The sequence below is a fragment of the Apodemus sylvaticus genome, chromosome 6, assembly GCF_947179515.1.
Source record: "Apodemus sylvaticus chromosome 6, mApoSyl1.1, whole genome shotgun sequence".
In the NCBI taxonomy this organism is placed as follows: Eukaryota; Metazoa; Chordata; class Mammalia; order Rodentia; family Muridae; genus Apodemus; species Apodemus sylvaticus.
This window is the reverse complement of record NC_067477.1, coordinates 19,417,315-19,469,781: the sequence shown is the minus strand read 5'-3', so window position 1 is coordinate 19,469,781 and position 52,467 is coordinate 19,417,315. Positions and strand designations below refer to the sequence as shown.

The 52,467-nt window shown below is 51.1% G+C and overlaps 1 protein-coding gene across 3 annotated transcripts; it reads right to left on the bottom strand.

Moving 5' to 3' along the window:
• Positions 1-1,934: 1,934 nt before the first annotated feature.
• Positions 1,935-52,263, bottom strand: Prima1 (proline rich membrane anchor 1). Of its 3 annotated transcripts, XR_007978311.1 has the most exons (6): positions 51,852-52,263; positions 50,953-51,075; positions 45,497-45,632; positions 10,262-10,391; positions 7,268-7,437; positions 4,736-4,830 (listed from the first exon to the last, which is right to left on the bottom strand). XR_007978311.1 is itself a non-coding variant. In XM_052185182.1 (5 exons), exons 2-5 carry the CDS (start codon positions 51,043-51,045, stop codon positions 4,728-4,730), a joined length of 462 nt encoding a protein of 153 aa, XP_052041142.1. In that variant the 5' UTR covers positions 51,046-51,075; positions 51,852-52,263; the 3' UTR covers positions 1,935-4,727. The 3 variants fall into 3 exon arrangements, 2 of the variants coding, with proteins under 2 accessions (XP_052041142.1, XP_052041143.1); XM_052185182.1 differs by lacking the exon at positions 7,268-7,437 and having other exon boundaries at positions 1,935-4,830; XM_052185183.1 differs by lacking the exons at positions 7,268-7,437; positions 51,852-52,263 and adding an exon at positions 51,698-51,754 and having other exon boundaries at positions 1,935-4,830.
• Positions 52,264-52,467: the final 204 nt, after the last annotated feature.

The window sequence follows — 52,467 nt, the reverse complement described above, 5'->3', positions numbered from 1 at the left end:
GGAAGGCATAAAGAAAGAAAGAATTGGATGGCATGTTCAGGAGATCCCAGAAGGGTTCAGAGGACAGGTGTTGGCCAGTGCCTCACCCTAATATGGGAGATAGAAGAGTGGGGTCTTACTGACTGTGATGGAATAGATATAGGACTGTAGGTGACCCAGCAAGGGAATTGTCAGATTCTTTCCAAACTGATATTCGGATGGGTATGTGGTGGGGACTAGTTGGGTGGGTGGTCTCTAGTATGGGACTGACTTCCAGGTGCCTCAGGGTATGTTTGAGTGCCACACTTTAGGGAAGGATGGAGGAAGGGTAGCCTGTTTTCACCAGTCTCATGGGCCCAAGAATGGTTTTGTGCCTTTTCTCCAGCTGCCTGGCCAGGTACCACAGTGGCAGGGCGCCACTGTATATCACACCTCCTGATGGAAGACACGTTGCCATCAGATTGGTCAGAGCCATCATGCACTGTGTTGGTCACTGGAGCTGAAACTAGCAACGGCGACCTCAGTGAGGAGAGCTGGCAGGGGACATGACACCTAGGAGTGGTCTAGTGCCACTGCTCTGTGTTGGTAGCCTGCCCCTCCTCACTCACCAAGTCTGCCCTTAGAGCCCCATTTTGGGGGCACAGATGGACAGAGCCTTACACACAGGCTGGCTGCTCTCTGTCTTGTCCTCGACTGGTCCCAGGCTTCCTGCTGTGGAACCCTGGCTGGGGTGGACCAGAGCGTGTATGAGGCTTGAGGTGTTCCATCCTCAACAGCATCAACATAGAGGATCCAGGTCAAAAGCCTGGCTGGTCTGGGTGCTTTTATTGACAGCTCCATTGATGCCAGCTGTAATGGTGGCCCTGCCACTCTGTGCCTGCTTGAACAGGAATTCCCGGAGCTGGCAGCTCATCGGGCCCCCTCTGGAAAGGCCTGAGAAACAAACATTTCCAGCTCAGCAGGGATCTTCCATTCTTTTTTACCCTAAAGATGAGGATGGCATTCTCTCTCCCAAGCTCCTTTCCGGCACAAGTGCAGGGACCCCACTGGCCTGCAGAAAGATGGAAGCTTGGTGCAGTTTCTCTGGTGGGGTCTGGAGTTTTGCCCAGGTCTCAGTGGCTCCTACCCTGGCTCCTTCAGGCCCAGGACAGTATGGAGTGGATGGACCTGCTGTCCCAGAGGTCCCCCTGTTGGAGCACATGTCAGGCCAGGGAAGTGAACGCTGATGTTCAGCTGGGCAGACGTTCTAGGATAGTGACCACGGGCCCAAGTCCACTCCTCCTCCAGCATGACCAGAAGATCCCCGAAGCCTGGATACCCACAGCAAGGCCAGGCCATTCTCCTGGAACCTTTTCAGTGTGGGCCGTGGGAGTTCTGGGTCTGAACTAGTTCCACCTAGGCAGAAAGGGAAAGCTTATGGCTCTAGCCTTGGTTTAGACAGAGGCGGTTGGTGAGAGGATGAGGGACAGGACTGGGCTTAGAATACCAGTCCACGGGCTGGAGAGATGGTGCTTCATTAACAGGATGCTGCTCTTGGAGAGGACTCAGGTCAGCACCCATATCAGGCAGATCACAGCCATGTACAACCCCAGTTCCAGAGGATCTGATACCTGCTTCAGGGCTCCAAGGGTACCAGGCGCACACATGGTCTATATATACATGTATGTGTGTATATGTGTATGTGTATATGTATGTGTATGTGTATATAATGTATATGTATATGATGGATATGTATATGATGGATATGTATATGTATACAAAACATTCCTACACATAAAAGTGAAAAAAATCTTCAAAAAACAAAACAAATAAAAACACATTCCTGTGACTTTAAGATAAATCAACAGAAGTAAAGCACCTTCCAAGTGCCCAGCCCGCCCTGGGTTCACAGCAGCATGCTTGCTCCTCTCCCACGTTCAGTGTCAATCAGTCACTACAGACAACAGTGACAGCCATCTTTATAAGTATATTTTTATTGACAGTAAAAAAAAAATTCTCAACGATTCCTTCCGTGAAGGAAGGGGCAGATGAGTCTTGTCGCGTGTACCTGCTTACCCAGGCAGAGTGCCAGCGGCACGGTCGCCTCCCGTACACACGCACTGCTATGAAGGCAGAGATCACGGTGTGTACATTCATGCACTGCAGGTCGCACATCACCTGGACTGTTTAGGTTATATTTGTACAGATCAGAGTACAGTATTTATACATATATATATATTTGTATAGATAGATATCTCTTTAAATATATATAACTATATATATATAATATGCCTATTTTTGACATCTACTGTTCTTTTGTCCAAAATGTCCTCTAGAAGGCTTGTAGAGACACCTGGTAACCGGGCGGTCCTAAATGCTGCTGAGTTCTGGTACAATTTAACCACAGTGAGGAACATTGGCGGAAACATGTGGACACGGGCATTTCTTCACACCTCTGCCTTCAGGCTGCACTGAGACCAGGTCTTAGTGGAGAGGACGCAGGGCCCTTTGAAATGAAGGTCTACGTCCACGCTCTTGCTTTTATGTACGTTACAGCCATGCGGGCTTAAAACCCAGTGCCTTCCTTCTCCTGTGATGTGAGATGTGTGCTCTAAGTGGCCAGGCGTGGGCTTGAGAGGCTGTTCTCAGGGGAACCCTTTTAACACCTAGGCCCTTCCCTTGGTTTCCCCTAACTGTGGGGTGGGGTAACACAACCCACTAAAGATAACTTACGTGTACAAAGCCAAGCACAGGACAACCTCAGCCGTGGTCCCTGCTGGCTAATCGCACACACACACACTAGTTTTAAGCCAAGGTCTGGACGTAGGTACATGAAGATCCTCAGGCTCTGCCCAGCCCCCAGGCCCCCTAGTAGGGAGCCCCCTCTCCAGCCGGGGGTGTCTCTCACTCCTGGGTCTTGATAACTGGAGGTGGGAGTGGGAGGGTGTTACTCTCTCTGTGAGGCTCCCAGATGTCTATGTTTTATAACTAGGGCCAGGCCTTGTCTCTGTCCAGCGTCTACTGTGGGCCCAGGCACCAGGAGACTGTCCCTCATTTCAGTTTAGATCAAGGTGGCGATGGTGTGAGAGACAAGGCACTAGGGTGGAGCCTGCCAGGCTTCTCACCCTTGTCTTGCCTGTCCCTGATCTACCTCCTCTGGCTTCTTTGTCACTCGGAATCACATCCAAAGAGAACAGCCCGATGTTCCCCTGGCTGAGGTAGGGCCACCCCAGCGAAGGATCTCGGCAACCCCGTGTCAGAGCACAAGGCATGCTGTACAGGGGAAATTCACAACTAACTCAAAACCGTGTCCTCAAGCAAAGGAGGGCCAATGTCACTTGCAGGAGGCATGCCGTGCCCTGGACAGTCCCTTATCCTGTACCTACTGACTGGGGAGCAGAGCAGTGGCAGCTTCGGGCACCCAGCCACATGGGACTGATTTTCGTGTCTGTCAGTTTGGCTTTGAAATTCTCATGTAGCACAAACACCCACAGGAGATTTCTGGGGGCTGAGGAGGAGGCTAATGTACCCAGCTAAATGTCTACACTGTGGGGGTTACTCTCCAGCAGGCTTCTTCCTTCTAGGCAAGTACATGTGGCTCCTGAGGGGAGTGGGGGTGGGGCAAGGGATACAAAATCACAAGGGTCAAGGGTTGTGCCTCACTGTGTGGGTGGCCTCCAGGGAAACAAGCCTGTGGGTGGGGGGTTATCAAGGCTAGACAACGCTTCTGCGCTTTCTCTTCTACCCACACTCAGGAGGCTCTGGTGCCTTACGAGTTCTGGCCCACAGAGAAAGCCACTTCAGGGACACGCAGAAGGCCGCTTTCTCCTGGGCACTTTCTGAGTACCAAATTTAGGCTTCAGGGGACTGTTGGGGGTAAGTGGGTCACAGAGCACTGGACCAGCATCTCAGCCTGGCATGGAGGGCCCGTATGGGTTTGGCACAAGTTGTGATCTCTGTCCAGTGAGGCAGAGTCTGGCTCACACTGGTACTTCCTGAAGAGCCAGGGGCGGGGTGTCAGAGTGGACAAAGGGAACCTATGACTTTCTTGAGACACCCTCTGCCCAGGCATCTGGGAGACACTGAGTTCACTCCCTGGGGACTACGTAGACTGAGCTCACTACTTCCCGAGGCAGCCATGCAGTAAGGAGTCACAGGCTAGTCCGTGAGTCACAGGCTAGGCCGTGGGGGCAAAGGGCACGGGCACTGGAGATGGAAGACCATGGCAGATACAGCGATGGACAGATGTGTGGGAAGCACCTTTGGAAGGGGACATTTGTCTCATGGCTGTGTGATGGCTTTTGTAAGAATGTCCACAGAGGAGCAGGTAGGTTTCCTGCAGGAGAGGAAGCTTCCAGAATGGGAGCGGTCCCTGGATCACCTTTCTTCTGACTAAAGTGGGATATCTCTCAGCCCCAGGCAGACAGACAGACCCTCTGCTCTCATTGCAATACATGCTTTCAGTAGCAACTGGTGACAGTCGGTGCGCCCAACACGAGACAAGGAGGAGAGTATGGAGATCCCTGGGTGGTGGTGCTGCTCGGGGGGCCACATGCAGGGGGGCCTGGCTCAAGCCTGGTGTCAGTGCTGTACCCCTTGGGGTGACCAGGGCTAGCCTGGGAAGAGCATGCTTTCTCTTTCAGGAGGCTCAAGGCCTGCGAAGCACGAAGTCCTGGACAGGCCCATGGTCAGCTCATGTCCACCTGTCATCCATGTCCACCAGTGTCACCACGGTGCCCTTCTGGCCAGTGGGTCCCAGGCCTGCAGGTTCACACCACCGCAGCGTTCACATCGACCCCTTTGTTGCTCTGTGAGGAGCTCATGGGGTACTCAGCAACACTGGTGCCATTTTCATCTTTTCTCAGTGGTTTCCTAGAAAGGATCAGGGAAGGGGGACAAGGACATCATCAATTCTGAGCCACTGTGACAGCGTAAAACCTCGGAGCCAGAGTCTGGGTTAGCCAGAGTCCCACTTCTGTGGGGTCAATCAGATGCTATATAGACTCTTCACTAGGATGACCATATAATTTAGTAAGCAAGCCAGGGCCTTCTAAGAAGGTAAAGGGAAGACAACAGTCTGAATCAAAACTGTTCTGGGTAACCCAAAATGTGCGGTCAGCCTACTATGATCAAGCTCTGATTGATCCCTTTGGGAGCAGTTGGTTCTCAGGGAGCAGCATTAGTAATCGGAGTTTGTGTCTTGCCTCTGTGCAGTCAACATCAGGGTACGTTTAGTGAGTGAGCAGTGAGGGTGGTGGAGGTGTTTGTCACACTGGCTGGGCTGCCGGTGGCAGTGATGGTACCTGTGATGCTACTGGTGATGGTTATGGTGATAATCGCCATGGAGAAGGGGTTAGTGATGGTGGAGGAGGTCGTGGTGGTGGTGGTAGATAGGATGATGCTGATGGTTAGTGTGATAAGGATGGTGAAGGAGGTTACGGTAGTGGTGATAACGTGGAGAAGGTGGTGATGGTAGGGGAGGTGCTGGTGGAGCTGGTAGACAGGGGGGGATGATAGTTGTCTTAATTGTGGTAGTAATGACAGTGAGGGGGGATTTAATAGCTGTGGTCATGGTTGGATTGACAGTGTGGTGACAGTGATTGTGGTGACAGTGATAGCAGGGGTGATGATGACGAAGTCCCAAGCTGAGCTACAACCCGCCAGTATAGCTTTATTAGTTTCATCGGACCATGGAAAGCTCATTTCAGAGGCTACTGAACCCAATATCCAGTCTTCTTCTGAATACGAGGGATCGGGAAGGCTAGGAGGGAAGACCTGAAAGGGTCTAGCCCCGCTGCTGAGGGTGTGATGTCATGGTGCTACTTCCTGGCCTGGCCGAAGCCCTCCTTCCTCCTCTGAGTCATTCACGCAGTCTCTGGTCCCCACCCCGAGTATCTACAACCTCCTGGGCTGCGCTGTACAATCTGTTTCCCACCACCGCACTGCTGCCTCTAAGATGGAGATGACTCCAGCTGAGCATAGCTCAGGCACCTCCTGTGTCCCCAGAGGTACCCGGGATGAATAGTTCTTGCTAGGTATTATCTAAACCAGACATTTACAATCATCTTCAAAAACTCAGGGATCGATTGCTTCTGCCTTCTCACGCGTCCTCGGAGCCTGCCCAAAGACAGGATGGGCAGGGATGGTATTTTGTGACTGGTTCAAAGATCTCAGAATGGACTCTGCTTGCAAAATCTCAGCAACAGAATCGAGGAGAGGCAGGGAGAGGGTCAGTTGAGTCATGAGATATCAGGACATCTCACATGACACATGAAGGTCACATTTATTCACGTTCCCCTCTTTTTGGAATCAGAAGTTTTTCACAGAAGAAATCACTCTGGTTGGCTGAGCCTAGCCGCTGAGGCTTTTAGAAAAGGCAAGATCTAATCCAGGCGTCCTCCCCTGGTGCATCAAGCTTTGAACAGAGTTGTCTTGGGTGGAGATACTTGTTCCTCCTCAGGCCTGCCCCCTACCCCCGAAGAAGCTAGGCTGGAATCAAGTCATTTCATGGGGGGAACTGAGGCTGAGTGAAAACTTTGACTTGCCAAGGGCCCCGGCTGCACTGCAGTGGGACTCAGACTATCATCCTGGCCTGTCCCCTTCAGTTACCATCTCCTGCAGGCCTTCACTTAAGAACAGGCTCTTCTGTCTGGCCCCTTGGGAAAGCCTCCCTGCATCTCCTCTCAGAGGTCCCCCAAAGTCTTATTGAGCCTTCCAAAAAGTCTGTCTCATCTAGCTTCGATCACAGGGCACAGAAGTGCCCAGATGCCAGCTCAAGGTGATGGTGGCATAAAAGGTTCTCATGACAACATAGATTTGGCCTGCTTACCTCCTGGCACCGGGGCCAAGACCGCCTCTATTCAGTTCTCCATACTTTGGTCATAGCTTTTCGCAAAGCCCTCTGGGATTCACTGGTGCCAGTGAAAGCTGAATTGTCCCCAGAGCAGGAGACAGCTCTGTGTGACTCTGTTCTCTCATCAAACACAGCACTCATGGGTGACACTAGCCACTTTAAGGGACAGAGACCACAGCTTCTAGAACCTCAGATTTCCACCACTCTCTACCTGTGTGAACTCAGGCAACCTCTGCAACTTCTCTGAGGCTCAGTTTCCCTTTCTATAAAATGGGTACAACAGTGGCTGTCCCTTTCGTAGGTTTGTTGGGAGGATTAAACACATTAGTGCACGTCAAGCATGTGGATGGGTGTCTAGCATACAGTAAGTGCTCTGTAAGTGTCTGTTAGCTCTCAGCACTCCTGTCAGAGAGGCATCATGGGAGTTGATTGATTGGCCAGCCGGGGCCATCATACCGTCCTTCCGTCTGCCGGGACTTCCTACTTAGCATGCACCTTCTGAGGCTCTGGAAGACCTAACAGACATTGCTAGGACTCCTTTCGATCTTCCAAACTGTGGGCCAGTCTGAGCTGATCCCACCAAGCAAGACAGAGGCCACAGAGAACTCCTTTAAATGGCCTGGTTCCTAAAACCAAAAGAAAGGGGAGTGAGTCTCTCCAGGTGTCCTGGCTTCTGGCGGAAGGGACGGGGAACAGTGGCCTTCCCTTTTGGAGACCTGTCCAGACCCACTAGGTGTTCTTGATCTCTACTGGGAGCGTCCTGCACTGGGCTCCAGCCACAGAGCCCCAGAGGGCCTTTGCAACAACTGCCGCCTGGGCTCTAGGGTTCTGCTGGCGCCCAAGCTGCTGTCTGTTGTGGAGGGGGCAGTTGAAGTGCAGCTATGAGCAGCCCACTTATTTGGGGAAAAGATACATTCATCTCTCTCTCTCTCTCTCTCTCTCTCTCTCTCTCTCTCTCACACACACACACACACACACACACACACACACACACACACACACCAGAGGCCCAGCAGGAGCTTCCTCTAGAACACAAACTTCCCCACTCTTAAGTTTAAAGCCAGAAAAGGCTTTCCCCAGCCACCAAGGTGTCACTGGGAGAAGCAGACAGTGCAGACAAGCAGCTCTCCCTCCAAACCCAGGTGAAGGTGAGCCGTGGGTGTGGCCTGTGGGTACCCTCACAGCATCCTTCAGCTCTCTGGATTGGCTCTGGGAGCAGCAGAGGGCGGGGTTGACAGGAGAAGCTCCTTTGCAGGCCTTGACTCTTCTCTGCAGAGCTCTGCAGTCATAGCTCTGTACCAGACAGAGCCCTTCCCAGGACTGACACTGGAGAACAGCATACTGCCAGGCCACAGATGGAGCTCTAGACAAGGAACTTCCAGGACATCTCAGGCTCTCTGAGTGCTCTGTAAACCCCTGAGATGCCACATGGTCATGATGGGTGATTATCATTTGTGGGAAGGGCTGTGGCCTAAGGTTGTCCACATGGCACCTGACCCACTGAGGGTCTGGGTATCTGCTTTTCTGAGGCTTTCAGACAGCAGAACAGACAGCTAAGAAACAAAAATGTAAGTGTGTCCTTAGAAACAGCCTCTACCAATTTCTCTCTGGCCATGGGCACACACGGGCCCCTGCCCACTCTTGAAGGTAACCCTGGCAGCCCAGGAAGTCTTGTCCTGGGTTTCCAGAGTCCTTCCTGGCCTGGGCTCCCTGTGTCTACTAGAGGCTGAGGCAGCAGAGTAGAGGGTTTGCTTGAGGCCATCCTGGGCTATACTATGAGATGGTGTCTCAAATGTATCTATTGAACCTACAATTTGGGAAAGGACCTGGACTGACAAGATGGCAAATAGCGGAAGACAAAGTTGAGTAAGACAAGGTCTGAGCCCAAAAGCTTTGTGTGAGACTAGATAGCCTACAGCATGCCAGGACAGAAGGACAAGACAAAGTTGACCATATTGAACAGTGGCCTTGATATAACCAGTCAATGGTGGCATCTGCACTATCACCCCAAGGCATACAATCAACAGCCCATGCTCCAATTCTGAAAGTCCTAGAGGCTCAACTACTGTCATCTGCCATTGGGATTCATCATGACTCTCTGAGTACCCACAGCAGGCAGTTGTCCCTGGGCCTGGGGACCATCAGCCCTCCTGCCTGGGGTCAGGTGAGTAGTTTGTGACTAAACAGTCTTTCTCATTTATAAACACGCCACGTCTCTGTTAGTGGAGCAAGCACATAGTGAATTCACAAAACACTTTAGCAGTGGAAGACTCCATCCACATTGGTGTCCAAAACCAGGTCTGTTACCCAGGAGTTACTGGGTCTCAGGGCCTCTGAGCCTGTCTGTCTGTCTGTCTGTCTGTCTGTCTGACCTTCTGACCTCAGCAGGACACAGACATCAAATCCCCACATCCCCACCTCTCCACTCCCTAGGAAGGGCAGTCAGGAGCTCGGAAGATCATCATCAACTTTGGCTGAGCACCCCAACATGGCGAGAGACGGACTTTGGCACCACACAATTCTGGACTCTAATTCTGATAGGATGGCTGCTTCCTAGCTCCTAGGAGACTCAATTTCCTAATCTGAAAAATGCAGCACAATTGGGGGAAATCTTGGGAGATTGACCAAGGACACGGGACAGGGAGATGAACCCACAGTGTGACCTGAAATTTCCAGGGGACTGATCGGTTCCTGAGTATTCAGCATTGGTATTGCTTGTGAAGGTCATCCTGTGAGCTGAGTTCTGGAAGTAAAACCCCCACCCACCCCTGGGGATGCAGGAGCCCAGGTCTGTGCAGCCGCTCAAGTGCTCCCTCTCCTGCCCAGGTGCAGAGGGAGAGGCCTGGGCGGGGGGGGGGGGGGAACCACACCCTTATTCTAAGATTTCTTTTGTAATTCTTCTTGGTTTTGAATTGTTAAAGTGATATTATTACACAGGAAAATGGGCTCAGAGAAGAAAATTAAATATCTGAAATGCTAACAATTATTCTAATAGTGATTAGAAGTAACTTTTGGAGCTCAGGGATTAGGGAAAATCTCCCTAATCCGTATTTCTCATAAATATTATTAATGACTGTTGCCTTTGGGTGTTTGGCGATGGTTTTTTGTTGTTGTTTTTTTGTTTTTGTTTTTTTAATGCATAGTTCTTGTATTTGCTAAAGCAGATGTAGAACTTGCAGAATCAAACGTCCTAACACTTGGGAAGGAATGTCTGTGAGCAACTCTGAAATATTAAAGGTACAAGAACAAAGAGAAACCCATGTAGCCGTTACAGCAAATTCGTGGCCAGCATTAAACGGATTAGGGACAGAGAGGATCCCCTCCTCATCCTTCCCACTCCTTAACTGGATGACAATCTTTGTCACTGATGAAAGTGTCTGGGTAGTTGGAGACATCGCAGCCCAGCTGGGCTCCAGAGGGGCCCCCCTGGCATGGTGGCCGGACACTTACCTCTTTATGGCTTTGTAGCAAATGATGACCAGGACAGTCAGAAACACCAGGGAGGCACAGACCACCGCGACGACGATCACCAGACCAGACCACCAGCTATCCTCCGCAGGGCAGGAGGTAGAGTTGGGAGCTGAAAAGAGACCAGCATCTGAGTGTCTCTGAGTGAGCGAGGTGGATCTGTGTGACACTGGTGAGGGAGTGGCACTCACAGCTATCCATCATCCCAAGGAAGGCCCTCTGACCTTTCCTGCCTTCCCTACCCCCCACCTCAGCAGGTGACATCATGCTTGGCCACCAGCCAGCCCCTCCCCCACTCAGTGCCTCCACCCCTCCTTGGCCGGAGCTCAGAGCAGGGGTTGAGCGCCTGGCTAAGCAGGCCTCCATCCTCCCAGGCATGAGCTAACTGACAGCCGGGTTGGGCTTAATTTCCGATGAAAAATAACAGAACATCTCATTCTCTCGGCCAAGGCATTAAATCCGGGGGCCTCTGTGGTTGGGGGTGGGGTGGCAGGCTCGCAGGGGACTTAGGAAGAGAAAGGAGGGAGGCTGGCCCCACCATGTGTTTCTGAACTGAGTTTCTTGGGAGAGGTTCTGGCTCTTCCTGCCTGGATCTGGCCCAGATGATGCCACCATCACAGTCTGCATGGAAAGGGCCCAGAACACGTAACCATGTAACATGACAGCTTCTCACACCTAACTCCACAAGGACTTCCTGTCCTCACCCTACCCATGAGGAGTCCTTAGGGTAAGCCTGTTCCCTGGTTTGCGCAGTGTTGATGCTCACCTGGAGAACAGGTCTCCAGAGACTGTTCGCTCCTCCCATGCCCCCAGTAAAGCAAAGAGAGAACCCAGCCCCATGGCAGAGGCCTGGGGATTATTACTAAAGGACTGGGAGGGTGGGGGAGCAGAGAGAGGGAAGAGAGGAGTGGACAGACCACACAGACAGACAGTGCTAGACATGTCATCAGTTCACGTGAAGATCTGCACAAGAGCCACAAGTGTATCCCCAGCTCCGCACTCACACTCTGAGGGAGGCCACAGCATGCACGGAGCCAGTGAAAGATGCCCAAGAACCCAGGGATGTGGGTACCCGGCCCTCCCCAGTTACCTGGCAACAGCAGGTAGGCCTGGCCCACTATAAAAGGGGATGCTGGGCCCCTCCTCCCTCTCTTACTCTTTCTCTTGTCTCCTTGCTTCCCCTCTCTCCCCATTCCCTTCCCCCTCTCTCCACGTGGTCATGGCTGGCCTCTACTTCTCTACTCTCTCCTTCTCGCTGCCTTTCTCTGCCTCTACTGCCCTCTTAACTCCCATCCTCATTTCCATGAATAAACTCTATGCTATACTGCCGTGTGGCTGGTCCCTCAGGGGGAAGGGATGCCTCGGCACGGGCTCACTGAGACAGCCCCTTCCCCCATGCCTCCCTCACACCTCTTTCTCTTTTTATGATCACAACACCAAGACTTTCAAAATATCCTTGAGTCTCTTCCTCAGCAATCCCTAAGCTGGGACAGCCATCCTAATGATGGCTAACATGATAGGTAAGGTTGGTTTGTTCCTGGCTTTCGTGTAAATCAGATCATGTGAAAGGCATTCTTTTATTTGTTTGGTTTTGCATCTGCTTTATTTATTTAGCAGTGCTGGGATTTACCCAGGTAGCTATGTAGTTCAGTAGTTTCCCCTTTTTGTGGATAAATAATCTCTCCCCCCCCTCTCTCTCTCTGTGTGTGTGTGTGTGTGTGTGTGTGTGTATGACAACTGTTTGTCCATTTACCTGCTGATGGACTCTTAGGCTGTTTGCAGAATTTTGGTCTGTAAGAAAAGCTGCAACAAGCATCTGTGAGGGAATCTTTTGAATAGACAGAAATGTTTCATATTCCTGTTGGGTAAACACATTTTTAGTATGGTCCTGTGAGGTGTGTGTGTGTGTGTGTGAGAGAGAGAGAGAGAGAGAGAGAGAGAGAGAGAGAGAGAGAGAGAGAGAGAGAGAGAGAGAGGGGTGATTAATATCATATGCAAACTCCTAGATGCCCTCCCTCTGGTACTACCCTCCTGGGCAGAACCTAGAACAAGCAGACTAGAGAGAAGGAAGTGAACCCCGTGGGATCCAGGAAGACATTCTATGACTCCCAGGGGGTCAGGGCTGCCCATTAACAAATGCATAGTCTCTAGCGTGGACCTCAATCCCTCACAAGTCCTGAGAAGAAGCAGACACTCTGGGTAAAACAGAGAGGCAGGGATACCCCCCCACCCCACCCCCCGGGCTGCTGTCAGCTAGCAAGAGCTGATCTTAGGTGCTCAGTCCCTGCAGGGACTCTGAACGATGCTGGAGAGCCAGAGGGTGCTTAGGGTTCCTGTTCCCAGCCATGGGCTCAATCCGTGATTTTTGCTGATAAAAAAAAAAAAATCAAGCCTCCCCCTTTGAGAGCATCCTTGACTTAGCAGAGTCTTCCGGGATAAACTGATGGAGTCCCTGCCCACAGCTGCAGTGTCTATACTGTCCCAGCACCTACAAGGGGCTGGCCCTTCTTTTCATGGCCAAGAAAGCTCTTCTGTGCCTCTGTCCCGGGCTCTGACCTGTTTGGGGACATGTTCCCAGGGTCATTCCACCCAGCGTGTGGCTGCTGCCTTCTTCCCGTGTGTAGTCTCAGTGTGTGGCTACACCTCGGCCCAGAGTCCCAGAGCACAGGAAGGGGAAGGTGGTCCTTTTGGTCACTACAGCAAATGATTCCATCAACTGGGGATGGTCACAGTGAACTAGATGCACCTAAGTTAGAAAACTGCCCCTCAAAAGTGCCAGCAAGTCTCTCCTTAGAGATTCCGTCCACCTGCCGGCTTTAAACCTCAGTCTGGAATTTGGCAGAGCCAAATTTCCTCACACTTGGTGAGGCAGGGAGCTAGCTCTGGTGGTGTGCCCTTCTGTCTGAGACCAGTAGGACCCAGCAGGGGCACACCAGCATTGCCTGTGCCCATCTGTGAAGAGGAGTCTCCCCAGAGACCCAGTTGAGGCATAAATCACGGATTTTGTTTCACAAAGCCAGAGACAGATACAGAGATGGCATCCGTGCTTATCGCTGCTTGAGTTGACTGGAGAACACCGGGGCTGGAGGAAACCCGCGTGTTGTCACTTCAGGACAGAATGAACATGGAGGCAACTTATGTGAGGACTGGAGAGGAGCCCTGACGCTGTCAGAGCTTCCCACTACCCTCGTCACTGCCTCAGTTTCCCTCAGTACCCTTGTAAAGATGATCAAAGCTCAGCAGGTGGGCAGGCTGGAGGTTCATAATTAGAAGCAGCCTCCTGATGGTGCTCATTCATGCGTGCGTGCACGCATTTCCTTGGACATGAACTGGGCATGCTCAGTGCTTACCGCTAAGCGCTGAGGTGGTGGGGGGGACAGAGATGAATCAGACACAAGCTGTCCTCTGCCAGACCTGGCGCCAGCTGCCTTGGGATGATTACAAAGCTGACTAAGTCCTGATCCTCTTGCAGTGAGGAACTTGCAATCTCCGAAAGAAGCAACAGCATGCCCAGATTGCCAGTCAGTACACAAGGAAGGGGCAACTGGCACTTTGAGATGGCCATCCTGCGTGATAGGCAGGTGGCCAGGCCAGGGAGTGGCAAGCCCCAGGAAAGAGCTGCAGTTTCTGTCACTCCTTTTAAATGTGACAGAAAGGCAGGAGCTGTCCTGACACCTCAGGGGTCATGTCACCCTTTCCTGAGCGCCAGGGAAGTTGACCTATCAGTCAGCTCTCCTGACCCAGTGCAGATGATGGTCAGGTAGCTAGGAGGGCCTGGGTTCAAGTCTACTGTGTCAAGGGAGTCTCGTTCTTTTTAGTCAGCCCATGCCTTATGAAAGGGCTGGGAATACCGAACCTAGACTAGGCAAGCCCTGGACACCATGGTTAAAAGCATTTAGACTTCTGCTTCTAGGCAACACAGGGTAATGGAGTGGGTTTGGCCGACTCTCCCAAAATATCCAGAAGATTCCAAATATACCAAATAATGGGCAATAAGACAGAGGCCCACGGATAACATAGCTAAAGACCTGGAGCTCTGAAGCCATTAAAGGAAAATGTGTCAAGATGCAGTCACAGGCCAGGAGCTTCTGAAAAGGACTCAGAGCCCAGGAAATAAATTCAAGAATCACCCGTGGAGGCTGTAGGCCATGGAGAGTCTTTCCCACAGCAAAGGAAACCATCGTCAGAGCAAGGAGGTGACCTGCTAAAAATCTTTGCCAATCGCACATCAGATGGGATTATCCAGACTATATAAAAAGCTAAAAATAAATAAATAAATAAATAAATAAACAAACAAACAGACCAATGAGCTAATTAGAGAGTTCCTGAAAGAATGTAAGTGGCCGTTAAGTCCTTGGTGTCCAACATCCTGAGCCATCAAGGAAATGCAAATGAAAACGACTTTGAGATTCCTTCTCACACTTGTCTGAAGGGCTTCCACTGAGAAAACTGTGCGGTGGTTGCGGTGGGGGTGGGGGAAACGGGAGGCTGGAGAGGGTGAGGAGGCCGGGGTGCAGACACCACTGGGCTGAAGTAGCTGCCTGGCAGAAACCTACGACCGGAAACAACACACAGCTCCACTGGGTCATTGGGTACACGCCTGAAGGAATCTAACTCACATCAGCCACGGACCGGCTCACACACCCATGCTCATTAGCTAAGACACGGAACCAACCTAGATGTCCATCAGCAGATGAACAGACAAAGAAAGCGTGGTCCATACAATAGGACATATTCCAGCTGTAAAGAAAGATGACGCCTTAATATCTGAAAACAGAACAAACCAAACAAAAAAAAAATAAGGATGAAAGCAGAGATTATTAAATGAAACAAACCAGATTCCGAAAGATGGATATTGTTTTCTCTCAGATGCACCACTAAGATTTAAGTGTGTGTGTGCACATGTATGTGCACATGTGTGTGCGCACATGTGTGTGTGGTACACATGCATGAGTGCAGTCTCTGAAAGTAGGAAGAGGATCGTGAGAGGAGAGGAAGATCTCTCTTACAGAAGGAGTGGGGAAAGGAGAGGACAGAGAAATCCGGTAACATCAAAGCCGAAGGAAAGATTCTTGGGGGACAGGAAGGGAACGGGAAGAGGAGGGGTGGGAGAAGGGGATGAAGGAGAACACCAGGTAATGATACAGATGGATGAAAACGCCACAACGAAGCCTATTACTTTCTATATCAATTTTAAATGACAATAACTGTGATGGTGGTGGTGATGATGATGATGGTGGTGGTGGTGATGATGATGATGGTGATGATGATGATGTTGGACAGTGACTCCCCACCCACCCCCAGCTTTCTGTCTCAAGGAATTTCTAGAGCAGTAGAGTAGTAGAAGGGAGGACTCCAGGTAGTGACCAGGACAGAGGTGGTCCCTGCCCTGGGGAGTTCTGAGAAGAGAAGAAGGCATTGAAAAGCAGAGGTACCACAGGACATCAGTCGTACTTGTGGCGAGTGCTAGGGTGGGAAGAGAGATCAGCCCATCAGGATCCGCAGGAACCTGGACAGGAGGCAGGTGCTCATCAGATACACCCAGTGGGTGGGCATTTAAGGGGACAGAGGAAACCATCTGTCCTCCCTGAGGGGCTCCTAGACTTCATGACACACGGCCACGCACTGTGGTGCCCTGGCTGATTTACTTCCTGTTCGCAGTGGGAAAACTGAGGCCACAGCGCCAGGGACTTGGTGGGGCTGAGTCTGCACATACAATGGGTTGTTGGAGAGAGCCAGCTATGCCTGGACCTGACAGGAGGGGGCTCGGTGAGGCAGGAATGAATTTAAGTGGCTGTCTTAGTTTTGCTTCCTGTTGCCATGTTAAAATACCCTGATGGAAGCAACTTAAAGGGACAAAGGATTATTTTAGCTCACAGCTCAATGTGCAGTCCATCAGGGCGGGCTTTGGAGAATGAGTCACGTGCATCCACAGTAGAGAGGCACCTGGGGTGCACATCAGCTCGCACTCATCACTTTACCCAGGAGCCCCTGCTCAGGGGAGTGGTCCTGCTCACAATTAGGACTGCTTTGACTTGAGTCACGTGTCAATGGACACACGTCAACCCCTTGCAGACACTGTGAGGCTAACCTCAGTGTAGACAGTCTCTCACGGGCTTGCCCAGAGGCCTTGCTCCCAGGAGTTGAGATAACAGTTGATCCTATCGCAGAGGCTGCAAGGGGTCTGGAAGCAACCCTGCCTTTAAGCACCATTGAGAACCAGTTTAGAAGGGAGTGGATCGATTGCTCCACTGTTAAAGAGTCATGTCTCAGGGGCTGGGAGGTGGATTGGTTTGTAAGTAAAGAGCTGGCTGTATAGGGACAAGAACCTGAGCTTGGTGCCAGTGTGGTGGGCACGCCTGTAACTCCAGAGCTGCAGGGCAGGGGCCATGACAGCACAGGCAGATGCTTGAAGATGATAATAGAAGAAATCCACAGTTGACCTTAGGCACCTGCACGCGCACACACACATACTCACACACCTGCACTTACATACTCACACATACACTCACACACTCACAGTCACACACTCATGTGCACATGCACTCACTCACATATACTCACAGGCACACAAACTTTCATTTACACACACACATTCTCTCTCACACATACACTCACACACACTCTCTCTCTCACACATACATGTGCTCACTCATACACTCACACACAGACACACAAACTTTCATTCACACACATACACACACATTCTCTCTCTCTCTCTCTCTCTCTCTCTCACACACACACACACACACACACAGTCGGGAGAGACGGTAATTTTCCATCTTGAGCCATGGCTTTCTCTGGTACTCTGTCTCTCAATCCTAAGTGTGGCCCTCTCCAGAGGCACCCTGCACTTAGGCCCAGCCTGAATGCCAGACACTGCTGGGACACCACAGGCCTCAGGGACATCATTAGACATCTCTCCTGGGTTTCAAAGTCTTTGGTGACTCATGCCTAGGCTGCCCTAGTGGTTTGTGGCTGGTTCCCTGGGAACTGAAAGGGTTGTTGGCCTAATTGGCCTTTGTTACACTGGCTATACTCAGGTGAAGAGGGCCTCCCACCCAGGGTCTCCCGCTTCCACAGAACAGCCTAGGTCTACAGACAGTGATGAAATCAGGTCAGCACTGGCTTGTCCTTGTACTTCAGAAGTCAATCCTCTGCTCCCTCCAGGGGTAAGGACCCTGAACCTGCTTCCTGAACACTGTGAGTTACCTCAGGCAAAGGCTAGGCCAGGCCTCAAACATTGTGTCTTCCCTTTACATGGGATTGGCAGTGCCACCGGGTAGAGATGACAAGAGTCTCATAGCCTCATTTCAAGGGACAATTTTATGACCCACTTGGTACTTGGGATGCGTGTCCTCTCTCCTGGTACCACAAAGGTGTCAAGGAAGCTGTTTGAGGACACAAGACACAGCATATTGACAACCTGTCCCCGCCCCAGACAGTGTCCTAGGACATGCCCTGGTTCTGTGTGGTTTTCAAGGGAAGTAAAGAGCTATGTTAAAGATCTGAGTTCTTCCAGGACCTGTTTCACAGTCCCTTAGGGGCCCGGGAGGAGGCCACACCGAGGCTTGGAGAGGTGAGGGGGATCTTCTCAGGGCTGCATAGCAACCTCACAGTCTGAGCCCAAGTCTCTTATCTGGCCCCAAAGCAAAGATCTTGCTTGCTCGGCTCCTTCACAAGTCCCCAGCTCTTCCCCTGCCTCAGTGCCCAAAGCCCCGGCACTGCTGGGCAGTTTGACACAGACCCAAGGTCCACTAAGGAAGGAGGTGTGGGGGAGGGCCACCGCTCCCTCTTGTGGACTGCCCCACATAGAGACCCATTGTCTGTGGACACAAGGAACTGACTCTCAGCAGCTGTTAGCCATTCACAGGCACTGGGTATCCACGGGGAGGCCTGTGCCAGGCTGTCCACCACCCGTGGAGGCCTCGGGGTCAGTGTGGGGGTGAAATTCTTCTGCATTTCTCACCCCAGACCATGGTTTGAGCTAGACTTGAATCCACAGGTAAGCCACTAGGCTTTGGTGCCGGTGCATTCTGAACCCAGGACCCACATCTAGAGCTTCTAGGGGTAAACCCCAGTGAAGTGAACACCGTATTAGGATCCTAGGCCACCTCCATTTATATTAGTAGGTGGGGATATGTGGACAGATAATGCTGTGCCTATCGTGTATCCACCAGCCTTCTGCAGCCATGACGGAAGTCTGCCTTTACATCCCCAGCCGCCCAAGTGCCCCTGATTGCCGCTGAACCTGGGCCAGATGGGGCCACATTATGCTATGAACGAAGTCCTTCTCAAATTCTGAAGGGGGTAGGGTATGGTAGGTCAGTGTGCCACCTGGACTATAATCAGCTGTGGAAACACAGGGGATGACAAGCCAGTCCCTGGCTGGGATGGATGCTCAGAACCTTGTTCCTGCACTCGGTGTAGCCCTAAAAGCCTTCTCTCTGCCCCCAGCTTCTTCTCAGTCTTTCCTGTGCACGCAGCCTCTCCCAGATGTGCACCACTGGTCTGGTCAGTTCTGGGCTAGAGATAGCCAACAGCGAGCAGACCTCCTCAGTCCCCAGATTCAGCCCCACACTGGGACATTCCTTCTCCAGGGCTTCTATCTCTGAGCCTCACAGCCAACAGCCAAGACCCCCTCTGTCTTTCCCTTCCTCTTCTCCGCTCTGCCCCTGACTTCCGGCCTGCCAAGGTGATCCCATCTTCCTCGCACCCAGAGGCTCCTCCTCCCTGGGTGTCCATCGCTCAGTGCCGTGCTCCGATCACCCACACTGGCTTTGAATCAGGAGCTGGATGGAGTTAAGTCCAGGCTCTGAGCTGGGTGAGCCGTTCAGTATGTTGATCTGTTTGAGCCACTGGAACTTGAAAGAGGCCACAGACCGTCCTCTGAGGAGTACCAGGATTAGCTAAGATCCACAGACACAGAGCTAGTGTGGACACTGCCTCCTTCCCGCCTCCTTAGCAGAAGCCTAGCTCGCCTCCTATAGCTCATCGTTCCCAGAACCTAGCAGAGATGGGATTTCATGGTCTCAGGCCCGGTCACGCCACTCCCTGGCCTCTAGTTTAGGTGGCTTCTGGGTCCTGTGGTTCTAGCCAAAAGACAGGAGAGGAAAAATCAGCTGGGAGCCTTTGGGAATGCTCGCCCTGCTCTCGAGGACGGTAAACAGGAAGAAGTGAACCTGATGGAGGTGCCACTGTGCCCTCTTTGTTTTAAGTGAGAGCAGCTTGGGGGGAAAGGATTCAGACAAATGGGTCTCAGTGTCAGGATGCCCGAAGGCGGTCAGGAGGGAGGCACTTGAACAGACTGGAGTTTGGCAACGGGGTTTGTCCTGAAGGTGTCCAGGGACAGGAGTCAAGCAGAGGATTCACAGTGAACTCGTGCCTGGCACGTGTGAAGATCAGGCACGGAAAGACTAGATGAGACTGTGGGAGGTGTGGAGGCTGTGAGGAGGACTAGGAGGTAAGGTGGTATTAGAGGGTCCTGAGAAAGGGAGGTGAGATCTGGCACTGGAGTGTGTGTGTGCATGCATGCATGTGTATATGTGTGTGTACCTGTATGTGTGCCTGTGTGTATTTGTGTGTGCATGTGTGTACCTTTGTGCATGTGCATAAGTGTGTATGTGCATGTGTGTGCCTGTGTGTGCACATATGTTTTTGTGTGTATGTGCATGTGTGTGCCTCTGTGTGCACATGCATGCTTGTGTGTATGTGCATATGTATGTGTGTGTGTGTGCATGTGTGTGCGCGAGCACGCGCGCGCGTGTGTATAGGGTGGGAGCTGTGAGGGGACCTGTGACTGAACAGAGATGTTATTGTGGTTCATACTAGAGGTCAGCGGCACAGCTACTGAGAAGAGGCCTGATTCAGGAAATGATCCGTGGAAGCGTATGTGTAAGAGACACGAGTCTGTTCTAGGAGAGAGGAAGGTTAAGGACCCTGAGCCAGCCAGAGGAAGACCCCAGACTCGCCGGTCAGGAGCCCCTGCCTAGGTCTCAGATGGAGCCCTGCTGTTTAGGAAAGGCAGGTTGGAAGTTTACACTGCCTGAGGTGGTGTCTGCAGTGACTGACTTGCCTCCTTCTGGATGTGTCAATCATTTCTAGAAACAGGTGTGAAACCAGGGCAAGCTCTGAGTGTACCAGGGACAAGCGGCAGGTTGTAACTGGGTTGTCTAGAAGAGTGGCTGACTGATGTCTGGTAAGGGGAGGAGTGGGAAAGGCCCCAAGAGCCTTGAGGTCATGAACCCAAAGTTCAAGGTCACGTGTCTTGCTCTGGTCACCTTCTACCACACAGCACAGGTGGGGATGCAGAGAGGCCCAGGTTGGCTCTGACGAGGATATGAAGAAAGGAGCGCTGAGGGCGCTTGCAGGGAGCAAGGGCAAGGACAAGCAAGTCTCCACAGCTGAGGAGACTGTGGCACAGAACCCGATGACATCATCTCAGCATTGGCACCTAGATAGATTTGAACCTGTGACGTGCTAAATAGACAGAACACAAACAAGCAAACCTAGAGGTAGAGAGACTACTGAGAGAGAGAGAGAGAGGGAGACAGTAGGAGCTAACACAGTGTGGAAAGGGACACTTTCCACTGCGAGAAAGCAGGGTCCCTTCTCTCAGGAGACATTGAAGCTTAGGCCTACACGGAAGGGTCAAGGAGGTATCCCTTAAAGACAGGTCCTATCTGGATGATCCTAGGGTGGCAAAGACAGGCTAGATCCCTCCCAAAACGCATGCACGCACACAGACACAGACACACACACACACACAGTGCTGTGAGAGCACCTGGGCTTTGGACTCTTTCGTCTGTGACTCTAGGCAGCAGTCCATACACCGTGGAGCCCTTCCTCCTCTGATGCCTTTCTTTCTGCCCTGTGTCTGGGCACAGAGCCCAGTGTGGTGGCAGTGTAGCTGTTTATCATCAAGAGCACCATTTCTCAAGGCTAGGCCCCTGGGGGGACTTAAAACCCCCGGATGCATTATTAATAATCGGCTCCTTCATTCCTGTGCCTAATTAGGAGAGGCAAATTATGAATCAGGTTCACGGCTCTCTGGTGGGGGCCAGTGACAGCTTTTCCTGGGTGAGGAAAAGATCACAGGGAGGTCTGGGCAAGAGCCGGGAACAGCAGGTCGCAGGCTGGTATAATTAATTTTGCTTCTGTGGGGACTGAGGAACACAATTCCTTATTTCTCACCCAAATAGCCCTCTTTGTTAGGTCCTCAAAGTAAAGATTTGTTATTCTGGAAGCCTGGCTCAACTTTTTCCTGTCTGCCTTGGTCCCCTTCTCAAATCTGTCATGCATGCTGGCCCCGACAGAGCTGCAGACTCAACAAAGCACAGAAGGTCTTCATTTGCCAGCTCTGGGACAGCACAGGCCTGTCCAGAAGTGACAAGGAAGTGCCATCTCTAGAAAGCTCTGGGTGACCACTGAGATGTCCCCCTTGCCCTGGACCTGTTGCTCCAGTGTGAGTCCACTCACCCACTTCTGCACTGTGCAGTGCACTGGGCTAGACACTGGGAACCCCATGCCCCTCCCCCATCCCCGAGACAGCAGTAACCTGCAGGAGATTGGGCGTTAATTAAATAATCATCAAGAAAACGTAGGCTGGGGTTCCAACCTCATCCAGACACGTCTTGGTGCAGGTGTCTAAGAGACAAACACCATAAAGCAGCTAGAGAGTAATGGTCTGGCATAGGGAAGCGGGGTGGGGTGAGATGGGGGCGGGGTGGAGGTGGGGGGATGGGGGAGCTGACTAAAGATGGTGAACTCAGTTGTGCTTGAGACAAGCTTGTGGCCCGAGGATGGAAAGATGTTCTTGCCATCTATAGCAAATGCCCAGCAGAGCCTCTGCACTCTCCAGCATCCATAGATCTATATAGATCTCTCCCCTTCATGAAGGTCCGTAGCCCATAATGGAGGCCTTGTGAATGCCCAGGTTGATAGAAGCAGTCCTGTCCAAACTGTTTATTTAAAAGAAATAATTAACTAGGGTTACCTTGGACCAGTGGGTGGTAAACTCTGGTCTGAAGGCTGACTCTGGCCACTGATTGTCTTATAGATAAGGTTTTACTGGAACAGAGACTCACTTATTTACTGAGCTAAATAGTTGTGCCAGGGACTGCATGCCTACAGGGACTGGAATATCTACTGCCTGGCCTTTGACAAAAATCTGTTTACTTCTAAGGGATACTGTTTTTATCCCTTAAAACACTTAAACATACTTAAAATTCTTTAGCAATCACAGCAGAGTCTTGATCTGCATTGAAATTTCATCTCATGTGTATTGTGGAGGTGAACATTCTGGTCCTTCAGTATTCATTCATTCATTTATTCATTCAACCAGATATCACACCAGTTCCACAGTGTAATCTCTAGGTTTGTGACACTGGGGTCTGTCTTTTCTAGGGTTAAGGGTGGTGGTGTGATAACCAGTTAAGAACAGCAGACAGTGGACCTAAGTCTGCATCTTGACTTGATAAACCACTCGGGCTAAGTCAGTCCCCTCCCCTTACAGCCAGAGAGCTTACATTTCAGAGCCCTGGGGTTCTCATCCACAGAAGCACTGAAGCCCCCTCCCCCGCGAGGCCTGAGGAAACTGTCTTCTGTTGTGAGCAAGAATGTGGGAGCCCTACTTTGGTTGTCACTGGGCTAGCCCTGTCCTGCAGCCCTTCTTCACCACACTCTGCTAGGCCGGCTGCTACCGAGACTAAGCACGAGGCTGGGGGAATCTCCGTCTCAAATGGCATCCTCAGCCAGTGCCTGGCAAGCACCACCAGTTGGGGACACTAGCAGGGTTTGGTGCTCTCAGCCTCTTCCCATGCTCCTCACCTCCTCTGAGGAGAGTCCCTCAGACTCCCCTGGAAACACCTGTTTTGAAAATCCTCATGGCAGGTCCTGAGGACAAGCTCTACGTCAAGACAAGGTCACTAGGGGCCGTCAGTCCCTGGCAGCTTTGGAGGATGAAATTCTATCCCAAGGAGTTGCATATGAACTCTGTGTTCTGGACGGCTCCCTCCCAGAACCTGCTGCCCTTGCCTGGATTTCTGGCCAGGGCCTATGTCTTGTCTAAATGTCTCTGGCAGGTGACAGTAGGGTCAGCTCTGTCCTAGCTGAAAACCTTGTTTTAAAAAAAGAAAGAAGACTTGCATGTATGTGTCTTGGGGACAAAAATACACTTAAAAGCACAAGTATCTGAGCTGGTCCCCCAGGGGCACTCTGTCCAATAGAGTAGCTATCAACCACATGTGACTACTTAAGCTTGATTTAAACAATCAATATAGTAAGGACTGGAGAGATAGTTCAGTCAATAAAGAGCCTGCTGTGTAAGCATGAAACCCCAAGTCTGATGCCCAGATCTGCCTAAAAATCTGGAGTAATGAGTTTATAATCCCTGCCTTAAACAGGTAGAGAGAGGCGGGTCTTTGGGGCCTTTAGCCAGCCTGTCTTCATTATAGTTAACAGTTCTATCTGAAAGAGATAATCACCACCATCCCAAAATGAAGAGGTGGATGGTGCCTGAGTAATGTCACCCCCAACCAACCTCTGGCCTTCGAATGCACTTACACACACACACACACACACACACACACACACACAGTAAAACCAAGCATTCAGTTCCTCGGTAGCACTTGCCTTTTGTCAAGTGCTCAGTAGTCACAGAGGGAAATGACTACCGTGCTACACAGACACAATCATGGCCATTAATGTGGAAGTTTGTTTGATAGCTGGACGGCACTGGATCCATATCTTATGAGGACAGGAGTCCCCTTTGCAAATGACACCATAGCTACTTTACTTACCCTACTCAGAGCAAACGGAAACGAGATGGTTCTCTCATTTCACAGTGCTTCTCTTATTTCACTGTTGTTAAAGTGTGTGTTTCTTTCATTTTTCCTTTCATTCTCAGATTCCTCCCATCAGAAGAGCAACACAGTGGTCATCAGAGAGGCAACGTCACAGAGGCCACGGGGGCAGTGACAATCAGAGCCTCTAAGTGCGAAGGCTTCTGTTATTCCCACTGGGGCAGACCTGATGGCACGAGCCACCTTCCCAACACTTCCGTTCTGACCAGCCGGGTAAGACCTATGGACCGTCCAACCCCACATGGCACACACAAGTGGAATGCCCAGGCCTAAAAAGCAGCCATTATTTCGTTGAGACAACACTGAAGCCTTCCATGATAGGCAGACAGGCTGCTGGCCAGACCCAAGCCCGTGAAGATCCTGTTACTACAATACCCATGGATAACTCTTCTACCTTTAGCTTGTCCAAAGCATGATGATGCTGAGACGGTGGGGGGGGGGGAGGTCTCCCTAGCAACAAGCTCCACCTATAGGTCTTTCCTCTATCTAGACATGCAGATTCTTCTGAAGATTAAGGTCACACCACCTGGCCACCTGGACTCTGGCACGGCCATCAAAAGTCTTTGAACTTTCATAAGTCTCTTCACCTCCCTGGCTCTTGATGGCCTATCTGCCCACGCGATTGGAATGGTGAGATAGGACTAAGTCAGAGCCCCCAACTTCATCACAACTGGCATCTCGGGCTGCTCTGTGGCAGCCCAGTTTTAGGGGTTTCTTTGGCCTCTGCTCACTCAATGATGAGCACATCTGGGAACCCTCTTCTGACTCCTGAGTTCAGTGTAGAAGACAGTGCATGCAACAGCCAACGGCTGACAAGAAAGCCAGACTCGGGTCCTGGTATGCATTACACACATCTAGCCAAATCCAAGGAGGCTGACTTAATAGCTTCTCCTGGGATAGTCTGAGTTTCTAAGTCTATTGCCTTCAAAATGACCCCCCAGCTACTGAGAGACTGCACAGAGGAACTGTCTATAACAGAGTTAGGGAAGAGACCCAGACATTCTTTCCACAATACCCATAATTCTCTCTGCAAAGGCAAGGGGGTGGTGTGCCCCTGCTACACATGGTCTAATTCATTCTAAGTGTGAGAACAAGAGGCTCATTTACTCTGAGCCAGGGTGCCTAGGGATAAGGGGTGGGAAATAATGGCCTCTGGCCTTTTCTGATTGATGACAAGGGTCACACAGAAACTTGGGAGCAGAGAACAGACTCTAGTCACATTGCCTTGACAGAAGGTGGAGTGGGGACATTAACTAAGACACGTTTTTCTTTGCCCCATCTAAGACCTCTCCATCTTCCCCAGGCAGAAGATCCAAGAACAGAGTCTTTGTAAAGGCTGTTGAGACCTGGCATCACCTAATTGGAGAGGCAACGCTACCTCCTTCCAACCAGGACCCCTGTAATAACGACAAACTATAGAGGAGCAGAGATTCTGGGACCCCTTCCAGACAGGGCAATTCTAAATTGGATCTCACCAGCCAACCTCCGGGATAATTCAACTCTGTAATGTGAACCAGATTCTCTATGATCATATAAAGAAGTATTCATGGCAGTCACAAGCACTGCTGCTTATGTTCATTGGATAGGCCACGGAGTGCCACCGTAGGGATGTACCAGGCTGTTTCTGTGCTGTCCCGGGTATTTGTTGGTTTCCTGCCATGTACTAAAAAGCAAGCAATATCTAAAGGGTTCAGAAAGTGTTATGGAAGAACTCTGAGAGGTTCAACTGGCTGGATAAAGAGAGAATGCAGGGAGCAGCGAGGGTGGCTCATCTGGAAAAGTGCCTGTGTTGTGAACACAAGGACCTGAGTTCCAACCTAGCACCCACGTGTAAAAGCCAGGCATGGGGGTAGCAGAGACAGGAGGATGCCTGGGACCTTCTACTTGCAAGCTCTAGGTCAGTGACTCTCTCTTAAAAGATAAGGTGAATGGTACCTGAAGAAGAACACTTGAAGTTGACTTTCTCTTTCCTCTCTCTGTCTCTGTCTCTCTCTCATACACACACACATACACAGGCACACACACACATATGTGCATATACATACACATATGCATACATGTGCACATCATGCATGCACACATGCACACACATATGTACACACACACACACACACACACACACATATATATATATATATGTGGCAGCGTGCACACACACAGACACACACAAAATAGTAGTAGCTATTATTCCCTTGGCAGCTGTGTGCCACCCACAACTGCAGAGATATCATGATTAAGTCTCCTGATCCTACAGGAGAAGTCCTGATCATCATTCCCATTTGCAGAGGTGAGAACGAGCTAATGGAGAAAGCCAATGGCAGAACCGAGTCTAGACAACCTGGCCCCGACATCCCCACTCCCTACCACACGCTACTAAAAATCAGACAAGACCACGGGTGCCAGACTTTAGTGAAGGTACCTTGCCCCTGCTTGAAGAACACAGGGGTTGGAGAGATGGCTCAGTAGTTAGCACTGGTTGATCTTGCAGAGGAAGGACATTAGTTCAGTTCCTAGTGCTAAGTCATGTGACTCCCAGTTGCCTGTAACTCTGGCTCCAGGGTATCTGAAGGTCTCTCCTGGCCTTTGTGAGTACCAAGAACAGCAGAATTCTAGGAGGACAAAGTTTGCTCCACTTGTACTTTGGACCTCAGGTGTGACAACAAAGAGAAGTAAAATGCTCATCAAAGACAGAAAGGGAAAAATGACTTTTTACAGGCTTTCATGTTGCCCAGGAGTAGCCTCCAACTTTTTATGTAACCAAGGATGGCCTTGAACTGATAAACCTCCTGCCCCAGTCTCCCAAGTGCTGGGGCTTCAGGCATCTGCCAGCACAGTCTGCTCAAAATGTAACTTGTCCTTTCTGGCAGTGGGGAATTGAACTAACTCATGGTCGTGGGTGTGCTCTGAAGTCTCCCACTCAGCTCTACTGCCAGCCCTGTGTGAGGATCCTTTCCCGTAGCACCTCCACGAGGAGATCTTCCACTTTAATTCAGTGTCATCTCCACCTTCTCCAAGCACCTCAGTCTAAAATCCAAATGGCATTCAGCCCCAGACCAACCCCGTCTTGCCGTCTGCTCTTTATTTTTCCTGACAGCTGACCTCACAGGTCACCATAATCAACTGCTCCATCATTTTCCTGTGACAGGGACAGTAATGGGGGCTTGGAGGTGAAGCCCGTCTTTCCCAGACAGGGTGATGCTTCAGAGGCCAACCATGTCTACCAACTCCAGAAATCCAGTCTCTGCACTGCCCATGGTCCTGTAAATCACTGCACCCCACACCCATGCTCCAGCAAGGAACCCATCGGGCCATCCAGACAGAAAGGCATGGGGCAAGAGAGGGGGTGTTAGGAAGAAGTGGGGATTCAGAGGGAGTGAGGGGGATCAAAAGGATATAGGGAGTGAGAGCGATTAAAATTATTATAGGCCTGTATGAAGTTCCCAAAGAATACAGAAAACCAGTCACCAGGCATAAGCAAGGCGTTGTCCCATGGCTTCTAACCCCACTGGCCAGCTTCCCTTCCCTGGCCAGCTTCTCAATGTTTCTAGGACTTTTAGTTCAGAGTGGTCACCCCTTTCCTGTGACCCCTTACAGATTCACGTGTTTATAGCACTTCAAGTGAGAGCATGCCCAACGGCCACACCTTGAGTGCTGGTGCTGGCCTGTTACAATATCCACTCTGCAGAAATGCCTCTGAATCAGTACGAGCGGAACTAATGAGCTACTTTTCGTTGTCTTTTGGTAGGAGCTGACTGGAGTGCCACAGGACACACCACAATCCATCTAAATCCTTCTTCTGAGGCTGTTTGCACATATAGGGCCCCTCAGCCAGGAGTTATCTGTATGTATTCGTGACTCCCCTCCCCCTCCCATGGAAATCCACAGATCTTGTAACAGGAACAGGACAATGCTGGATAGCTCGGCCCTGCCATTTCACCTGTGGTATGCAGATGCGATTGCTTCTTCTAAAATCCAAATCCTGGTGAAGTGACCAGAGAACAGAAGCTGCCTCCTATCTGTCTATGGTTCCCTGCCCTTCCCTCCCCCACCGCACCCTGACCCTGCATCGCCTCAGTCAGCTCTGCTCTGGGTCTCCGCTCAGCCTTGCTATGTATGAGGCAGTGTCTTGAGCTGCTGTCATTGTCTAGAGATTGGAGGATCGAGATATTTAAATGTAAAGTATCGCTTACTGGTCAAGGGCTTTCTGTTTTGAAACATTGGATGTGGCTGTTTAGGCATTTTGTGTTATTTCTAATATGGTAGTAGCCAAATAGTACTTCTTAGGGGCAAGGACCCAGCTCCAGATTTGGGGACTTATAAATTTTAATCCACCCCTTGGGGAATAAAGGAGAGCCGCTGTTGTCCTGGGAGATGGAGAGGAAAGAGCTGTCTCCTGGGGTCTTGCGGCTGTCATTCACTGGCCTTAGCTTCCACGCTGAGACTGCGCCCATCCATTCCCCCTTAAAGACCAATCCAGCCACACTGTCTCAATTCTGCCTGGAGGCCACCTCCACACTTACAGCTCCAGACCCAACCTCTGCCTAGCTCCTGGCCTGAGTTCAACTGTGACTTGGCATCTCTACTCAAATGGTTCACGGGAGCCTCAGAGTTCACAAGAGGCAATGGACTCACTATCTTCTCAATCCAGGAAGGGCGGTCCTTCCTCACAATCCACATGATCCCATAGTAAGCCATACACTTCTTCCTAAGGCTGGCTCAGCAGCCTCCCACCGGGCCTCCTGTACCCTTATCTCTTCCCCACCCCTGTCTCTTCCTCACATAGCAGCCTAAAGAAGATGTACTTCACCTTTGCTCCGCATCCTCCAAAGGCTTCTTGTCAAAGATGGCTCGAACCCTAGTGTTTTTTATCATGGCTTTGCTAAATATCGCTTCCATTTAAGTCACTTCCCTTGTAGAGAAGAATCTAGAAACTTCCTGTACGGTAACAGAACTCCTATAGCTAGCACGAAGTGTGAGAACTTCTGAGGAGAAGATGGATGGGTTACGGGATGTGTGTTAGGAGGGAAGGGAGGGGAGTCAGCTCTGTTATCCAAGGGTTGCACCTCAGAAACAGTGCCATTAATCCCCATAAGCTCTGATGTGTCCCACGCCCTCGCTCCCACCACAAAACGATGGGCAGTTGGGTGGAAACGTCAGAGCTGTTTAATCCCACAGGGCTTACAGGCTGCAGAAAGCATCTTAGAGTTGAATAGGAAGATAAACTGCTTTGCTGCTATAAGGCCCAGAATGTTCTCAGAGATGAAATGAAAATCCTTTGTGTATTTCTGACTGTGAAGGAATCCAGGTCCTGGCTTCAGGGAGGAAGGAAGGATTAGACTTCACTCTGGAGATTTGCCTGTGTTTAAGGCCCCATGGGGAGTTATCCTGCCTTCTGCTCTCCAGGATGATTCTGAGGGGTGGGCATTTAGGAGCGATGGGCTCCATCGAGGTTGGCGCAGAAACACGGAGAAAAGGGATGAAAGGGGGGAATATGGGGGCCTTTTTATTAATATCTCAAAAATAGTCTTTGTGTCTTAGGATCCTGCCATGCCTGAGACAAGAACTGGAAAGCCCAGAAGCCAGGTAAGGCATTTCTAACTTGTCAGTCTAGCATTTCCATGGCGCACTTCCCAACATGGGGAGTGGGAGGTGTTCCAGCAGAGAAGAACCAGGAAGGACTCTGTCCTTTCTCTGCACCTGGTAGACTACAGCTTGGGTACCACAGGCCAAGAGCTTTCCAAACAGTCTAGCCTAAGACATGCGAACCTTCACTGGGATCCTCCTGAAAGGGACAGGGGAGGGCACAGATGCCACTGCCAGGCCATCACAACTGGTTCTGCTCCAGCAAGGCCCTGAGGTCTAGCAGATGACATCTCCTCATGCAGGTTGGCCATATTTACAGAGAATGGAGAACAGTATAAATCAAGTCCCTAGAAACATGGCTGCAAACCAGGCCAACATCCCGGCACAATCTTAGAAAGAGATGGTTGCCACAGTGAGGTCCCCAACACAGACACACAAAACGGCAAGGGCTTGGCCTCCTTGCATCCTGAAGAGATGGGGAGACTGTATGCAGTGCTTAGCTCATGATGCTCTCCAAACTTTAACTGGAAACTGACACTTGGCTCGATGTCTTCCACCTGGACAGAGTGACGGCTTCTTGGGCAGCTCATGCTCTCCCTGTTCCAACCTCCTCTCCACTCGCCATCAATGCCATCGAATGAAGCTCATCCCTTCAGACCATCCTCATAGCCCTGAGTCTCTTCAACGGCTCTCCATTTGACGAGGACCCGGCTTGTGCAGTGTGATCCTGAATGGGTCGGTGCTAGCGTTCCTCTCACTCTAGGAGAGCTTCTCCTGTGAGCCACTGTCTCCCACAGCTTACAGCCCCCAGTGTCATGATCTGTGAGTTTCCTACAACCTGTGGCTATTCCGTTCCAGGGTTTTGAACATATCCCCTTCTGCCTGGTAGGTTCCCCCTTGACTTCACAGGATAGTTACCTCGACAAGTAGACCACTTGGAGATGTTCCCTGCCTGTCATTTCACACTAATCCTCTTCTCAGTCTCCATTTCAGCCTTCTAGAACCTCACCTCCTAGCACAGCATCTGGCCCACAGTAATTATCCAGTGGATGCTTATTAGGTGGAAAAAATAGGTGAAAGGACCCCTTGAACCTATGTGATGGCCTTCCATGAGATGGAACTTGGCCAAGAAAACTTAAAGAATTGAGCGTGATGAGTTCTGCTTCTCTCCCCTTCTCCATGCCTTCTGGCCTTGCAGCGTCCTGCACTGGAGCCCCCTCACTGCTGTCTTTTCTCCCACCTTGTTATTGTTTTCCTTCCTGCCTTCCTTCCAACAAAGCCCTGGCTATGATGCTTACAGATCGTGATGGCCCATCTTCAATGTCAACCTGACCAGACTTAGAATCACCATGGAAACATACCTCTGGGTGTGTCTAGAAAGACATTTCTAGCAAGGTTTAAAGAGATTAGGCCCACCCAAAATGGGGGTAGCACCATACTATGGACTGGGGTCCAGAACTTCATGAAAGATGAGCCAAGTACTGACACATATGTCTCTCTGCTTCTTGACAGCTGCTTTCCAGTCCTGACCCTGCATCACTACATTGGTGGGGTACACCAATTGGTGCACTATATCCCCTCAAACTCCAAGTCCACACAAGCCCCTTTCTCTTTTCTTGTAGGGTGTTAGGAGAGAAAAGTAACTGGTGCACAGGCATTCTTGAGATCTTTTCTGTGTCTTCAGAAACTACTACTGTTTGGGGAAACATGGGTCAGGCATCTCTGCAGATGCTGGTTCCTGGTCCCTAGGGATGAAGTTGGAGAAAATCCAGACTGTGCTACCAGGTCCCAGCATTTAATGGTGGTGACAGATTCTCAGCCTCACTTGGGGTCCCTGATGTCCCCACCTAGCAGGTGTGGAAGTCACTCCCCCTCTTTTGACTGTGCCACCACCAGATCACACACAGGTGGCTAACTTCAAGCTAGAATAGAATTGCCCTGATGTGGCTCCACCGTCTTGGACCACCGTGACATCCCCTCATTGATCGCAGCCCTGCTCCCCGCCCTGTCCCTGTACTTCCTCAGAGTACGGCCCATCAGCACCCAACTTGCTCAAAACCACATACAACAGGTTCCCGCCTAGAATCCGAACCCTGCTAGTGCCATTTGGTTCCAAGGCCATCTCCTCTTCCCTGGAACACTTCAACAGCTCCTGACTTGTCTCCCTGCCTCTGCCCATGCTCCCCACAGCAGAACAGAGAGAGGGATCCCACTAGGAGCAGGTGACAGAGGTCCCCTTGGGCACCATCTCCACACCCTCATAGTAGGCCCACAACCCCACTTTCTCTGCTTCCATCCAGCCCTCATTTCTCACACACTTCAGACACACAGGGTCTTAGGCGGCTAGACAGCAGCCGCTCTGATGAGTCTACAAGCTCAGGCCTCAGCCCAGGCTGCTGTCTCTGTCTCTGGTGCTCTCTCCTGTCCCTCCCCAAGTTTTCCTTTCCTCAGACACGATCTTCTCTTCCAAGGGACCCGGCCTGCCCCACGCAGCCTTCCCCCTCACACCACAGCCCCACTCTCTGTGGCACACCTGCCGCAGTCCCGCTCAGAGGCTTAGCACGTTGATTGCTTCTGGTGTGTATCCCCTCCCAGAATGTCAGCCCTGCGTCCATTTCGTCCTAGAGCATATTCCAAGTTCTGAAGACATGTTTAATAAAATGTTTGAATGAGTGAAAGTTGGCTTGCCCCCAAATGTCCTCCCTCAGGCTCCTCAGGGCCTACACTTAGAACATCCATTAGCATGTGCCTGTAACAATACTGACCAGAACAGCCAGGCGGTGGTGGTGCACACCTGTAATCCCAGCACTCTGGGAGGCAGAGGCAGGCAGATTTCTGAGTTCGAGCTCAGCCTGGTCTACAGAGTGAGTTCCAGGACAGCCAGGGCTACACAGAGAAACCCTGTCTCGAAAAAACCAAATCAAAAAAAAAAAAGAAAGAAAGAAAGAAAGAAAGAAAGAAAGAAAGAAAGAAAGAAAGAAAGAAAGAAAGAAAGAAAGAAAGAAAAAAGGAAAAATACTGACCCGAACATCTGACCACACCCCTGCTGGCTCTCTTCCTTTTGGCTTATGCTGTCCCCAGTCTAGGCCAGGATATCATCTCCCTAGGGCCCAAACATCTGCCCAAGGCCAAGTGCACCCCTCCCTGTCTTCCAAGTCCTCAGGAGCTCTGCTTTCTCCTTGAAGGCCCTGGGCTCTCAAGTTTCCATCACTGACTGACGTCCACAGTTGGCCCGAGTGGAAAGACCCACCTGTGTGGCCCCAAGTGTCTCCTACTCCTTTGTTCCTCTCCACCTACACTGTTGAGGATCTGGGATTTCAGATGCCTGAGGGGGAATCATCGGGGCAGTGTATGCTCCCTCACCTTGTGGCTGCTCTAACAAGAACTTCCATCCTCAACTCCCACCTGCCCCTGGTTCCTCTCCACTTGGGGCCTTCCTCAGAGGCATCCCCGGGCTCCTCGTACACCTCAAGCCCTGGCTTCGCCTCTCCTCCCTTCAGTCCTCTCCCCAGCCATCTCTGTGGCTCTCAGACCCTTGTGAATGGCTCCCACAGCCTCCTCTGGACTGACAGTTAAGATGTCTGCTTCAAGTTAGACTCATGGCCTCCTCAAGGCTCTGCGACTAACCAGGAGTTAGACTTCTGTGGTCTCCATGCTCCTGTCCAAGAGGCACCTGGTCACACCAGAAGTCTTCCTCTCTCCCTGACATGGCTGTGCAGACAGCTTTTCAAGCCCTTTCTCAGCTGGGCCTGGCTGGGCTGCAGTCCTAAGCCCTGGCCTGCTACCTCCTATCTGAGCTTTGCCCTCAGCCCCTGCCACCCAGCTTGTGTTCACTGTACTCCCTGTCTCATCTCTGCTAGAGCGCCTCTGCCCTCTTCTATGGCCAACCTTTATTTGAGACTTGCTCTCCTATCTCTGCCTGTCTGGTGGCTCCCCCAGGAGACCTGCTCCAGTCAGGCGCCTTCCTTCTGGCTAACCCTGGAGACAGACGGGCGCTCTGAGGAAGTAGTCTGCCATCCCTTCATATGCAGCCTCCCTCCGCTGTCACAGACATCTCAAACTCCCCCCGAGTGGGGTCCTGAGTCACACTCCACTGTGCCATCCTCAGCCAGTGGCCACGGTGTAGTACTTCGTATGCTCAGAGCTCTAGACATGTTTGTTATGTAAATGTGGTGACATGTGTGTGATATGTGAATGTGTAATTGTGTGTTCTTGTGGGTACAGTGCACATGCATTTATGAGCACGTACCACCATGCCTTGCTTTTTATTTTCAGTGTGAGTTCTAGAGATAAAACTCAGGTCCTTTGTACTTTACTGATATAGGCATCTTCCCAGACCCCTTGTTCTTTCTTTAGGCTGGAGAGAAAGTTATGGGTTCACAGCAGGACCCCAAACGTACAGACCCAGTGAGTCTGACTGGGGGCAAGGTCAGTCATGATGGTCCTATTGGAAGAAGGTAATCACTTATGGAAGATGCTTCTGGGACATGTGTTCTCTCCTCCCAGGGAAGCGACACTCATTCATCAACTGTGACTAGTTAATATGACAACTCTCCCCTGCCCTCCCACCAAGCCAGTGGCCCTCAGGTGCCAGTCTCTCCTATTTCCCTGAGCTCTAGGACCAGGTGTGGTCCCCATCACACCTGTCCTCCACCTTCTCACCCTCCCCTCCCTGCAGGTGTCTCCTGGGATCACATCCAGGTGGCCACTTGCCTTTGACACCTTGCTTAGCATCTGTCTCTGGGGAAACCTAAACCAGACAGGGTCCCAAGAACCACTCAAACTCGGCGAGCAGGGTCTGATAAAACCTGAGTCCCATATTGGCTCCTCCCTCCTGGGTAGCCTCCCCATGTCTTCATCTCTTGGGCATGTATTTAGGCAAACACCGGGCACACACTCACCATGTGTCAAGCCCAGTACCATCACAGGGGACAAAGATGTGCAGCCCCTGAACCTGGGAATGGGAGCAGACACTTAGTAGGCTAAACCAGTGGCTTCATCCTGGACACAAGTGGTACATCCTAGATGAAATTCCTAATAACATTAATGAGCTGGCACACTGGCTGGACCCCTCCCTTATCCTCCATGATGGGGGCTATCCTAAGCATCGGCTTGACTCTCCCAACTTCCCATGAGTCCTTGCAGCCATGATACATCAGCTAGTTCCAAATCACTGGTGCTAGACAGTAGAATGCAGGTCCTAAGAATAGCTTAAACTTTTTAAGCAAATGTGTTCTTGCTTTAAGCATGACCCTTCACACATCTCCTCTCCCAATTATCAATTACTTTGTGAAAACTAAGTCATCCCTCAAGTTTCCAACTCCAGCACCCCTTGTTTCCCAGCACCCCTTGCTGCATCTTGGCCACCTGTGAACACCAGCCCACGGCTCCTCCCCAGCAAGCGTTCTCCTTAACCAATCTAATTGATTGGTTTCTAGTCTAATTGATTAGTTTCTCTTCTAATTGACTAGTTTCCAATTTGCCCTCATTTGTAACTTAAAATGAGGATAAGGACATTAAACGGAACACAGACTGAAGCAGATAAAACAAGATGCGAGCCATTTGCATCTGGAAGCGTGTGTTTTCCTTCACACTTCCCCACAGTGTGTAAAGAGGGAACTGGGCCGTTTTCATAGCCACAGATGCTACAGATTCCGGGAGAACAGTTTGCAATGCCTGCTCTTGGTGCTAAGCTGGGAAGGCAATGGTTTAATGAAAACAGGACACACCCTCAGTACCAGCACCTGGTGTCTCCTGTCCTTGGGAAAGTTCCAGACTTGAGAGACCTGGGGCTGGGTCCCAGGTACCTCATTTGATCCTTCTGAGTATGTGTTTTCTTGGGGTCAGGTTTTCTTAGAAAAGAGGGACCAGCATGTTTTAGTGATATGACGAGTTAGCCTCTTGCCACTGGGGTGTCGGGGACAGGTCATACACAAGAACTGCCACTTCAGATTCAAGGCCACATCTCCCTCACCCTTCAGCAAACACACCTTGTAATTCCAGCCTCAGTACAGGTTTGACGCCTCACAGACACTGCAGAGTATGGTATGGAAGCACAGCTCGTGGAATTTGGCAGACATCTGATAAGCAATTTGTAGGGAGGGCTCAGGTCTCAAGGAAAAAAAAATCTATCTACACCCAGGGGTAAGCCTGGCAGAAATCTCAAGTCTGGTTTCCCCATTGAGAGCTGAACAAAAGAAACCAGTCTGCTGGCCTCTGTGCAGACGACGGCTCTGGAACCCACAAAGAAACGAAGGAGACAAGAGGAACAACCTGATTAAGGTGAAGGAACACGCTGGCCTGTGCTTGCCACTGCTCAGGGCCCGGACCTCAGCGGGTCAGCTCAGAGTAAAACAAAGGGAGAAATGACAGGAGTCGAGTCCTCGAGCCCTCTGATGGGCAGCAGGGATTGAGCCTTGACCCAAGCTGTTAACGATCTCAGAACCTTATCTGGGTGCGGCACCATGCCTGGGATGCCCTGGGTTGAATGTGAGAGTTGTCCCATTTTATAGATGGAAAAATGGGGTCTAAACCAGAGAACAAATTTGCCAAAGTAAGATTCATACTTAACAAGAATCCTACTTATGGAGAGTGGGCCACTCACTAGGGGCAGAGCCAGGCCCTCATTCATGTTGTCTTTTTAAATCTCCCACAACTATCTTTAGATGTAGAAAGTGGGGACCCAGAGGGGCCGGGTGATCAAGATACTGCTAGAGCGACCCAGAGCCCAGTTGGCCTCCAGGTCCCACCTCAAAAAACAAAACAAACAAACAAATAAACAGGGATATGGATCAGTGACAAGAGGAAAATAGTATCTCCAGCAAAAGAAAAAAGACCCAGGAATCTACCTGTGCTGAGTGGAAACTAAAATGTGAGAGTTGGCCCACTTTACAGATAGAAGAATAGAGTCTGAATCTGGGAAGAACAACCCTGCATCAATACAGAGTAGGAAGCAAGATGCTTTCCAAGTGCCACAGCCCCTGGGATCTGATACCCACACTCCATCTGGTGCTCACTCCACATCCAGCCATCGGCAAGGTCAGCAGCCTCTGTGGATCTCTCTGTGTGTGGGGGGAGGGAGGGAGGGGTGCTGGCAACCCTCACAGAAGGCCAGGTGATGGGAGATGAGTTTATCTCCTCATCAGCTTTGTGACCCCAAGGGAAGGCAGACCACGCCCCCTCGCACTCATGACCCAGGAGGACTCTAGTTTGCCTGTGATGAGAACCTTTGCCGTTCGGAGGTTCAGTGGCGCTAACCCTGTGCCAATGCTGAGGAATTCAGAGCTTGAGATGAAAGCAGCTGAAACAGGAGGGAAAAAAAGGTCCCTGCTTCTTCTTAGTTCCACCTGATCTTCACCACCATCCTACTGTGAAATTACAAACAAGAAGAGGGTGCAGTGTCATCCTCTACCCAGAGACTGCTTAGGGCCCAGCAGCACCCTGTATCCTCCACCCAGTGTCTCCTTGGAGCTCAACCGCTTTCCTGCATCGCTCTCTCCTAGCTCAGGCACAGCATGGATCTTCTAGAATGGTCTCAACTCTAAGTTAGCTCAGCACTGCTCACCTGACCCTAGCTCAGTCCTACTACCATCACCGCCATCGCTGACTGGACACAGCACCAGCCTTGTTCCTGAGCCCTGAGCTCTGCTCTTCCCCTCCCCCTCACTCCCTTCCACACGATCAGTATCTGAAAAAAAGAGCTGAGGCCTTAGCCTCCAGGTCAGTGGCTCTCAACCTTTCTGAGGCCGTGACCCTTTCATACAGTTCCTCATACTGCGGTGAACACCAACCAGAAAATTATTTTCATTGCTATTTCAGAACTGTAACTTTGCTACTGTGAGGAACTGTAATGCAAATATCTGTGTTTTCCTGGGGTCTTAGGCAAACTCTCGAAAGGATCATTCTAAGGCACCCCGAGGGGTCGTGAACCACAGGTTGAGAACCTCTGCCCTTGAGGATCCCTGCTTCTTCTAGATGCAGTCCAGGCTCCTTTCTGATGCTCTGTGTAGCCTGCTACTTACTGCCTCTGCATACTACCCCCTCCCCCATGACTATAAGGCCCCTCCCGTTTCCCACGCTCTGCAGCCACCTGCCACAATGGCTTCTCTCACAGCCCAGGCATTACCGCACACGATGACCTCGCACAGGCAATTCCTTCTGGTAAGTATGTCTTTCCTCCTGTCTCCTCAGCTTCCCCTCACCTTCAGTTGGCTCTCAGCTTACGTGTGATGTCAGGTCAGTGGCTACCCAGCATTCTCTCAGAGCACAGTACCCGCTGTCTTCCGTTTCCTGCACCAAATCTCTTCCATCTCTCAGGGCTCCTCGCCACATCTCATCCACATACACAGTAAACTGTCAGCGCTGGGGCTGCGGGGACCCTCCTGTCCCAGCCACTCCATGCTCAGAACCCAACCTAGGCCTGATGCACAGAAGGTCCCCAAATGGATCTGGGAAATAAACTGCTAAGGACCGTGGTGTGTCCGACGTGGGCTAAAGAGCGGGAGCTGCTACTAAGGACCCAGCAATTGTGTATGTCTAGGCAAGAATCCAAGTGCTAGCCAGCCAAATACACACTTAAAAGCCGGGATGATTGCTGCAAAAGAAAATGAAAGACCAAAGACCACATGCCTACGGAACAGTATAGCTGCCAAACACCACGGTGTCACATGCCTGCAATGCCAGAACTAGGGAGACAGAGGCCTGAATAGCATGGTTCAAGCAGAGCCTCAGCTACAGAGAGAGTTCGAGGCCAGCCAGAGCCTATCTAGAAAGGAGGGAAGAGTTTGGGATGTAGCTGGGTGAGGGCATTTGCCTGGCATGTTTGAGCCTAGGCTCAAAGTTGTATGTGTATATGTATGTGTGTGCATACACACACACACACAGACACACACACACACAGACACACACACACACACACACACAGACATACACACACACACACACACACACACACACACACACACGAAGAAAAGGGGGGAATGATGAATTATCTGACTCTCTTCATGGAGAGGCAAGGTCTAATCCCCACTCCTTGACATGGCACTCCTTGTCAGTGCTGGCCACTTGATTCCACAGAACAGGACACAATAGTCACACTGTTATATCCCTTTCCTCAGACACACTGTCAAAAGAAGCATAGCTTCTGTCAGCCTTGGAACCTTGAAACCTGGCCTCCATGGTGTGAGGAAGTCCAGATGGTGTGGCGACATCAGGTGCAGGTGCTCCAGAGTGTGGCCCAGTGGAGGACTCTACCAACAAGTGACCAAAGCCAACATCAACCGGCATACCTGAGAGGGGAGCCTCTGGAATGACCCAGACCCAGGCAGTTCCCTACAGCCTCAAAAAAGACAGACACATGGGGAGAGCATCCTGGCGGGATTCGGGCCACCCTGTAATCTGGGACGGGAAAGGACAACCCTTCTGTGGGCCGTCTATTGAGGCAGCTTGTTCTGTAGCCATGTGAAACCAGAAAGGGGTGGGGCTGCGGGGAGATACGTTTGAATTAATGTGAACTCCTCAGAGGCAGGCTGGCCCTTCCAGCTGGGCAGCCTGGAACAAGTAACTTGCTCTTTCTGAAGCTCTGGTCTTCACAGAGAAAGCGAAGATAAAGGACGGCTAATGCCACTTATTACAAAGGAGTGTCTGAGGGTTCTCGGAGCTCCTGCCTGCAGGACCGGGGACAAAATATTGATTTCTTTCTACTGTTCCAAGGGAGGGGAGTTGGTCCAGCTGAGCATGGCAGTTCACGTCTGTAAACTCATTACTGGGGAGGCCGGGAGGAGCTACGTACAGTTCTAAGCCAAACCTGACGACAGCATGAGACCCTTCCTCAAAAATAAAATATTCTATAATGTTCACAGCTTAACTGGAATCTTTTCTTAACGCATGGCTCTTGGCACTTAGTGGATCCAAGCGACCCTATTTCCAGCTCTACCACTGACGTGTGGCCTTCAGGGGAGTCACTTAACCTCTCCTCTGATTTTTGTAACAATTAAATAAAAGCAGAAATAAACTCCATCCCGGTGCTTTGAAGTCCTTGGGCTCTGTGGACACACTGGCTCACGCCTCTGCTCTGCCATAGCTATTTCTGGCTTGTCTGCCTTGAAGCCGGTCTCACAGGGGGGGTGCACATGCTCTTCCTTGAGGGCTGGCATGTGGTTCTTCTTCCCATGATCTGAGAAAGCAAGCTCGGGTCCTCCATTCTGTGGGATGTCATGGGCTGTGCCTGTGTATTGTACCCAGCATCCTGTAGAAACACCATCATGGGGTGGAGTAGGGACCCCACTTTACTCTGAGGATCATCCTAGAAGGAATCTGAATGAAATTCTCAGAGCCCCCCTTTTTGTGGAATATACCCAGCTGGTAAGAGCCCACTCCATCCCAAGTTTATTCTCAGGCAGGTTCCAGAATCTATCAGAGGCCTGTTTAGGCCACTGCTGGTCTAATGGCTAGTGGCCTAAGATTACTACAACTGTCAGTCTTAATAATTCCTTTTCGAGATGGGGTCTCACATTGTCCAGGCTGTCCTTGAATTCACTATATAGGCAAGGATGAACTTGAACTTCTGATCTTTCTGCCTTTGCCTCCTGGGGGCAGAAACTGCAGGTGAAAATCATCACTCGCAGTTTAACATAAATAGTAGTTTCTCTCTCTCTCTCTCTCTCTCTCTCTCTCTCTCTCTCTCTCTCTCTCTCTCTCTCTGTGTGTGTGTGTGTGTGTGTGTGTGATTATTGATGATGATGATGATGCAGTCATTTTCTGCCTCCTAGACCCTGGGGATCAAACTCAGGATACCAGATTTGGCAACAAACACCTCTACCATCTCACCATCTTCACATTCCTTATTAGCTGCCATTGAGTGGTAACTGGGTCCCAGGCTCTCCACAGTTCACCTGACATAGAGACCATGTGACCACCGACACGTGGCAGGGACAGCTACTCGTCCTGGTTCACAGCAGCTCAGGAGCCTGAGTCACTCAAGTGGCCAATGAGCAAAGGCTGGAGGGCGGGAGAGCCAGGCTCTGAGCCACAGCTCTGTGACACCACCTTTGGGGCTGCACAGAGCTCACCTAGGGTGGCCTACAGAATCTCAGGTCTCCACAGCAGTTCCTTCCCAGGTGAGAAAACTGAGGCTCGGAGAGAGCTCCAGTTGTCCTGGTGTCCCAGAGCTGAGGGAAAGGGCCTCCTGGGTCTCCAACGGCCTTGGATTTAACTGTCATTTTCTTGGACTCCATTTCTCAGCGTGCCTTTACAACAAAGAATCAGCCTCATTTGAGAGTAAGGCATGAGTTTAGGTTGTTCGACCCCATGGTGTCCTACTGAGTGAGGAATCCTGGGGGTGAGGCATCTTCTTAGGACAGCTTCCCAGAGGCTTCTGGGGACCCTGCTTTGGGCCTCCCTGCGACACAGTTCACATACCTGCCCAAAGAGTGATTCCCCCAGGCAGGTGCAGAGCGTGAGGAGCAAGTTGGCAGCAAAAGAACTGTTTTCAAAGAAGGTTGAGGTGAAGGATCTCAAGTTTGAGGCTAGCCTGGACTACATACTGTTTTAACGCACTAACTCATTCACCTATTCATCCATTTGTTCATACGTTCATTCTCACACACGAACTTCTGCGTCACAAAAAACTGCGTCTATACACCTTCCTCACGGTGGGAGGGGTGAGGGATGTTGGGACAGTGGCATGGAGCTGGGTCCTACAGAATGCAAGGAACCTGTCGCCCCACACATGCAAATAAACAAGCCCCAAATGAGCACATCAGAAAATCACCTTTTAAAATCACCTTGCCTTTGCCAGGGACACAAGTCTGAACAGTTTCCCCACCAAGAGACTCCGGGAGCTAAACCCAGGAGAGTCCTGGGGGCACCGAGATGCACTGGTCACCCTGAGCAACAAGGAAGTGGCTGGATGCTGTTTGCATGGTGAGGGAGCGATGCTCAGTCATGTGGGGACCACAAGGATCCAGAAAAGGCTTCTGATGATTACTTCCATGGAGTCTGCGCCAACAGAAGTCTCCCTCTGCAGTCCACTCCAGGTGCATGTCCCCCACCCTTGGGCCTTTGGGACATTTGCTTCTTGTCCTGTCAGCCTCTCACAGCACCATGCCTTCCTGACTTCCTCTTTATACTCTGCCTTGAAACTAGTGTCATCCATCGCCAGCACAGAATCTCCTTTAGAGATCTTGTCAACCAGCAGTTGTAAGGCAGGAGCCGTCCTGTGCTGTGGTCAGGGATGAGGACTTTTCTGGCTAAAGAAAGTTTTCTTGACTTGGATGGCCAGGGAATCCTTTTGGAGATTGGATACCCCTTCCTCAGTAGCATCCCTCCAGCCTCTGGGTGTAGCTGCTATCCTCCAGCTGGTTCTTTCAAAAGTGATTTCCATTGGATGTGCAGCAAACACATGGCCAGGACTCAGGAATATTCCTCTCCTGTGAGATGTCTCAGATTTGTGTGTGTGTGTGTGTGTGTGTGTGTGTGTGTCAGTGTCAGTAGTGACATGGGCAATCCATAAGCCTATTTCCTAGATGAAGGGCCTGTAGTGTTGAGGGGATCCTGGAGCTTGGAGCCACAGGAACAGCGAAGGGATAGAGACCAAGTCTGAAAGGCAGACACAGAAAGAATCCCAGACCGTCACCATCTGAATCCATTAATGACAGATCTGAAGCTACGGCGTTCTGATTCATGAGCTTAAAGGCTATCATCCTTCTAACTTCTGCATTGCATAAGTCACTTCCAGAAGTGTGTTTAGAAAGAAAGAGAAGGCTGTGGGGAAGGAGATAAGGGCAATGTGCAATCACACACACACACACACACACACACACACACACACACACACACACACAATCTTGTCTGGCAGATCAACCCCTAACACACACGTTGTTAAAAGAAGTTATTGTCTCAGAAGCCTGTGGTGGCATGGTTTGACATCTGCCTGCTTGACATCTCCGTAGGTTCATCACTGTGCAGGCAGTGTCCCAAAAGACAGGCCTGTGATCCCGCAGTACTGTAGACTTTAGACGGCACACGGTGCTTAAACACACGGACACTCTTACAGTTTGGATCCTGAATGCCCCCACCCAGGAGCCCTGTGTTGACAGTTTGGTGCCCAGTCTGTGGTACAACTGAGATGGGGCCGTTAGGAGGTGGGGCCTAGCAAGAAGCTAAATCACTTGAGTTATGACCTTGAAGGATACATAAACCTCAGGCCTCGTCTTACTTCCTTTGCTTCTTGGCTGCCAGACTATGCACAGGCTCACTCCATCACCCACTTCCACCATGACAGACTGTGTACCGATACACGTATCTGAAGTCCAGGGTCAAACAGGCATAACCGAATCCTCTGAAACGGAGTCTAAAGGGGCCTTTCCTGTTAGTAAGATGATTATCTCAGGTGTTTTGTTGCAGTGACAGGAAGCCAACACAAAATCTGTAACAGGGGCACTACCAATAACATAGTATGCTCCCTTTTGATCCTCTTAGAAGCCTTCTTACTAATATCTTAAAGCATTGGCTTGTTTTCATCTGTTTGATTCTAGGGACCCTTCTATCGAAGCAAGTGGTCCTGGTTTCTCATGTACGCAGCAGAGAATCCTATGGAAACCAGGATGAATATACTCAGAAAAGCAACGGCAAATAAGAGGTGGTGCTTAGATACAGGGAAATTGGTGAGTCATCGCGGTCCGTCCATGGGATGGGATGCTGCCCGCTCATCCAGGCCTTGGAGATCCACAGGGCTGGAGGATCTGTCCCATGGGTGCCCCCTTTTGACTCTGCCGTGATTTGGATGCCATTCCCCCCAGCAAAACTGTTAAAACTTGGTGAGCTGCCAACACAGTGACATGTGGAGGTGGCACGGTAAAGAGGGATTAATGTCTTTCTCGTGACACTGGATGGGTTCCCTTGGGTACGGAAATGCTACAGAGCAGTCAGCTCTGAACGGCGGCGTTGTTCCCATTACATCTGCACACACCCGCCCACCCTTTGACCCACTGTGCCTTGAAACAGTAAGAGGCCCTTTCCAGAGGCCTCTCCCCAAGTCTTAGGTATTCCAGCCAACATAAAGGTTTTTCCTCTACAAGCTACCGAATCTCTGGTATTGTCTTATAGCAACAGAAAATGGATGGAGACAACCCCACTGAAGACTGTGACACCCAAGAAGAGTCTCACTCAGTCCTCCCTCCCAGCCTCCGCCAGCCTTTGTCCACGCTATTCTTTCTACTTGGATGTCTTCTTTCTATAGTCTCCATATCAACCTAGGACAGTCCCATTTAACTTACAGTCCCAGTTCTATATGAAGAGTGTGATCATGCAGCAATAATCCACCCATCTCCCCAGCCACCACTTACAAGGAACAGCTCCTACCTCAGATTGAAGACGGTAGGAAGGCTAATTTGACATTTAGGGGTAGAATCTAGCCTAAGCACTCGGGAATTTCCAGTGTCCCTGCCAACGATTTCCCAGGCCACCCTGGGAGTCACTCCCTCTGAGGAACTAGTGATCACAGAAGAAGAGATTATCCTCCCCGGCCCAGGTGCATTGGAAGGGAGCTTAGCTGACTGTGGGGAGCTATCAGACCTCAGCACATGGACCTGGGGGCCAGGCACTGGGCTGAGAGGAAGTCTCGGGAAAAGAAGGTGACATCTCCAGGGATGTATGCCAGTTCCTAGTACAGGCAGATGGGGTCTCTCAGGATAAGCAAGCCAGAGAGCACCCAGAGATAGAAGGATGCTGAAGGATGCCAGAGGGCTTGGTGGGATTTGGCTCTCTCTTAAAACCTGTATCAGAGTGATCTCAGGTGAGTCTATGCCCTGCCTCAAAGGCTCTGACTCATATAGATTTAAAGTAAGCAAGAGAGGCTGTCAGAAAGGTTATTTGGAGCTATACTCCCAGAAGCATAAGGTCACAAGAAGCCGATAAAAAGGAAAGAACAGACACAAACTGCAAAGATGACCCTGCACTCTGTATTTCCCTCTAGGTACCAAGAAGCTAGACAGAGCCTGGCAGAAACTGAGTTTCATCAAGGTTATTTAAAACACACTCACACTTAATTCAGTGGAGACAAGATCATTGGTATGCTACAGGGAAAACCTGGAGAGACCCATCTACAGCTAAGCATCTCCTCCAGAGACCCCAGGATGCACCACTTGTAGGCAGAGAACTTAACTCTGCAGAAGTGAGGACTGAGGCTATTTCTCGGTAAAGAAATGTTCCCTTGTTTTTATGATTAGGCAATCAAATGGTTCAAAAATGCAGTCACCCAGGGAGCAGGCAAGCCCAAGAGCTTCAGCAGGTTGGGTACAAATGGCCAAAATGCAAGAGTGGATCTCGGCTCCCAGACCTTTGCCTCTGGCTCTTTCCTAACTGCCTTCTTAAACAGGCATCGGAATTGAAAATTAAACTGTGTGGGCGGGGTATTTAAGATCTTACTGAGCAGCTGCCCCCTTTAAAGATCTGGCCCTCGGAACGTTCCAGGCTGGGTCACTTATCAAATGGAGATTGACTTTTATCCGATTAACCGATGGAGAAGCATCCTTCTCCATCTTGCCGGAGCATTGTGGGGGAATAGCGTTCTGCAGACTGCGGGGGAAAGTTGGGTCTTGGCTTCCCTCCCGCTTGCTCGGCCAGTGGAAAATTACAAAGAAGGGAGAGCTGTCCTCCGTCTCCTCTCGTTCATCAGCTGTTCCTGGGCCCAGGAAAATATATCATAACATGCCCCCCCCAAACAAACAAACAAACAAACAAACAAACAAACAGTAAATGAGTCTTCACTTACCTGGGGCAAAGAGTAGTCTAGGAGGTGGCGGAGGTGGGGGTGGAGGGGGAAGAGGGGGTGGGGGCCGGCACTGGCAGATGTGTTGGCAGCTGTCAGTCACCTTAGAGCAAGACTTCTGGGGCTCAGCATGAGTCACCTGCAGATATGGAAACAGCCAGGAGATGGAGGAGGCCACTAGGTGGCTAGAAGCCGAGCTGAGCCTGCCCCCAGGTCCCTCCCTTCCAGGCCACAACCTGGGATTCAAAGCAGGCAGAATAGAGAGGACTCAAAGGAGTTGTTGCTAGACAGTGGCAGCTGCTCCATCGTCTAAGTCCCCAGACCCAAGTCTGTCTTTCTGAGACCGTACAGACTGAGCCCTTACCTCTCTAGCCTTTCTGTGTCTGTCTGGGGCACGGTCCATCTTGGAGAGGAAACCTACCTGACTGAACCTTTGTCTGCATCCCATGTGACCAATGAATGGACAGTGTAACTAACCTCCTGATGCTCTCTGTATAGCAGCTGAATGCTTTGTGGGAAAAATATCTACCCAGTCACCCCACCCCCCACCCCAGTGGCCTCCCCTCAAGATCACTGGGAGTGGTTGGGGTGATTGGGTAGGGCCCAGCATTCACACTGAATGAACCCGTGCCTTGTCAGTCTGGGCCTGGGGTCTTCCCAGGATGGGTCTCTGGTTCTTTATTTCAGATAGAGACAATTATGTTCAACAGAACTTCCTCGCCCCAGCTGTGTCCCGGAAGCCCCTCCTGCAGCTCTGACACATTCCTGCCTTTGCCTTCCCTGCCAACAGTGAGCCGAGACTTTTGCAGGGGAGCTGGGCCTGGGGTGTTTTGCTTTAGTCTCCCAGTCAAGCACAGCCTGAGAACCATGGGTTAGACAGTGGCCAGTGTTCTTCCATATGCAGAGGCTTGTCAAAGCAGGAATTCAAAGCTGGCTTTAAGACAAGAAGGCAAGAGTTGGGGGCATCACATTGCCTCAGTGAGAGACACAGGTCATTGTTGTGACTCCATATAAGCATTTAGAAACACAGAATTCTGGTGTCCCTGCAACTTCTTCCAGCCAGCCATTGCAGCTGGGGACCCTGGAGTCCTTTTGCTGTGTGAGAGAGGCTTCCAAGGCACTTGGTGGTAAAACAGCTGCATAGTGGTTGTCAGGGTGGAGATGAGAGTCCCAACTTAATATATAAGAGGACAACAGGCCCTTGGACCACCTCTTAGTATTTTTAAAGGGCCACTGACTATGTTTCTGACCCTGGAAACAGTCCTGTTTCCAAAGGTTAGGCTATGTTGCTCAGAGTATGAGCTTCCTTCATTCCTGTAGTGACATGACTGTATTGTCAAAGTCAGGGTAAACAGACGAGACATTCTACCATATATCTCAGCCCATCACCCAGCCAGGCCTGACTCCTGCCCTGCTCTGGGTCACCACTGTCTAAGACTCTGAGCTCAAGCACGTCCAGCCAAAGCAATTCCTTTCCAAGTCTCCCAGATACACTGAGTGCAACAGAGTTCAGGAGCAGCAGATGTGTTTGACCTGGCCTGACACAATGACCTATTTTTCGAGAGGACACAAGAGTAACAATCTACAAGAGTGTTTATAATATGATCAAATGACAGACAAGAAGATTGGGACCAAGTTTAGGGGCTGAAGGAGGAAGAAAGGAAGGAGTTCATTGCATCTTAGAAATCAATAGATCCTGGTCTCTCTGTGAAGGCTCCACTAAGACCCAAGGGAACAACTGCTCAAGAACCTGTCCTCACAGAAGGGCCAAGAAGGGCTATCCTTCTTGCCCAGGGGTGGCCTGCTGGGGTTCCTGTTGGTTGGTTGTCAGTGAGCCCATGACCGATAAGCCTCCCTCCTTTGACCCCCTTTATCCACCATCGGGCTTCTCTTCACCCTTCAAAGCCCTTTCTTACATAATCATCTGGGACAAGCTGTCCTTACTGCCTGACTTGGGCCTCTTCGCTCATTCCTGCCTCTTCACCTCGGAAGTTTCCCTCTTTGAGGCAAGTTCCCTGCTGTTTTATATTGCCTGTCCCCTCACATGAACTGTAGGTGTCTTGTGGCAGACAAGTAGATGGTGAATGTCATATTCATCCTGGGCAGCGACATAATGTCGACAGATATAGGAAGCCTATTAGCCATGCAACAGGCAAGACAAGGGGTCGGCAAGCTTAAGTGACGTACCCAGCATCCAATCCATCACTGTCCAGACCCAGTGACCACCTGATGCTTGTCTTGGTGACTTTTCTTATTTGTAGTGACAAAATGGAAGGAGGACTTTAGGATTTTTTCAGGAAGGAGGACTTTAGTTTGACTCACAGCTCCGGGGATAGCTCTTCGTGGTGGGAAATCCCTGTCAGCAGGAGGCAGATGTGGCTGGTGACATTGTGTCCACAGTCAGGAAGCAGAGGTACATAAACGTGGACAGAGGGAAGCCAGGACGTTATTGGGAAGGGGCTGGAGATCATTCATGGGATGCTCTGGCAGAGAGCTTGGTTGCATTTAGCCTATGCCCTGGGGATGTGAATGAAGCTGGATGTGAGGTCAGTTTGTGTGGCTCTCAGATCCAGTGCGGATGGTGACCTCCTAAACATGTTTAGAATTTGCCTCTGCCTCGACATTCCCTCTGTTACTGCCCTGGGCCAGGCATCCATGTCGACTGGGTAGCACCTGCCTCTTACCTAGCATTGCTAGGAAAATAGTCTTGTCAAATAATGGATAAACGTTAAAGATCACCGTATCTTATAAATATCCCCAGGACGGTACAGAATAGACTTAGGCTAAAAGTGAAACCGGGCTTGGAGTATGTTCAAAACAGGCTCAGTACAGCAGCCCTGGCCCGCTCGCTCTGTGCATCTCTTTGCTGTCCTGTCTTGTGCTCTGCAATCAGAATCCACCCTCCCTGCCAAACTGGGCTGAGATGTCTAAAGTGACAATCTAAGATGGTGTCATGTCTGGCTTTGAACTCTCCATTGTGCCTTTGAGTCCTGTGATCAATTCTCAACTCCAAGACAGTTAGGGGCTTGCCTCTCCTTCCCTCCCCAGGTCTTTCCCTATCCTTGTCCTTGGTTTCAGGCTGTTCCCTCTGTCAAATGTTTCACTGTCTGGTGTATGCAGAACTCTGTCACATCTCAGTGGCGGTGCTTCTGTGGGTGGTTTCTTGGACTCTTTCTCTAAGCCATTTGCTCCCCCTGAGAGCTTTTGCCTGGAATCACTTGTTCAGTGACATCGCCAGCACCACAATGACTGGGACCACTAAGCCACTTGCTCTTGACACACAGCCTGTCATCTGGAGGTGCCTGAGGGAGCTGAGTGCGAGACTCAGCATCTACTAGGTCTGGGATAGCTTTGTGCCAGCACACAGAGCTGCAGAAGGCCAGATCCAAGACTGTCTCCCTAGCATTTGCTTTAGATAAGTGCCCACAAGCATGAAGGCTTCTGGCATCTTTTAAGGAGATAGGCCAGCACCACAGTAACTTGACAAGACACACTCCTGTCACACCTAATAAATCTGCCAGCCTGTCATCCTCTTCCCTTACAAGAAAAGAAAATCAACTGAACTGAACTTAGAAGAACCCTAACTCGCAAACACTCCATTCCAGACACATTAAAAGGAGGGAGGGTTAAGGAATGACCCCATCCACCTTTGGCAATTTAAATGACATCAGACTTAAGCAACTCTTACCATCATGCCACAGCCAGAGGCTTTCAACCGATTTCAAGGGAGGGATTTGCCATGTGAGAGACCCGGATTCTGGCCTCTTCTTAGTGCCCATTAATCACAGGACAGTTGCATCAGACCTGCCCTTTACTCTCTGGAGGATTCTTCAGCAGCAATTGCTCATGGAAGCAATGATGGCTCTGAGATCTTTCTGTGTTTGGGAAACTCCTAGGATCTGATGGATTTATTCTCTCCACTTAAAAGAAACGCGTGGCCTTATGAACTTGCAAACTTCCTTCTTCTTTCCTCCTGTGTCCCTCCCAGAATCCAGCTATCCTGCTTAAAACCCAGACCCATGCACTGCCAAGGCCCTTCCTTTCCTCTGGCTTCTCTGCCCCTATCATCTGTAGATGAATTTTTCCAGAGCTTCAAGCCAAGATCTGGCCCGTTCTATTTAACTCAAGGATTCTTTTCTAATTGATTTTCATGAGAATTGATTTGTATTGAGTCTGAGAATCTGAAACACGCATGCACAGATGCTTTTGTAAACACTGCCAGGCTGTAGGACACGACAGAGCCGGGGCTTCGTTTAGTTTTGTTTTGTTAGTGCTCTGCCGGGCAGGGCAGGTGGCAGTGACTTGTCTCTTTAGAGCCATCTAGGATATGTGGCTCTGTTGCCCTTGTCATTCGTCCTCTCTCAGTCCTACCGGAAAGGTTTTGGGAAGACAGAACTGGGCACCCGAGGACACAGACAGGTGACCTCTGCAATGGGACTCAGCTACAAGTTGAACAAAGGGACTTAGTCTCGATGCCCAGGTGTCGAGAAGTGCCTACCCTGAGGACACAAAGCACATTTAAACAAAGCAGTCACAAGCCAGAGGCAGGCCAGAGCAGAGAAAGCAGAAACCTTGGCCTGAGCTGGTGGTGGGGCGCCTCTAGAGGGTGATGGGTGTGTGTGTGTCTCCGCCCAGTGGATGTCACATCTCACATCCCAGCAACAGCAAGGACAGCTTCTAGCCATGTTTCCTGTGGTCCAGAGGGTGTACCAAGCAACAAGTACTGGTCCCATAACAAGCAGGGAGGAGAAACCCAGGATCAGAGCTTAAGTATATTGTTTAGTCACTCTGCTGGTTAAGGACAGAAATGGCCCTGGGGGTTCTGGGCAGGACTAAAGAACATCCCATCCAATCATCTCTCTGCCTTGAGTAGCTGGAGTTGGTGGCTGCTTGGTCTCTGCCCTGAAGATTGGGAGGCCAAAGGGGAGGATTTGTCCTCCAGCAGTCTTGTGACAGACTGAGCACCCCCCTCCCCGCCCGCCCCGTGAATCGTGGGTGACCGTTCACCTCCCCAGCCACTACTTACAAGAAACACAGCCCTTACCCCAGGCTGAAGACAATTGGAAGGCTGATTTGAAGTTTAAGGGTCGAATCTGGTAGGAAACAAGGCACCACTGTGGGATTGCTTTTTGTTTTTGGTTTGTTTTGTTTTGGTTTGGTTTTGGTTTTTGGTTATTGTTTGTTTGTTTGTTTATAAGTTCATTTCTTTCCTCAAAAGCTGCCGTAGAGTTCACTATGAGGTCTTAGCACCTTCCTATATCAAGTTCAGTCCTGTAGGCTTTAGGCCATAACTGAGGCTCTTTGCAAAGTTTCTTATTTTTTCAGGGTTAGTGCATGTTATTACTTGACCAGTTTTTCTTTCTCTCCAGGTCTCCCCAGGACTACTCAGTGGGTGGCTGTAGGGGGAGCTCTGAAGTGACCCTGCCCCCTTCCCAGGAGGCCTCTGCCCCGCTTCTCACCTGAACTAAACCCCAGAGTGGGTGCAGCGCACAGTGCAGCAGAAGTGAGGGCCAGCAGCAGCCATGGCGCAGCACCAGGTCCCGGAGTAGCATCTCTGCCCGCGGCGCCCACTGGTGAGCTAACTGTCAAGGGAGCAAGGCTTGAGTCAGGTGGACACTGCATAGGCATGGTAGCATCAATTCAAGAACCAACGCGACAAGGATTCACTTGCCCCGCACTTTGGGGCACCTTAGCAAAGCAAGTCTTCATCTTCCTTCCAGGGCGCACACACTCGCTGACTCTCCGTGCTTCCCAGAACTCTCACCCTACCTATCCTGGAGCACACCCCCTCCCCCTTCAGAATACTGCATGCACACCTTGATCCCATGAACACCTCCAGAAACATCCAAACACACTTACTGAACCTCATACAACCCCAGAAACGGCTATGCACAACTCTGACTAGGAGTACACTTCAAACCCAGCGAAAAACCACTCACTCTGCGCGCGCACGCACTGTGAACCCCCCATGCACCGCCGCCGACTCCCGCCCGCACACTCCTTGACTCTGCTTGCACAGTACCACCAAATCACTCGCTGCGTGTAGTCTCTCTGCCCCAGGGACTTCACTGCGCACACTGTCACATAGGCACCTCCGTGCGTGCCCCCATTTGCCGCCCAAACCCCAGCTCCGGTTCCCGGGCAGGCGTAGGTTTTCCTGCACGCCCCCAACACCGCCCGCACCCCTCCAGTGCCTCACACCACCTTGCCTGGTGGCGACCCCCACCGATCGTCGACACGGAGAAGTGAGGCCAGGGTTCCCCCCACAGCAGCTCTGTTCTCAGCAGCCGGCCGGCCCCCATTTAAAGCCAGCCGCCTCCCCAGTCCCCCGCCCTCTAGGCGGGGCCTCCAAGCTCACCCTGGCGGCTGCGCGCGCGCTCGGGGGCTTCACTTGCAGAGGACAGAGCTCCGGGCGCTGGAGCAAAAGTTTGCGCGCTGCTAGGGCCTCCGGGGCAGCTGATCTGGGGGACCGGGGCGCGGCGCGCTTGCACGGGGCTCCAGGCTCCGCTTGGCCGCGCGCGGGCCGGGAAAGGCGGCCGCCTCCAAGCCCGTGGTCCCGGTCGGGCTGCCCAGGCAGAGGGCGGGGAAAGTGTCCTCGGATCCTCCGCGAGCCGGCCGCGCGAGTCCTCCTTCAGCCCCGCCAATGGTCCCTGCGCCGCCCCGTCCCCGCCCTTCCCGGTGGCGCTGAGCCGCTTCCCCGGGGCGCAGGGTGCCCGGGGCCCGCGGGAGGCAGCGGGCGAGAGGCGCCGGCCCGGAGCACCCGCTCTGGCAGCAGGGCCGCGGGCGGAGGCGAAATAAATAATGCACGAAAAAGGAAAACAGACGTGAGCGCAGCCAGAGCCTCGCCCGCCTCCCTCCCGGGCTGCGCTCCCGCCCGCGCTCCCCGCTGCCGCGGCCGCCAGCGCTGCTGCAGTGATTCCTCGTCTCCATCTAGCGAGGCTATTGTGTATTGGGCGCTTAATAATTTATTTATT

Excerpts from the sequence above, each read along its gene's own strand:
- Prima1 (XM_052185182.1), bottom strand. The coding sequence starts at position 51,045 with ATGCTACTCCGGGACCTGGTGCTGCGCCATGGCTGCTGCTGGCCCTCA. Across the intron at positions 10,392-45,496 it reads TAGACTACTCTTTGCCCCAG|CTCCCAACTCTACCTCCTGC; the intron begins GTAAGTGAAGAC and ends GTCTCTTTTCAG. Across the intron at positions 4,831-10,261 it reads TGCTACAAAGCCATAAAGAG|GAAACCACTGAGAAAAGATG; the intron begins GTAAGTGTCCGG and ends GATCCTTTCTAG.